The sequence below is a fragment of the Erithacus rubecula genome (genome assembly GCF_903797595.1).
Source record: "Erithacus rubecula genome assembly, chromosome: 1".
NCBI classification, from domain to species: domain Eukaryota; kingdom Metazoa; phylum Chordata; class Aves; order Passeriformes; family Muscicapidae; genus Erithacus; species Erithacus rubecula.
The window spans coordinates 14,253,504-14,325,592 of NC_136658.1; the positions used below are offsets into that span (position 1 = coordinate 14,253,504).

The 72,089-nt window shown below is 44.0% G+C and overlaps 1 protein-coding gene across 2 annotated transcripts; it reads right to left on the bottom strand.

Annotated features, from left to right (window-relative positions):
• Window positions 1–34,916: 34,916 nt before the first annotated feature.
• Window positions 34,917–58,634, bottom strand: WNT11 (Wnt family member 11). 2 transcript variants are annotated; one of them, XM_079299344.1, is made up of 6 exons: window positions 58,061–58,633; window positions 49,345–49,580; window positions 48,679–48,792; window positions 48,515–48,594; window positions 46,803–47,095; window positions 34,917–36,613 (listed from the first exon to the last, which is right to left on the bottom strand). In XM_079299344.1, exons 1-6 carry the CDS (start codon window positions 58,141–58,143, stop codon window positions 36,439–36,441), a joined length of 981 nt encoding a protein of 326 aa, XP_079155470.1. In that variant the 5' UTR covers window positions 58,144–58,633; the 3' UTR covers window positions 34,917–36,438. The 2 variants fall into 2 exon arrangements, with proteins under 2 accessions (XP_079155470.1, XP_079155469.1); XM_079299343.1 differs by having other exon boundaries at window positions 48,515–48,792; window positions 58,061–58,634.
• Between the last annotated feature and the right edge of the window lie 13,455 nt (window positions 58,635–72,089).

Sequence of the window (72,089 nt, forward strand, 5' to 3'; positions counted from 1 at the left end):
GGGACATTTCAGCTATATATTGCAAGACTTGCATGGCCAAATGGATAAAGATGTTTCTGTGTCTCACTTCTTGTTTAGGCACCTTACTTCTTACTCATTTCAGTACGAAATAAAGCACTGAAACAAAAGCTCTGCACTGACACCTGTTAATCTGGGACCTGCAGTTGGTGGCAGTGAAGGGTTTTACAGTGGAGCTAACAAGCTGGGCAGAGACCAGCCACGACATTGTAACTGTGAATCTTTATGAACATCATTTTATTGTTAATTTCCCTATCTGCTGCAGTGCTGAAATGATAAGGACAAATCTCCAGGCAGATATGGGTAAAATGGATTGTGCTGACAGAGGACACCACATCAGGCTCCACTCTCCTCCTGTCCTCTTTCTCCAGTGGTCCCTGGGCTTTTGGATTCACTTGAAGCCAGAGCTGTTAATATAACATTACAAGGGTAAGCTTGCACTCTGTGGTGTGGTGCTCCTGGTGTTTGGCTGTCTAGATGCCTCTCCTTCCAGGCTCACAGTGACCATACTCCTGCAGATCTCCTGGTGTTGCTGTGGGTCTGAGCTCACCTCTTCTGTATCTGAGCTGTGCATCAGAGTGTGCTGGGTTGCAATACAGAATGTAGCCAGAAATGTGTATTCTATCACCATCTGTTGATGAGTGAGGCAGTGACCCTTAGCTCCAGGGCACATACCATCTGCTAATGGGCCGTCTTTAAAAACAGGTGGGACAATCATCTTTATCTTTTCCACAACCCATCCTCCCTCCAGGAAGATATCATCTGTTGCTGGCCCATTCAGTCCCACTGTATGACTGATAAAATTACATCATCCCACTGGGAGATGCTCCAGCCAGGGGGAGGAGCCAAGCCTTTCCTACCTAGATAAAAACTGAGATCTGGAAGACCAAGGTACCTTCTTTCCACTGAATTCCAGAGGAAAGCCAGGCCTTTCCACATCATCCCTGGACCTTCAGATGAAAACTGCACCTTCTACAGGAGCACTGCTCCAGCTGAACCACATCTGCCACTGCAGGAGGATGCAGCCACCATTGAATGGGACTGCTACCAACACCCTGACAGGGTGCCAGGTTATATTCTGACTCTGTCAGTGTTTTGGAATTGTTCTTTATAATACTGTATTCCTATTTTAATTTTCCCAGTAAAGAACTGTTATTCCTAATTCCCCTATCTTTGCCTGAGAGCCCATTAATTTCAAGTTATAATAATTTGGAGGGGGGAGGCTTACATTCTCCATTTCAAAGATAAACTTCTGCCTTTATTGGCAGACACCTGTCCTTCAAACCAGGACACAGAGTAAACACCTGGATGACCAGAAGCCTTTTTCCAGCCTCACTCATCCCAGCATCATAAGTAATGGGCTTAGGCCAAGCTCTCAGCTGGGTCAAATGGGCACAGCCTCGACCTCCAAAGGGCTGTACCTCTCTCAGCAGCAGAAGGTTTGTGGTCATTGCTTATCTAAACAATATTTAATTGCAAAGATGCAGCAGTGCAAAACAGATGCAAAGAAAGAAGTAAATGAAGCTATTTGTATAATACAAAAGAAAACAGACCCAAAAAATCCCAAACCTGTGTGAAAAGTATTTGAGCTGTATGGTGTTCTCATCTTCAATAAAATACCCTGTCATACAAAACTCAAAAATGTACAATAATGGCTTAAAGCCAGTGATACCTATAGTACTGCTCCTCTTTTTAGGCAGTTTACTTAATATTTTTGCTATACAGCACCCAAACCCTCACACGGTGCAACCAAACACCACATTTTTCACTTTTCTTTCTGTGAAATGGCATAGGATATATCATTCTTCTGTGGACAAGAAGGTAAAAGGATACCCAAAGAGCATTGCAGAAAGAAGTCCAGAAACCTGCTATTGTTATTATTCAAACAGTTCCATGCCACCTAAAGAAAGCACTGCATGAAGCTAGAAAACTGAAATGGTTCCAGCCAGCCCAGGTAGGGGCAAGTACTTTATTCCCTCCCCAGCTTTGACAGAACACATACACCAAATTGTCAATGATCCTCCCAGCTTTGGGTGGATGACTGGGGAGAGCCCTGCGTGTGCTTCCACCAGAAGGATTTTGCTTTGGGCAAACCAACATGAAGAGAAGTGCAAGTTCACCAAGCTTGGAAGGAGAAGTGAATACATGGATTTAGGTTCAGACAATTTATTTGGATAGAGGTAATAGAGGGAGTGTAAGGGAGATGAGTAAACACTGCTGGAAAGTTTTTAATGACCAGTTTTTGAGTTATGATCTTAAGCAGTGGACAACACAGACTCTGTCCTGTTTTCTGAGCTTCTGAGAGACTGTGCAGGGTGAGCAGAGCTGGTTGTGTCCATCTCCAGAGGTCATCCACTCTGCTTCCCAGAAACTGTAACCCTCATGTTGCACATGATAACACAAAGACACCGCATAAAGCAGAATTTGACTTTATTTTTCTTCTCTTGCTTCTAATGAAACTGCCAGACATCTTAAACACATTTAAAAATACATATTCCCCACTGTAACCCATTATCAAATGTTCCCATAAGGGATCCACCATCAGAGACTGACAGATTGATAGCATGGTTTGCATTGTGCCTCAAGGATGGGATGGGTTGGAAACAGAATTAGTGCACATCCTCTGTGTTTCTACCTTTATTGAAAAGCAGGAATGGGCTGCGTCAGGTGAAGGGCATGAGCAAGGCACAAAGCAATGATCTAGTTACATGGGATTAACAGGTGGCAAGAGGGAGACCAGTGAGGTGAAAACTAAGGAAGGGCATAGAGGTTCCTCCAAAAGAGCTTCCTGGTGGTTTTCTTTGTGTGCAACTGGAGGTTTCTGGTTTATTGAGAAGGATTCATGTTCGAGATAGGTGCAATCTGCAATCTGAATTCTCACACAGCTTGGAGGGATTTGAATTTAGACCTGTATGCAAACCACATCTTGCATATCCAGCAGCTTGGAGCAGAGAAAGGTGTTGTGTCAAGAGGTAAATGATGAGGCTTCATGAAGGCAAGTTGTGCTACTCCTGTTACCATCAGTCAGCAAAATCCAGGGAGGTTGTTCCTTTGCTGGGCTGATCAGCAGCATGGGTTTCTGGAGGAAATACACATATAGAAATGCAAAGTATATGCTCTATGTACGGTCTTGGGTTAAACTTTCTAGTGTATAATGTGTTGTGCCTCTAAAGCTGTCCAGGGAAACAGCTTTGGCTCTGTTCAGCAATGACTCACACACAATTTGCTGAGTAACCAGACACAGCATTATCAAACCATCAAATTACTATTTTGGAGGCTGGTTCTTGTAGGGGACTGCATAGTTTAGGTAGACACTTCCTTTAGCCTTGAATGAATATTGGTGCTGGTCTGGTGCTGGTCTTAAAATCATAAAACAGTTGGGTTAGAAGAGATCTTTAAAGACCATCTAGTCCTAAATCACTGAGTGTATTACCACTCTCATTGTAACAATTTCCTCTTCATGTCTGGTCTGAACCTCCACTCTTTTACTTTAAAGCCATCACTCTTTATCTTATCACAGCAGGCCCTACTGACAAGTCTGTTCCCATCTTTTTTGTAAGCCCCCTTTAAGCACTGAAAGGCTGCAAAAAGGTCTCCCTGAAACCTTCGCTTCTCCAGGCTGAACAACCCCAACTCTCTCAGCCTGTCTCCACAGTAGAGATGCTCCAGCCTTCTGATAATCTTTGTGTCCTTCTCCAGATCCACTAAAAAGTCCATATCTTTTCTGTACTGAGGACTTGGTCCCTCATAACTTTTCAGTCCCCAGGGAAATGAAAATACTCGTTTCTCATCCTGCCACTCTGCATGTTGGGTTCCTGCAAGTCTAACTTGCACAGCAGGGAAGTGGCAGAGCTGTATCTGGGACAGTTTAGCTCTCGGATTCCAGCAGGAGATTGCATTTTACCCACACCATCACAGAAAATCTTTGATTCCTGGCTGCATTAGTCAAACTCATTCTGAAGTAGCTCAGCACATCCTCTGTGCAAGACCTGCAACCCCAGCTGAGGTGTAGGGATCATAACTTGCAGCTGACAGCAAGATGATGGAAGTCCCCTGAGACCCAAACCATCAGAGCCACTTGCCCTGGTTTTCCAGCTGAACAAGGCAGTGCTCGTTCCATTTAACTCTTTCAGGTTTTGTCCAGGCACTGAAATGTGGGAAGAAGTGCACCAAAGCACTGAAGTGGGATGCTTGGGGACCTTGGTACATCTCTTGTTCAAAGTACAGGCTGCTTTTGTGAGCTCAGGCATTTATTAAGTGTAGGTAGTTTCCCCATCAGTGCTCTGCCCTGCCACAGCAGCTGCTGTTTCCTTGCTGCACTCTGTCATTAACAGCAGTTAATGACTGTACAGAAGCAGCACACAGAGCAGAGCCCAAAGCAGGGTGAAAATGGAAGACAGAGAGCTGTACAAAATTTGGTCTCTTCCTCCTAAGTTTCCATCTCTGCTGGTTTCAGCTGGGGTAGAGTTAACTTTCCCAGTGGCTGTGCTTTGGATTTATGCTGGACACAGAGCTGATAATATAGACATGTTTTTTATTGTTGCTGAGCAGAGCTCACACAGACCCAAGGCTTTTTCTGCTTTTGGTGCTGCTACACTTGAGAGGAGTTTGGGGGTGTGTAGGAAGGTGGGAAGAGACACAGCTGGGACAGGAGACCCAAACTGACCAAAGTGGTATCCAGATCACATGGCATCATGCTCAGAATATAAAGGGGAGGAAGAAGAAGAAGAGTTTGGAATGATGGTGTTTGTCTTCCTAACTAACTGTTATGTGAAATGGGGCCCTGCTCTCCTGGAGATTGCTGAGCACCTGCCTGCCTATGGGAAGTGGTGACTAAATTCTTTGCTTTGCTTGTGTGCATGTTCTTTGCTTTCCCTAATGAACAATCTTCATTTCAACCCATGAGTTCTCCACCCTCTCAGTTCTCTACCTGATCCTGCTGATGGAGTGAGTGGCTGCCTTGCACTTAGCAAGTATAATGAAGTATGACCCCAGAGAAATAAATGCTGCAAAGGAGAAAGGAATTCAAGCCCAATGCAAGCTGTTGATCAGAGCTTTGATGGCAATGAGGCACACAAACACAGGCACTGATTTCTCCTATTTCCATTGTATTTAAGTATCATTTGGAGGTAGAGAACATGGGCCCCTCCTCCACTGCACACACACACATACTGAGGGATAATCTCTAAATGGAAAATACATACTAAAGGTGGGGGGAAAAACAAAAGGTTTTCTAGCTCTCATCTTTGGTTGCTGCCTTACATCAAGCAGTAAGTTGAGTTCTCTGGGGTCCAGTTCAGTGACCTACTCAATCTCATGGCCTCTACTTCCTGATAGAGGGCTAGACAGAGGGTTGGAATTGCATTTCCTCATCACCTCCACAGAGCTAGAAGCTGATCTATAGACTGACTTTGCAGCCAGAGCCCAGATCTGTTACCTGGGAAATCTCTTGTGGGTTATTTCCAACCTCTTCAGCTCACTCACTGCCCTCAGGAGTCACTGCAATCCCTCCTGTGCACAGGGGAGTTGTGATGTCAGGATGTAGGAAGGCCAGGCAAGAAAGAAATCACTTCTGGAGGGTTACAGTGTGTGTTTTTCCCTGTGGGGCCATTGCAGCACACTTGCATTCAGACAACATCTGAGCATGCAGGCAGCTCTGCCTGAGGGAAGTATTTCATGAGATGGGCCTGTGTTTGAGGCAGAAGGGATAAAATAAAGTTGTATCAGTGTTTGTGCTTGAAGCTTCTCTACTTGATCCTAAGAGCAAATATAGAAATTCAAAGCAGGAAAAGGAGAGAGGAATCATATCCCTGGCACTGAATTATAGCCCTGGTCCCCAACAGACCCTGCTTAGCACCTTGATGTTCTTTGTCCTGGCATTGCAATGGTTAAAAATGCAGCTAAATACAAACTGCTGCAAGACTATGTCTAGTGGGCAATGGCTGCCACATGCTCAGCCCTCATCTGGATTCATCCATAACTCACCAGAATGCCCAAACAAAAGTTTATTGTGCTCCAAAATCACTGTCAGCACACAGAAAGTGTTGTGCATGAAATATTTGTGACACAGGTCAAAGATCTGGAGAAACAATGGGTCAAACCCCTGCCAAATGGCACAAAATTTGTAATTGGAATGAAAGATGTAGGAGTCTGAAATGAAAGGTTCAGGTTACTTACCAACAGCCAGGTTTCCCTCTGGTTGGTTCAGATTTTATTATTACTCCCCAGCAGGTAAAATTTGTAAAGAAGAGAGTTTTAGAATTATGAAAATGGGTGAAAAAGGAGCAGTTGATGTAGAGAAGAGGAGGTGGAAGTGGTCACTGACTGGCTGGAGGAGGGCAAGGTCCTAAGGGAATGATAGAGTAGAATTCAAGTCAGGAAGATAATGTGGCTGGGGAGTGAAGGAGAGGGGAGGCAAAGCTCCTTTATTGAATTCCTGGGTGAAGAGGAGAACAATTCTTCACAGCCATCCCCAGCTCTCCAAATCTCTGAATTGTGAACCCTTGTGTTCCCATGAGAACTCTACCAAGAGCTGTGAGAAAGGAAAAGTGAATTCCCACCTATGTAAAAGTGCAGAACAGATAGAAAATTTGCCAGATACCAATGAGATGCCAAAAAAAAAAGCCATGGGGAATAGAACAAACAAACAAACAAACAAAAACAAACAGAGAGAGAGATGTTACTAGCTGGAAATACAGATTAGCTAGTTGCATGGACAGAGGACTCAGACAGAAACACAGCTGAATCCCAGTGCCCAAATTTTTGGGAACAGATATGCTCTCAAGAACACACCAGAAAGCCAAGAGGTGCCTCATGCTGGCCAAATGCAATCAAGGATGTTTGAGGTCTGGTGAGCAGATGTTACTATACAGGAAATGCTGGCCAAGCAACAAACAGAGACAACCAAAATATACAGTATCCCCAGGAGATCTTTGAAGGAACCAGAAAAGGACCTTTCCATCACAAGCCACACAAACTACCTCATCTCTGCTGACAAGTGAGGTGGTGGGTGAGCTGTCAGATGAAACACCAGAAAGCAAAGGAGCATTTCAGCAGGCACTTCGTTTGACTTGGAGTGACTTTGCATGACTTACCCATGAGGAGAAATCCTGCCCCAGCACATGGCCCTCCAAGCATGGACAAACAGCACTGCTGAACCAGTGGTTTTGTTTGCTAAATTTGTGCTGAAGGAGGCAAAGACAGCCCATGGTGAGTCATTCTCTAGGGGAGAAATATTCCTCTTGAAGGGCAGCATGACTCAATCCAAGCATCAGAGTCCAAATACTTGCACAGCTTGAAGGAACCAAAGAGGGTGAAAGAAAGTACAAGATGGGAAGGAGGAGAGCCAAAACCCAGAGCTTACTTTTCTTACAAGCCAGAGACCTTGTAGAATATATTTTTGGGGTTTTTTCCAGGACCAGACTATTTTCTTGGAACAAAACATGAATGTGTGAGAGACTTTCATATGCTGACATATAAAAGGCATATAAGAAACCAGTCTTTGAAGCCACAAGTATATTTGCTTGGTGCACATACAAGCCTCAGATGCAGATGTAAGAGATTACAGACCTGCTGAGACTTGACCAGAGGGACAGAGAAGGAAAAATGGACCATGAGTTAGCAGTGGAAAAAGAAATACATGCAAAATATCCCCACAAGAAAGACATTCTGGAGGGTTTCCTGTTCCAAGAGCAAAAGTCAGTCCCAGCTCTATGAAAATATTCAAGATCCTTGCATCAAAGGGTGAAATCTCTGGTCCAGCCCACTGCTAGACCTTAGCTCTCTTTTGTTACTCTGTGAGCAATCTATGGGCCCTACATTACCTACACATTCCATAGCTAAACTACAAATAGGTAGAGACAGAGAAACCTCTCTGAACTTGACATTTAGTCATTGAAAATTTAAAAGTAGTAAGTATTTGGCTGATCTTCCTCCAAAAGCTGTTGTTACAAACAATGCATAACATAAAAAGAGATAATAAAAGAAGCATGGTGAAATGTGATGTGTGAGATTTATTACTATCACCTATTTGTATTTTAAATTTTCCTCTTGACAAAAATAAAACAAAACAAAACACCTCCAAACCCAAAACCACATGGTGAAGGGGACTTTACCAAAGCTAGGATCTTTCCAGGGGAATGTAACCTGATAACATGCTTCAGGCAATTTTGGGAATGGAGGGACCTCTAATTGTTAGAAATGGTCAAACAGGGAAGGACAGCAATGGAAAAATAAAGGGTTAGGTCTGACTATTGAAACTGCCTGTTTATACTTGAACTCTGGCATCTGGTGCAGCAGATTTGCTGGAGGGTAAGTGAAGAGGGTTATGGTACAAAAGAAGAGAAAAAATGTATGGGCTGGGAGTAATTTATTGCTTGTGTTTTAAGATTAAGAAGATTTGACAGATTTCTTCCCTGAAGTTCCTTGTTCCAAGTGCAGGTTTTTGGAGGCTGATGTAGAAAAAATAATCCAACTCTCTGTCTGGTTTTTGTATATGCATCTATCTGCCTGACTGTCAGTCATGGTATTTAGATCTAAACATCATTTCCTTACTCACTTGGAGGATGGGGTGCACAGGAAAGTGATCATCTGGAAGGCACTGAAAGCTGCATGGCATTGGAAAAAAAGCCCTTTCCCTTCCAATCTGTTAGATTGATGGACCAGAAAGGATATTGAATCCATCAAACTGGCTGTGTGTGTTTAGCAGTAATGGAACATGAAACACATTTGGGTCCCATCTGTTGGGAAGTTCAGATGAAAGTATCCCTCCAGGATGTCTCATTTTCACAAACACCAAAGGGCTGCATGGTGAGGGGACCTGAAGGAACTGTGCAGTTGCTTGGTGTGAGGATCACACAGCTAGGATTTGGCTCCATTAATAATCACTCTGCTCAGAAATTCCTCCTCTATAAGTCTGTGTATACTTGTTGGGGGTTGGGTTTCTTTCTTTGCACTTACAGAGTTTTTTTCATAAATTTCTAAGAAATTATCAGCACCCCTGAGTGTAGCACCTGACTATACTTTTGTTTTTCTCTGGGAGTTTCTCTCCAAGGGAGGAGATACCATGGGATTTTTGGGGTGCAGGGAAAGGATGGGACTGGGGGCAGCTCTGGCTCTCTCACTTGGGGAGAGAGGATGAGGATGGTCAAACTGCTGCTTGGGAAATTAGGGAAATTTCAATTCGCCTTCAATCAGCAGTGGTTTTGTCTCTCCAGTTTGGCTCTACTCATTTCATTCAAGTCCACATAATGCAGACATCTTGAACCTAAAACCAGCCTCCTGGAAATGACCTTCTTATTTCAGACAGGCAGTATATGCCAAAGGGCAGGGGTTACAGGAGTAACCTGTTTTGACTACAGTGAAGAAGGAATGAAACTGCTGTTTCCTACCTGCTGGTAATTCAGTAATTTCAGGCAAACCTGTGTTCCTCAGTCATCCTCCTTGCCTTGTTGTTTTTGTCCAGCTGGTACAAAGCAGGGCTTCCTGTGATGCTTTATAGGCATTGCTCATGCTTGCCAGGTAGAAGGGACTGTCCCTGCCAGTCCTGGGCATCCAGTAGTCCCCAGATCATCTTGAACAACAGTGATTTCAACATTTCAACATTTCAACACTTACTTCATGCAACTCCATTGAGTGAAATATTCTGAAACATTGTCTGGTACAGAGGATCCATTCAGTTACGTTTTTTATGTAAAATTGGTGGGGTTTAGCCCATAAATTTCATGTTTTCCAGAGCCAGGGGTCCTCCAAGAGGACATGAGGAATGCACATAATGCCCAACTTTGACTTACAGACAATGCTGATGTGGGCAAAAATTAAATGACTCCTTTGTTGTCCATTTCTGTTCCTGTTAATGTTTAAGACAATACCTTTAGGAGCTCCTAGCTGGAAGAAGTTGGTGGAGGTCACATGCAGAGGTCTGTAGATGTTCCATATTCCCAGCTGATATGAAGGGAGGTTGCATTGCTGCCTATGGAGCCACACTCTGGTCTAGTTCTGTTTGAACAGCTTCTGCTATCACCTTTGGATGGTTTTCTTACAATCTCAGGCATAAAAATCATATTTCATAACAGGCATTACATATAAACCTATTTAAAACTTCTATTTTTAAATGCCAGGAGCTGCCTGAAAGGCAGTCAATGGAAAGCTCAGCACATACTGTACTTGTCCATAGTCTGGGCAGAACATCACCACTGGCCTTGTTTCCTTCTCCCCAGTGCTCTCCTTCTGCATCTAGGATGGTGTGAAGATCAGCTTGGTATTTCAGATTCAAGCTCAATGTCTCCTCTTGTCACTCACTTCATGGATGACCTTGGCCAAAGTGTTTCATCTCCATTCCCTTTCTGGGACAATAATAGCAAAATCAAGAGCTGATGTATTCAACATCTTGAGTGAATATCTCACACATGGATCTGTTGGAGTGACTTCAATGGAGGTAAAAAAAATGCTCTGAGAGCTGGAGCCTTTCTGCTCTGGAGACAGGCTGGGAGAGTGGGGGGTGCTCTGCCTGGAGAAGAGAAGGCTCCAGGGAGACCCTAGAGCCCCTGCCAGTGCCTAAAGGGGCTCCAGGAGAGCTGGAGAGGGATTTTGGATAAGTCATTTACCTATTGGCCTAAAGCCACAGGACAATGGGCAATTGCTGATGACATTCTGACTGTCTCTGGAGCTGAGACAGGGATTAAACTGATGTCTGTACTTAAATTCTTAAATTCTTAAATTCTACCCTACCAGTTGCTCTTGGCCTCTTTTTTTGGTAATTTCCTTGATCTGCAAGGTTTTCCTGCCCTTACTTGAAGGAAAAGAAAAAACTGCAGTGTGGAAAACCACGGAGGTTCATGAGGACCATCCTTCCCAGAACCAGTGTGATGCCAGCATTGCTGCATCTGCTGACATGACTCTCTTGCTTGAATGTTCACACTGGGCTCTGTGGCTCCTCTCCCTTCATTTCCAAAAAAAATCCTGGTTTCTCCACAGCTGTTGGTGAGAGCATTAAGTGTAATAACCAAATTAGGACAGGGGTCTGACTGAAGGCAGCAATGACACAGCTGGGTGAGGACACCCTGTCTTCTGTGACAAAAGCTCCTCCCCTCAGGTAACAATGGTGGGGGTTTCATTTATGAATAAGCAAGTTTCCAGAGGACAAGGAGTGGTAAAATCAGCTCAGGCTCAGCTCTTTGGGGACACAGAAATTCATGCTAAATGGGATCCATTCCACAACTGTTAGTGTAAATTTAACAGTTTCTGGTTTAAGTGCCTGGAGATGGACATGCTTGTCAAATACTAATAATTTTAAATAAGTGATGACCCTTGTCTGGCTTGAGTAAGCCTTGTCCAAACCCTTACATGTTTCAGAATCATTCAAGCCTTGATCTGACACCCACTAATTGGAATAGTCTTTCTGGCAGACTAAATATTAGCAGATTCCCTTTCCCTAATGGCACAGGCAAGCACTGGAGCCTCAGCACTGACATTCTCCTGGCACTGTGTCCTGGGTATTACCCCCAGGGAAGGTGATACTGGATTTGGGCATTATCTGGATTAGATTACCATCAGATCTTCTGGCATCTGTCCCATTCTTCCTTTCTGCTATTCCGTTTTCCCATTATCCTCGAGTTTTTTCAAACAAAAATAATAGCTTTTAGCAGCATCATATTGTGAGGGAGATTGAGCATGTCAGGAGAAATTTAAAATTTTCAGGGCAATGCTGAACTTGTTAACTTTTTCAGGGCTACTTCTTTTCCCACAGGGAGGTTGTTGTGGCTTAACTGTGGCAAAGACTCCAGGGTAACACAGCTGCCAGCCACAGCTTTGGGTTGAGGTGCACAACTCCATGGGAAGGTGCTACTGGAATCACAGAGATGTGGTTAGACCCAAAATAGTTGCTTCATTCCCCATTTTGCTATAACTTGCCTTTATAGTTTCTGCTGTCTCAGCTCCTTGGATGAAAACCAGAACAAATCCATCACTTTTCCACCCTTTTATCTATACTTCTTACTGCATATCTGAGTTTTTCCCTAAATAATAATGTAGGCTGTACTTTCTTATTGCTGAGAAGATAGAAACTCATGGCAAGAATGATCATGCATGAATACTGCAAAAACTATTCCAGTGTTGCCCTCATTTTATTCCAGGACCTTAAAAGACATTAATTTTCCATACTCCTTCCACTGCTGTCATTTTTTATTGAGGCAGTAGACTCAGCATCTGAGGAAATAGTGGTGACACATGGTGTGGCTTTCAGGTTATCCTTGCAGAACCAGGAGTTGGACTTCAGTGACCCTTGTGGGTGCCTTTCAGCTCAGGGAGATTCTGTGGCTGTGTGCTGGGTGCTCCTGTCAGAAGTGTGATGGAGAATCCCAGATGGAGATGTCCCAAATGGAGAATCCTTCATGTCAGCAGCCAGATGGGTTAGTTGCTTTCACCTCCTTTCAAGCCAGACATACAGCACAGCTAGTTCCACATCAATAGTTCCACTGCAATATTTTCTAAAACTGTATCTGAACTATTTCATGGGTTGCTGGGGGCAAAATAAAAATGCACAATAGCACTGACAATCCCAGAAACAGTGTGGGATGACTTGATTTCCATTTTCTCTATCAGCTTAAGAAGTGCATGACTGCTTCTGGCATTTTTTATTCAGAGATGTTAAGAGTGGCAGAAATTATGGAACTCCTAATTTGAACTCAAGCATGCTGCAGAACAGATGCTTTCACCTCAAAACTGGACTGAGCCCAGTGATGTGGATTTGCTTAAAGTATCTTTTCCTGAAGGCACCCTAATGATCGGCCAACACTTTAACCATTGCTTGATGGATTGCCCTGGGCTGTCAACCTCCCCCTTCAATTTACAAGGCTCACTTGCTTGTAACCAATGGGTTTTTGGCTTCAGCTCTTAGCTGTTGGCTCTTGCTATTTTATTTTTTTATATGAGTAAAGCCCTTTATTATCCCCTTGTGTTGGCCTAATATGATTGTAGCTTTTGCTGGAAGTGTGGAAGCAGTTTTCCCCTCCAAACTTAGGACAGCTCTTACCCCATATAATGCTCAATTAAGAGCTCCATAATCAGCAAAATGGGGTAGGTTTGAACCAGCACAGCCCAGAATTTGGCAGAAGAGATGTCTTTTTTTATCCCAAAGCTCTTACCCAGCAATGAACTCACAGTCAGTTTCTCTCAGCAGTCAACAGTACAAATTCAGGATTTGTACTCATGAACATATTTCAAATTGTACCTAAGGAAGACTCTTAAGTGTTTTACAGAACAATGGGTATTTAAGCAGGTCTTCAAGTACTCTCTTCTGAAGGCAGTAAGAATGAGGCAAAGTTAAATCCCTGCTGTATCAGACTAATGCTCCTCAGAAAACACTGCAGTGAGAGAAGACAAGCCTATTGCTTCTCTGCTGTGAGTTCATAGAATCCCAGAATGATTTGGGTTGGAAGAGACCTTAAAGATCACCTTCCAACCCCCCTGCCATGAGCAGGGACACCTTCCACTAGACCAGGTTACTCCAAGCCCTGCCCAACCTGACCTTGAGCATTTCCAGGGGTGGGGCATCCACAGCTTCTCTGGGCACATGATGCCAGGGCTTTACTACCCTCATAAGGAAAAGTTTCTTCCCAATAACCTATCAAACATGCCCTCTGTCTCTCCCTTCCAAACACTGCCCCAGTTCAGAGACTGTGTCTGAAAGCTCCTGGCACCCACCTCCTGCAGCAAAAGCAACTCATCTCTGAGCCATGTAGCCAAGGAGTTCATATCCAGAGCACAGGTCATCATCTGGCTGAATGAGGGTCTCCATCTAAACTTCCAGCAGCAGCACCTTGTCCAAATGCAGCTTTAACCCTGGTCAGTGCAGCAGTGTGGCTGTGCTGGTCTGGACTGAGGCAGCAATGTGGACAAATTCACAGGGAGCCACCCTACAGCTCTGCACTCTTTCTCTCCTGACATATAGAAACACATATGTGTATGCAGAGCCATGTGCATTTCCTGGCTTTGTTTCAACAAGCAAAAAACAAAAGTGGGAACCTCTGGTCTCATCTGCAGGGACAGGATTCCTGAATTAATAAGTCTTCAATATCTAATTCACCGCCCTGTCCTCAGCAGCAAGCATAATGATCCCCTCATTGCCTCTAACAAAAGCAATAAAGAGAAAAAAAATTAAAATAGAAAATTCCTGAGCAATCTTTTTAAATTGTGATTTTTTTTTTGGTTTTTCTTCTGACATCAGTAAGTGGGGGTACTTCTACGCTCTTAAAATTAAAACAATCCAGACAAACAATATGTCTAGCTCTGTCCTGCTTCCTGCTTCAATTATTCCTAATGTTTGGCCTCAGATCAGAGGCAGCAGCAATCTCTATAAATATGACAGCAGAGCAGAGAGCTCTTTCCAACAGAAACGCCTCCTGAATCATGTCAGGAATTTATGAGGCTGAGAATGGGCCAAGACTTAAATACGTTCTGGATCAAATGGCATTGCATAGGTGGCTCTGATCAGCTTTGCAGTGGTGGGATGAAGATGGAATCCTCCAGATGGAGGAGTGGAAGGATATTTATTGATTTAAAAAAATAATAAATTAAAGCTGAGAGTGACAAGAAAAGGCATTGGTATTTTTAAACTCAGGCTCTGCCAGACAGAGCCAGCAAGGAAAAAGTTTTAACAAGTCTAGATTTCACTGAATCGTGTGTGTGTGTGTGTGTGTGTGTCTGTGGTTACTATTCTTACTGCTAATTCTCCCTAGACCACTCTGTGCCTGGTACCATAGGAAGAAGCAATACCCACACTACAGCCCTTTCCCCTCCAAATTGTGTTGTCCCAGGGTTATGCTTGCTGGTTTGATGCCTGCTGTCATTATGGACCACTTGGACAAGGTTTCACCCAGTGGTTTTTGTTCAGTGTCTGAACATCAAGTAATGTGAAGTATTTTGCCCATCTGAGACCACATTGGGTTAGACAGAATTCTCAGGGCCACATCAGCTCTCTACACCTCAATAAACAAAACAAGGGAGGGAGGGCAGTGAAGAGGTGGGCTGGCATGCAATCTCCACTTGCCAGCTCAGAAGGTGCAGCACTCATAAATATTGGAAGTTGCAAAAGAAGCACCAATATGTATTTTTCTTTTACTGCATTTGCTCAACTTTTCAGCACATTTTCCTGAATCACGGGATAATCTGTGGTGCAAGTCACAGATCCCACTTGTGCACCAGTCCAGACAGACCAAAGCTTTCTTTAATAATCAAATTGAATGCAGAGTGATTGCACTGTCATAGATAAGGATTTTTCAGGGGTGAACCCTTGTTTCAGATTTTTTGGGCAGGGACACCTGCATCATAATGAGTTTGGCTGGTGTTGAGTTAATTTTCATCATAGTAGCACAAACTGTGCCTTGGGTTTGTCCTGCAAACAGTCCTGATAACACAGGGATGTCTTCAAGAAGGACTTAGACAGAATCAAGTCCTTTTCTTCTCCCCACTCCACCAGAGAGAAGACTGGACCCCTGCTGACCCAAGGGATATCCCAGACATCATCCCCAGCTTGTAAAGGTGGGGGAAGAGAAAGGAAATGGCAGGAGTCAAAGGGCCACAGAAATTACCAGGGGGGTGAAACACCTCTCCTATGGAGACAGGCTGAGGGAGGGCAGAGGGGAGTGGGGAGGGAAGGAGAGAGAAGGAGAGGCAGCTCCAGGGAGACCTTAAAGCCCCTTCCAGTGACTAAAGGGGTTGCAAGAGAGCTGGAGAGGGACTTTGGACAAGAGCATGGAGTGACAGAACAAGAAGAAGTGGTTTCCCACTGACAGAGAGCAGGGTTGGAAGGGATATTGTTTCAATCCATTACTTTCCTTAGTTTTACCTTTCCAGTTCCTGTCCCACTGGCTGTGTGGGGCTTTGCTTGCTGAGTGACATTAAACCACAACACAAGTTTCTGAGCCAGACTCCATGACCTTTGAAGGGCCTGTGCCATTCCCAAAGGCCCCATTTAACATTCTGTAAAGACACCACTCCCAGATGTCAAACCCTAAAGAGAAATATCGTATGTTGACCAAGGTAGCACCCTTGCATGCATAGAGAGTGCAGGGGTCGTGGAAAACTCATGTCCTCTGTGAATTCTTGGACCAATTTACTGATAGTAATGAAAAACTAGCATATGGTGTAGCACCAACTGCACTGCCTCTACAGCCAGTGGGAGGAGAGGGCAATTGCAAGAGGACAGTTTATTCACCATGGGCAAATAGTAAAGATGAGATATTAGGTGAATGTGGAGAACATTTTTATCTGTATGCCAGTGCTTAGAAGCAATGCCTGTCCTTGGCTTCTCACTTATATGCCAGCTCAGGGATGTGATATAAACTATTTTTCACACTGTCCATGCTGTTTATAATATATATGAAGAAAAAAGGAAGACATCTCTTTATAAATAAATGAGGATATCCTACAGAACCATAAGGAAGTGCATGTTTAACAGAAGGAGATAAGCAGAGAAAAAAAAAAAAAAGGTTATTTGTTAAAATAGCTCATATCTTAAGGCTAAAAGCTCCTTCATCTTCCAGAAAATGAAATGTAGGTCTGGCACTTTTGCATTTGAATGCAATAGAACTGTACCCTAGACTTGCTTGTGTCAGAAGCCAGAATGGTATTGCAAAGGAAAGAGTCATTACTTGCTTTTAAAAATACTTTTTAAAACAATTGTCTCTAAGAACAGCTGGGTAGGGCACTAACTGTTTGTATATGGTCTAATTCAGTGATTTTTTGATCATCACTTTTGTAAGGACAAGGTTCTGTGTAGAGATTATTTTTTTTAATGACTCTTCTCAGCTTGTGAAGATTTAATTTCATTCTCCTGTGGAGGCAGATGGAGTCAGTTTAAGGGCAAGATGTTGCCCCAGCTCACACCTACACAGCCTGCAGGGCTGTGCCATATGCTCATGTCTTCTCCAGCCCCTCTGCACATAAGCTGCCAATATTTAAACTTCCTGGCTCTCCTTCACTGATGTGCAACTTAAACCCTCATCTGTGTGACCCCTGACTTTTACCTCAAACCTTACAACTTGTACATCATTACTGAGTTCCTGTCCCATCATTCCTGGGCCTCCTTTGGACTTTTCCACCAGCTTCACTGGAAATGGAGTTCTCATCTTTTTCCAATATTCTTCCACCCAGCTCTGTAATTCCTGGGACCAGTCCATAATGCATAATATTCCTCTTCTTGCTCCTGCCAGGCAAGCCTTTATTAGTTTTGGTCTGCAAGTCAGCTCATTGTCTGGATTGCTGTGTGACTAAGCCCTGGGCAGTAACAAGATTCTGTGCATTCAAAATTTGGCTTCAAATGTTGCAGCTTTTGTCACCTTTGACAGCTTTTTATTGCTGTTTCCTCTAACGCTGGTCAATATTAGCATAATAAATGCTAATAAACTGCTAGAATGCAGTCCTGTCTGTGGAAACAAGTCCTGGGTCTATTGAGAATGCCTCTTAACAGCAAAGAAATATCTGAATTCCCTTCATTTGTGCAGGGATTTCCCTTTCAGTAGCCTGGCTGGCCTTGGTGGAATAATAGCTGAAAGAAACACTGTGGCCTGTTATTTGCTCCTTTTCCTTCATGCTTCAGAGGTCAAGACTGTATAAGCTGCAGCTCTGCTAAAATGGAGGAAAATCTGATAATCACTGTAAAGGCACAATAGAAGATGCAGCTGGACTTTTGTAGGGGAAGCAGCTGTAAGATCTGCTGTTGGATGGGAAGGATTTAGGGAAATTCCTAAAGACTGGAAATACGTGTGGCATTTCTGAAGTGCAACATACCTGGCAGACAGAGCATGAACTTTAATGTTTATTGCAGTAATAACACATGGCCTCCAAGAGCAGAGCTCTGTACAGAAAGCAGACATTCAGGGGCTTGTAAGCCTGCTGGAGTATGTTTTGGATGCTGAATCAAATCCAGCTTGCTTTGTCAGCACTGAAAACCTGCCATGCCCTCACTACCTAGAGTCAGTGAGGAGACAAATGTCCATTTCTTAAAAGCCAGAGTTGTCCTGTACTATCTCCTTTGTCAGCAGAGAGATGGGTTCTGAAGGAGCTGCTTTCTTCAGGCTCCTTCAGGCAAGAGAGGCTTTTTCATTATTTCTGGAGACATATAAGGCCTCTCATATTGTTTGACTGAGACACACCACTCTGACTCTTGCAGATGAACTCAGCTGGGAAGCAGCCTTGTTTGCTCTATCTGACCAGGGATCTCCAGAGACACTTCCCACAAGGATGCCTGAAAATAAAATGTGGGCACAGCTGTCTTCTTTGAGGTGGGACATGCAACTTTTAGGAGTCTTGTACTAACACTTGCAGAAATGTGACAGCAGTGTCCTTGTAAAAAGAAGAGGCTCGTGAATCAGACTGACTGGAAGGTGAGTTGACTTTCACACCTCCACAGGCTGGCTCTTCCAGGCAAGAACATTGTGTCAAAATATGAAAATTTATCAAGTCACAGCCTGGATTGCTTTTCCAATAGTGAGTTTTCAGTTGTATCCTCATTAAGCAAACAGAACCCAAAGTGTGTCTGTGTTTTTAAACCAGTCCTTTGCCTGAGGCTCCTTCCTACCCACCTACCTCTTCCTTCATAGTCGAGTCACTCATCTTCCTGTAGACCACATCCAGGCTGCTGGACTGGATTTAGTCAACAAGCACTATGGCAGAAGGTCCATATATTCACAGGTATAATGGCACATACAGCTATGCTGCATGGGCCTAGAGGTTTTCTTTAAATCCTGCAGCAATGGCAAGATACACCTAGAATGTGGAACCCATGTGGTTTAAAGACAAGCTTGGTTTTCTTTCTTGAAGAGCAGTTCACATCTACTGCCCCTTGGTGGAGGTGAAACTCAGCATTTGTGAATAGTTGGATGCTGGGGATTAAAGTCACCACCCAATTATGGGACCCTCTATGACACTGCCACATGCTGGCTGAGCTCTGGGAACTATCCCAATGCATACTGTCCATGCAAGGCAAGCAGAAGCAGGACATTCTTGCATAACATTTCTGGGTTGCTGTGAATGATCTCACATTTGGCTACCATGGTTTACCCTGCCTTTGATAACCCCATTATAAACTTTGTTGTCGTGTTGGGTTGATGTGGCCAGGAATGTGTATTCTATCACCATCTCTCGAAGCCAGGTGGGGCAGTGACTCTTATCTCCGTGGCACATATTATCTGCTAATGGGCCATCTTTACAACCAGCTGGGCCAATCATTTTTTATTTTTTCCACAACCCATCCTCCCTCCAGGAAGATATCATCTGCTGCTGACCCATTCAGTCCCACTGCATGACTGATAAAATTACATCATCCCACTGGGAGATGCTCCAGCCAGGGGGAGGAGCCAAGCCTTTCCTACCTAGATAAAAACTGAGATCTGGAAGACCAAGGTACCTTCTTTCCACTGAATTCCAGAGAAAAACTGGATCTTTCCACATCATTCCTGGACCTTCAGATGAAAACTGCGCCTTCTACAGGAGCACTGCTTCAACTGAACCACATCTGCCACTGCAGGAGGATGCAGCCACCATTTAATGGAACTGCTGCCAACACCCTGACTGACAGGGTGTCAGGCTGTATTCTGACTGTCAGTGTTTTTGGGATTGTTCTTTGTAATATTATATTTCTATTTTAATTTTCCTAGTAAAGAACTCTTATTCATAATTCCCATATCTTTGCCTGAGAGCCCCATGATTTCAAATTATAATAATTTGGAGGGGGGAGGTTTACATTCTCCATTTCAAAGAGAAGCTTCTGCCTTTGTTGGCAGACACCTGTCCTTCAAACCAGGACAATTGTGCTGGGGTGTTTGTGGAGACAGGTTGGGTTTAGAGTTTTGGCACGTGTCTTACCAGAGGAAGATTTCTTAGAGCCACAATTTTCATCACACAAAAGGGAAGTAGGAAGTTGGACAAATATACATCTCACAAACTATTTCCAGTGTCTTTACTGGCAAAAGTCTTTCTTGCCTTCTAAGGACATGGTTCTCTAAATCCACAATAATTTCTCCTGTAGTGCTAAAGCAAAAAGGGGTTGTGCTTCCAGTTGCCTTGAAGTCCAGTCGTGCAGCCTGGTTTTAATCGTCACACACAGCTCAGGGTTGCCAGTAGACTGCCTGGTCCACAGCACGTGGCATTTGGCATTTGGCCTCCTCCAAGCCCTGTGTGATGCCTCATGGCCCTAGTTCACAGTAATTATTGAAGGAGGAGTGGAGGGAGGCTCACTTCAAAGTGTCTGAAATATTAAGTGGTCTGGGCTGCAGGCTGCCAGAGCTGTGTTTTTATAACAAGAAACTGGAGGTAGGTGTTATGAGCTCTGAGATGTGGCATAAAGGCTTGTGGGGGTATTTGAAGGTGCAAAGCTTGCCGAGACAGCATTGAAGGACTGAGCAGGCCAAGAGGGAGCCAAAATTGGTATGGACTCATCAGCAACACCTACTCTACTAAATGAAGTTGACTGGGGCTGATTTGCTGGCCCTGAGGCCTCGTGTCACAGCACAACTTGTGTCCAAACACCTCAGCTCTTTGCCTGAGAGGTTTGGGAGTGAGCTAACAGCAAAGCTGCTTGGACAGCAAGTGCTCCAAGACCTGAGCCTACACCCTGGAACCTCTCTTACTTGCAGTAAGGATACTCTCTAAATGCCAGGAATTAGTTCAGGGGTGTTTAAGCCAATATCTCTATGGCTTAGAAGCAGAAAAGAGCTTCTTATGGGGACTGCTAAGGACTTCAGATTGTGTTATAAAATTTGATCTGGAACTTCATGATTGCCCAGCTCTCCTTCATCACACACAAGAGCAGCAGCACTGTTCACATTCAAGTACAAGGACACTCCAGAAGAGAAGACCATCACTTCTTCTGATAGCCCTTTCCATAGTCCATTCACACAGACCATGACATTACTAAACAAGGCTATGATTAAAAAGTGTGATTCCACATGAGACATCAGACTCAACTTCTCAGACAATAAGAAAATGTTCACTGATCCCCTGCCACTAAAACAAAGTGAACCCACATTCTTGGAGGTGTCTGTTTCTCATTCCTGTTTTATCTGAATGAACCTCAAGGAGATAACAAAGCAGAAATGTTATCTTGAAGGTAGGAGGAAAAAGGGAAATACACATGAAATATCATAATAAAATGTCACATGAGTAACCTGTGCCTTTTAAGTAAATCCTATCCACACCACTGACAAAGGTCACTCAAATTTTGTACCATGTAACTTAACAGTTTTAAACAACATCATAACATACTAGCTATATCTTCTCAGCATCTTCCTTCCTATGCTATGCAAAAGTTGGCTAATACATCCCAAATGTTCCAGATGTTTTATGATCAAGTACACATTAGCCTGGCTAGCTATCACTCAGAAAAAGGCTTGTTAGGCAGCTTTTCACCATTAATTTTTTTTTGCTCAGATATTAAACCGCCTCATCCACCTAGATCATAAAATGTCTTCCCAGTGCTGCAGGCTGTTAAAATGTATGCCTGCAGACATTTACTGTCACATCTGGAAAAGGCTGTGCTATCATAACAACTTCAATACAGATTTCATCAGAAGACACATGGAAATTAATCTTGGTTCACCCAATTCCTTGAAAGCCATTCCACTCTAAGCACATAAGAGCTGATTCCCTCTGCTTCAGGGTCTGCACAAGTGGTGGTGCTCCACTTTGTTTGTTTGTTTGGGTCAAGCTGCCTGGCTGAAATTATACAATTTTCCCTATTCCAGCAATTCTGTCCCTGATTCTGGCTCTGCACATTTTTAATTCCTGAATGCCCCTGGGACCCCAGTGCACAATTCCTCCTCTGGTATTTGTTAGCATGATGAAATCATATTTTCTTCTCTAGAAAGGAAGAAACACCAGGCCTGGCTGTGACTTATTAAATAAGAGATTAAGGTCAGAACACAGTTCCTGTGTTTGTTTTAGTGCTAATAAGGACTTGGTGCTCTCTAGTTATCACAAAATCACAGAATGGTTTGAATTAGAAGGGATCTTAAAGATCACCTCCCAACACTCCTGCCATGGGCAGGAACACCTTCTACTAGACCAGGTTGCTCCAAGCCCTGTCCAACTTGTCCTTGAACACTTCCAGGCATGGGGCAGCCACAGCTTTTGTGGGCAACCTGTGCCAGGGCCTCCCCACCCTCACAGGGAAGAATTTCTCCTCAATGTCTAATCTAAATGTGCCCTCTTATTCATGAGATGAGATTCCCACTTCTAGTTTTCTGGTTGCCTTCACTCTGTGGTGTGCTAAAAATGCTGCAATGAATTGCCCATGATCCAATACATTGATGTGGTTTAATGGTGGGTCACAAACCTCACCAACACACACCTTTGTGGGCTGCTCTGGCAGCAGCTGTGGCTGGAAAAGAGCACACCCTGAACAACCCCTTACCAGTGGTTGCACTGCTCCAGTGATTGAGCACACATCTGCTGGAAGATGGTCACACACTTTGCAACGTTGTCTTTCAAATGGTCCGATTTGCAGGGTTGTATTTTCCTTGTAAATGTCTCAGTCTAGTCCTGAGGCTCAAAACATGTGACTTTGGGGAGTTTGCCTGTGAAAAGGCTGTTTCCACACATAAGATATGTAGATCAGTGAAGACAACATGAAATTTTGTAAAACATAAAATCAGAGAATATCCTGGGATGGAAGGGATCCATAAAGATCATTGAAGTCCAACTCCTGGCCCTGCACAAGATCATCCCAAGAAACATACCATATATCACACCATTAAAAGCATGGAAATGTTTCTTCCTTAAAAAAAAGTCTCCAGTATCACAAATCTAGTATTCTGAGTAAAGGTCTTTTCTTTTGGTGAAGATAGAGAGGTTTTCATTCCCAAGTTTGATTTTAAGCCAGGAAGGACAAAAGTCCTTTTCATGAAAATTTAAAAACTGGGAAAGAAGTACAAAGTTTACAAATTCCTTTCAATGCTCCTCCTTATTTTACCATCATTACTGGAAACCCACTGGACCTGAAACCTTTCTGGATTCAAAACCAATCAGATGACATTTTAAAATACAGCCTTGAGAAGCAGTGACTTTATTCTCTTCTTTTCCTTGATTGTTCCAACTGGTTTTCTCCATGGTTTCAAATCCTCTGCCTTCCAGGCCACCCTTAAGCTTACTACCCATATTTTGTGAACACAAAGGACACAGACTTCCCACTCATTTCTACAACTGGGTCACAGTCAACTATATATGCTTAGCAAAACCTCACAGGCTGTGCAAGGAGCTCTGCCTTGAGCCAAGTGCCACTCCTGATTCCCTTTGCAGGTCCTTTCCCAGGGATGCAAGGCAGTGACGGAGGGGTGTCAGTGACCCTGCCCCCCCCCCCCCCCCCCACTCTCTTGTACCCTCTTTGCAGGCCAGGCTGTTTGCAGAAAAGGTCTGTAACTTTTAATATTCCTTCTCCTGGCAGGGAGCTTGGCCAGACCTTAGAGAAAGAGGGTTCATCTCCCCAATCCACTCTAGAAAAGGTTACAACATCTGCTTGCAGTGAGGAAGAAAACCACAATACAGAAATCCCATCTGTTTTCTGTTTTGCTGGGAAGCCGGAAGAACCAGCTGGTTTTTCATGTCCCCAGATGCTTGAGGAGCTCAGCTCCTCTCCTATCCATGCAGCAGGAATGGAGGGTGCCAGGAGCTGGCAAGATTTGGTGGTGTGTGCTGGTTTCACATGGAAGGGGGGAGGGATGGAGTCGCCTGAGGGAAAGCACTGTGTTGGGAAACAGGAGACATTTGCTAGAGAAGGAGATGAAGAGAATTTTGTTTTTCAGCAGCTTGCCTTTAAAAGTAGTACCCCACGTGTGCATCATAACCCATAACACGGCTCTGGAAGGACTTTGGGAATGGGAGGAAATCATAGTTTGCAGGTCCAGGCAGATGCAAATTGTGAGAGTGGAAATATCCCCTAAGCCTAAAGCCAAAAAAGGGACTTTTCTCTTTAGAGTGAACTGAAATGATTATTTAAGTAGACAACTGACTGAAGTGTTTTCTATATGTTGTTGTTAAGAAACATGGAATGAAGGAAGGGGGAAGAGGGAATAACCTAGAAATCTTGTTCTGAATTCTTTTTGTGTTATTAATAAATTTCTTCTTTTACCCTTTTAAGTTTTGAGCCTGCCTTGTCTCTGCTCCTAAATCCTATCTCTAAAAGAAATTAAATATACTAAAATTGGCAAACCCAATTCACACTATGACATGGTTCCATGAAGGTCTTTCATGGAGGACTGATTCACCAGCCTCCTGCTTAGTTTCTCAGGACAGTTTCTTAAGGCTGTTTCCCCTGCAGATTTCTTGTGAGTCCTGAATTTATCCATGCACTCAGGAGTGGGGCTGAGACCTCTATCTGAGGTACAGATCTCTATGGCTCAGGTAATCCTCATGCAATGAAACTCTCAGAAGTCTCTTCTTGAAACCACAGCTCTCAAAGTTAGCTGAGCAGCTGAGACAGGAAAACTAACCACTTCTAAGGCATGTTGTGATCAATCCCTGGTCCTCATTGTGTTCTCATCTCTCTGAACAGCATATGAAGGGATTTCATAAAGGAGGAAGAAGCACAATAGAGGCACAGAAATTCCCTGAGGTGGGATAAAAGGACAGACCTGCAACCTGTGTGTTGCTTTACTTCAGGCCACAGCTATAACAGGGTGTTCCTCTTCTACCTCTGTTATGCATCCTTGAGGATTATAATGGTGACAGCTTTGGGAAAATGAGAGGATGTCTCTGAAGGACATCCAGGAGGGATGAAGAGGATTTGTTTCAGTACAAGAACCTTCTCTTGTAGAAGGACTGAGGGACAACATATAAAGCTGTTGGGAGACAGGTTTAGGACAACAAAGTAATTGGGTCTTTAGCCAGCATCTCTTGGGATATAATGTGACAGGAGACCAAGGGAAGAATGTACAATTTCAGGAAAGAGAAACCAAAGAGTTACGAAATGCTTTAAGCTTCCAAGGCTGTATTAGTCAGCTAGATCCAGAGCAATGTCTCCAGTTCTATCCCATGGCCACAGCTTTAATCTTAGCTTATTCCCCATCCTGGCTGAACACTAGTGAGTCCCAGACAACATCCAGGCATGGTCATACTAGCAAAGGGCAAGAGTCATTGACAAAGCTCAGTAGGGGTGAAGTAATCTGTTTGGGTGATAAAACCCATCTGGTTCCAAGTTCTGCTGTGCCACTTGCCATGGGCAGCCTGTGAACAGGATCCAGCCTGGTTTATTTACAAGTCAAAGGCAGCCAAAGATGCAGGTATCTCAGGGCTGTGCACTGGGGTTTAAGAAAGAAGTGTGATTTCCAGCACGTGTCACTCCCTCTGGCAGTGCCTGTTGGCTGGGCTGAGACATTCCCCTGTGAAACACTTCAGGCTGCTGTGATGCTGGGATGCCAGTGCTCCTCATTGGGGCATGCCCATCTGGCCTTGCTCCATGTGCTGTGTCTCCAGTAGACCTTTCCCTCTTTCTCTGATCCAGGCAGTCTAAAAACAAACACAACAGAAGCTGGAACGGTACCTAAAGGAACCTATGGCAGGAACACATTGTCCCATTAGTACCTCACACCTTCCATGACCAGTTTTGGTAGAAACAGCTCGTCTGATGGGCTTTCTGCAAGTGAGAATAATGTGGTCCATCTGGAGGCTCCAGAGCTGGGATTTAAGCCCAGCAGCTTGGTCAAACTCCAAGCAGAAAGTTCACCCATAGCTGGGACACCATATTTAAAGGATATTGTGGTTTTCCACTCTCAAGCACACTCTTTTGAAGTCCTGGTGTTAACAAACACAAAGGACAGCAGGAGAATTAATTGGTGCTTCAGAGAAATGCCTTTCTTTGACTTTCTATGCCTATACATTTAGCATGTTTCAAAGGTGACTTAACCAAAATTTTCTGAGTTTATCAGGTCCAAGAATTTGGGATTATTATCACTAAATTAATTCAAATAGTGAAGTTAATTCACCTAGCTCCATAAGGAGTACAATTACTTTATTTTGATCTTCTAAGTGTCCCAAATGTAAGTGATCATTTAGTAGACTAATGCTGAACTTCTCTGGCAGTGTGCTGCCTTAGTCAGAGAAGATCTGGGCTATTTTACACATGGATGAAACATGTCCCTGATGCCAGTTTCTAAAGGGAATCCAGGATGAACAGCTCAATGTCAGAGCTAGCATATCTAGGCAGATAGGATATTGTCCACCTTGGATGTTCTTGAAACCTCAACTCACTGCCAAAGTTTCCTGGAACTGGACATGGAGAAAAGGCAGCATCTGAAAGGATGGAGGTTGGACAAACATTCTACATTCATGAAGGTGGAGGAATAATGTTAAAAAATACTCATATCCTTAGGAAATTAGGCTCCATAATGCAGTTCTGCTAATTTACCAGAACTTGCCACTTCTCCTACAACTCCTGGCTCTGAGAGGCAAACTCTGGCCAAGTTTGCTGGGAGATTTAGGATATTGCCACTCCCAAGAAATCATTCTTTTCCTAACTCTCTGCCAGGCCTAAGTTTGCCCTATGAGAGAAGCAGAAAATTCTCATAGATTCTCAGATGCTCCTAATCAGAGGTACATATATTGATTCTCACTCCTTGAATTCATTTGTCCCATGGACTGATCCATCAGTTTTGTTAGAAAATTACATAACCCAAATTAAATACCCTCTATTTACCTTCATAATATACTGTCCTTCCCATCTTTTCATGTGCTGGTTGCACACCTATTTCCACCTTCTTACCACCAGTGGACTGCAGCCATCACAGCTCCAGATGCCTCTTGGCCCCTTGGATCCCTGTAAAGCACTGTGGACTCCAGTGTGCCTCCCAGCTGCCAATGCCTTGTGAGGGATATTCAGCACCTCAGCTGGGCCATGATGTAGGAGGGAACTTGGGTCATTATCACCCAGCTCCCATCTGTTCTGCAAAGTCCATCTTCTCTCTTTTTTAATCAAGAAAACAGTGTGGGAACATAAAAGATAGTGGGAAGGGAAAAAAAAAATCAGTAAGGGCATAAAATACAACTTTATTTTTACATAATGTTCTTCTAGCTAATATAATACACAATCCAAAGCACTTTACAACACAAGACCTCAAAAATTTTCTACCAAGTACCAGAATTTCTGTGTTCAGCTGGTGTAAATCATTGCTTCTGAGTTACACTGAGAGGCAGGTCACAACTGCCTAGTTAAGTAGCTTCTCTTTGAGCAGAAAGTTAGATTTTATAGAAGTGTAAATGTGAATTACTTTATATGGCAATTTGATGGAGAGAGAATGCAAGAAAGAAAAAAAAAGCCAGGAAAAGTAAAAGAGAGGAGAGGGGGAAAAAAGGGAAGAAAATAAGGAAAGACAGAAAGAAAAAGTGAGAGAAACTAATTTATATATTTTGGGAGTTCAGTTCCTTTCATTGTGAAAGAATGGGAAAATTTGGGAAGCCCAGACTAAATAACTCACAATGATAACAGGGTGATACCAAGAGCAGTAAAACTAATTTATTGGGCTGAGTTTATCTGATTCCAGGGAAAGTGAGTACTGCTGAATGCAGCTCTGACTGTGCCTGTGTCTGACAAGACACATAGCTCAGATGTAAAATTACATTAAGCAGATGTAGCCCATTAAGAAGTTGAGCTTGAAAATGTACTTTATCCTGTCAAGGCAAATCCTAGTTGAAAACTTGGGCCTTAAAAAAAACCCTGAAAACTGAAAGATGTTCTATTTTGGGCTTTAATGCTTTAATCTTTTTTGTGTCAGTCATAGTTACAGGGTGATGATAAATATAAACCCACCTCCACTGTATTTCTAACATAACTCCATCACCTACCCTCAGCCAGAACAGAGAAAATCCCCTTAACATAAAACCCAGCAGAACCAGTCCTGGGTTCAATTATCACCCAGGTGATAACTGGGTGAGGTTGGTGAGATCTCAGGGGCAAAGCAGCTCACACAGAAATCATGAGTTCCTGCAGCCTGGGCTAAAATGTAGAGTGGCAGAGGAAGCACAGCTGGTTCAGCCCTGCCTTGCACCCATCCATCACAGGCAATGCTGGGGTAGCTCATGTGTGGGGTCCCCAGGATGAGATGATTCTCACTCTAGGTGCCTCCCTGCATGAGAGCTCCTGAAAATATGTGGGATATGGTGCAGAAGGAGAAAATGGATGGGATTCAAGATCTGTGGAGTAAAATTCAGTTGTGCTAAAAGAGGGTGTGTGTACTATTTAATAAAAGTGTTGGTGAACTCCCATACCAAATTTCTTTATATTTAGCCTTTTTATATAACTGTATTAATTATAAAATCAGAAAAGAACACTTGTTCTGGATTAAACCAAGACAAAACATAAATCATGGGACTCGATCCTCACTAATGAATTTAGGTGTCTAAAAGGCACTTTGGAGTATATCAACCCCTGACAGCTGTGGGGGAAGGTTTTGCCTTTGGAGTATATAATGTTTCTTCATGATTTCTTTATTCTCATGTATTTCATCCAGTCCACACACCACTGACAGAAATGTTCAGAAACACCAGCAAGATATCAAAAGGAAAGAAGGTCAATCTCATTGCCCTGGCTAAGATCTCTTTGAGGAGAAAAAGCATGATGTTGAAAGAATGGCCAGTGTCCTTCTAGGCAGGAAGATCTCTCAGTTTATCTAAATCTCTGAAGGTAAGCCTGGGCACTTAGGCTATTAACCAGATGATATAGAGTAATGGAAAATATTTTGCAAGGAGAAATCCTCTGCCAGCAGTTCAGTGTTCGTATAAAACACAGTCACTGTATGGCAGTCATTTTGTTCTTTGAAGTTTCTTTGTTTATGCTTTATTATCTGAAATATCCTCCTTAATGGTTGGAGGTGGGGGGGGAAGTTAGTTTGTACCAGTGCAATCATTAATACAAGTCAAGTTCAGGGGCCTTGACTCTGACATTTGATTGCAACTGTGAAGTGGACAGTGTGCTTGAATGGTTTGATTTTCTTTACAAACTCCATTAAAAGCAATTTTTTAAGTTTCCTTGTAATTCTGTGCAAATCCCAAGATGAAAATGTTCTCTCTAATGGAGAGAAAAGGAAAAAGTAAGTTAAACCAGCTAAATTCACATGTTTACAATGTTTGATTTCATTCACCAAGTTCATTGTTTGATTTGGAAGTGTCTTTAAGCAATTTGTGGAATATAATAGATACCAGCTGTAATCATTTTGGGCATGGGAGTTACATAGGCTCGTTCCTTGGTGCTAATAGTTCAGCTACACTTAATAACTAAATAGCTTGGTTTATAACAAAACCAAACATCAAAACAAAAGGACCCCCATAACAAGCATCAGCCTAAGGATAAGCCCCACCTGACTTCCCACATCTGCTCAATGGATATCTACATGAAAAGGGTCACACCAACTCCCAGTGGACATAATTCATCTTATCCCAGTCCCCTCTTTGGAGGCATTCCAGATTTCTACTCTCTGAAAATATCTTTATTGCAGAGAGCTGAGGACAGCTTGCTCCAAAACCTGCCCAATGAATTCCTGCTGGGGCAGTTCATCCAGCAGCTTGTGGCTCTGTGCTAAGGTCCTGTTTAACTCAGAAGCCCCTCTTGGTGATTTGGGGCAGAATGAGCCTGGTGGCTTTGCACAGCTGATTTTTGGGTGTCATCCAGTTTGCTGGTCCATGGTAGATGTGGAAGAGCCTTTGAGACAAGGGCTGAAGGGAAGAAACTGTCTTCAAGTCCTTGCATCACCAGATGCAGGGGTGCAGTTGAATTGCTTGAACATCAGTACTAATTTAAATACCTATGGGTGTCCTTTGGATGTTCCTCCTCCAGCTCTGCTGGGCAGAGAATTCTCACAAGGACAAGATCAGTCTGAAATACCTGAAATAGCACCAGATGCTTCACTGCAAACTGCTAAGAGGAGTATTCCATCCAGTAGAGGAAAAGTTGTGTGTGGGAGTCAGGTTGAGCTGGGGAATTATTGCTGTCTTAAATCAGGCCATTCTTTGCAGGTGTCATGTCAACAATTTTATGTCATACCCAAGAGCTGCTTCTGAAGTGTGGATGCACAGGGAGTTGCTTGCTGTCATCTCCCACTTTCCCCAAAAGCAAAGGTTGTTCCAGCTCACACACTGCTGGCAGCAAGGAAGGAAGCACCTGCAGAGGTGAGCACTGAGGTGGGGCTTTAATCTGCCTGAGCCATAAGAGGAGAGCAGAAGTTTAGAAAGGAAAACAGTTTTCCTGCCCAAGCCTGACCCTGGTCAATATGTGCAGCACTTTGTAAGATTAATTGCACTTTGGGTGGAAAGCAGCTGCAGGTGGTGTGTGTTTTCAGTGTCTGCAGGCAGCACAGAAAGTTTGGGATCCCCCTGGGCACAATGGACCTGGGGTGTTTGGCACTGGCATAGGCTGCCCTGAGAAGATGGGGATGCCCTGGAGGTGTCCAAGGCCAGGTGGGATGGGCTTGGAGCAGCCTGGTCTAGAGGGAGGTGTCCCTGACAATGGCAGGGGTTTGGAATGAGATGAGCTTTAAGGTCCCTTCCAACCCAAACTATTCTATGATTTGAAATATGTCTACCAGCTGGTTTCCTCTGATGATGACACAGTTGCTGTTATCAATGGCTTTCATGATGACACAGACTACAGCATCTTATCCTAAATTTCAAACTATTTTAGGATAATTTTAAACTTGAAATTTAGTATGAGAAACAATGGAGAAGGAAGGATGCCTCTGAGAATAATGGATCTTAAATCCCTCTTTCTTCTGAAATACATTAGGAATTTTGAGAAAGCAGCCAATCCTCAAGGTTGTTGAAATTTTGCTGTCACACACCCTAGAGCTTCAGACAAACAGGATTGTGAGCACCCAACTTTACCTGGATTAATTTTATAGTTCCACCTTCACTCCAGTTCATCACCCATCACCACCAAGGAACACTCCAGACCTCACCCTGGACTGAGCAAATTAGAAAATCTGAAAGAAACATGGGTCTCTATTTTTAAAAGCCCATTTGTCAACAGTTGCCATTTACAGAGATCTATTGATAATTGCCATTTATAAGATTCAATTATCCAAGATTTCCAGTGCTTTGGCCCTAATTCAGGAAAACTCTTATTCACACCTTTAGCCTTAAGCACATGAGCTGTCCATGTTTGAGTTGTTGCTGTGTCTTGTGTCACAAAGTCAACCCATGAAGATTTCTAGGTCTGAAGCTCATCCTTACATCAACAGCAGCACTGTTGTGGATCTGGTGGCTTTCTCCTAAGCTCTGCAGTCCTGGCAGCATGTCCCTTTATATCCCAGCTCCTGCAGTGGTGCAGTTACATGATACCCTCTTCTGCCCTAAGAGGAACTTCAAGCCAATGTGGTTCTGGTAAATACCTTGAAAAATTCCACTTAAAAGTACCAAAAAAAGGAGAAAATTTTCCACACAGCCCAGAAAGGATCTTTAAAATTTAAAATGCATTTAATTTACAATGCAGACAAAACAGCGTCCACTTATTGTTAACAAAAGAGGAAGTAAAACCAATCCACAATGTATTCTATTGTTATTATTTTTATTATTATTGTTGCTCTCACAATTAGAAAATACAGCTAATGCTGCTTCCATGAACAGAGGGTAATGTGTACTTTAGATGAATAAACCATAGCTCTGCTGAGATATTTAATCAAACTCTGTCTGACTGATAAACTGCTCCTGAGAGGAAAACAAAACAAAACATGTTGTACATGTTAAAGTCATTAATCTCAGGTGGATTTTAAGTTTCCTGTTCTTTCTCCCTCTCTCCCAAATCTTGTTTTCTGCTCCATCTCTCTTGCAGAAGAGAAAGTCGTGCCTGTGATAGCTCTGATCTGCTCTTGGGAACCAAACAATGGTGTTTCAGAGCTGCAGGGAAAGGCAAATCCTTTGTCACAGGGTGGAGGTCTAGCAACAATTGATCCCAGGACTGAATTTTCCTCTTGTTCCCCATATTCCCAGAGCCTCCTCTGAGCACCTTCCCCAAACAGGTAGCCCTGAGCTGGGCAGCACAAGTCTGTCTCACTTGGAGGATGATGATGGTTCTCTACAGGGATCTGTTTTCCAGCAGGAAGAGGGATGGTCCCTCAGGGACTCTTTTATCACAGAGACACTTTTAATTGTATTCAGATTTTTTTCTTCCTCCCTCACTCCCCTTCCCCTCACCAAGGGCTTTTCTAGCTGCGTGTGAAATATTGTGGGCTGCCTGCTTTAGTATAATTAAGATACTTTCTATTTTTGTAGAATAAAATACACGATCAGATGGGAGTTTTTTATAATGAATGGCATTTGCCCACCTTATGGAGAAACCTAAATGATATAAAACTAGAAGGGGTAAGGATGGGGGGGAATTAATAAAAAAATGAAAAGCCGGCCATATGTATGCAGGGTCCAAAACCTCAGATTTGAAAATAGCATTAAGTCCAAAGTATTTCATTAAACCATAATTTTTTTTTCAAATTAATAAGTACTATGAGACCACCAGCATAACACTCTTCAGGATAGCTTGGCTGTTTCCATCAGAGGTAATAGTGTAAAGCTGTGAAATAATAGTGTTTGTGGGATTAAATCAGATGTATTTTGCCACCTAGTGTAAATTAACATCTCTGTGTAGTACAACAAGGAGCTGGGCCAAATTATATCAGCTGTTGGGATGTGGTAAAACATGTTCTAAGAAGGGAACTACAACATCACCTGACAAAGACATTCACAGTAATTAAAGCCATTTTCTGCAGCAGCTGAAGGATCTCAGTGTTTCAGACCAAAGCCTTACAAACTGCTTGCTGAAGGCCTGAGAAAGGAGAGATGTACTTTCCTTGCAAAGCTGGTTTGTGACAAATGTTCTCCCAAATATCTTTCGCACGGCACATGCACAAAAAATTGCAGAATCACAGAATGATTTGGGTTGGAATGGACCTTGGAGATCATCCAGTTCCAACCCCCTGCCATGGGCAGGGACACCTTCCACTAGACTGCAGGAACAGCTTGGCCATTCTGTTTTGGATCCCTGCTGTATCAATAATTGAAACTGAGAGATGTGACACTTTCTCTTCTGGCCTCTCTGTGCTTTGCTGCTGATGCAAGTGAAGCAGCAGAGACAGGCTGCAAGGAGAAAGATGCACTGGGAGTGGTTCCTCCAGTATGGTACCCTCTTTATTCCTAGTTCTTACTGAAGGGAGAGGAAAGCAGAAAGCACTGTCTACTGCTCATAGAAAGACATTTTCTGAAAAAAAATTTGGAAATGCCAAAGCATCCAGAGGGAGATAATAGAATCACAGAATGGTTTGGGATGGGAGAGACCATAAAGATCATCTTGCTCCACCCCCCCTGCCATGGGCAGAGACATCTTCCACAACACCAGGCTGCTCCAAGCCATGTCCAACCTGACCTTGGACACTTCCAGGGATGGGAAAAAAGAAAAATCTTCCTAACATCTAATTTAAGCCTACCTTATTTCAGCCTAAAGCCATCAAACTGAGGAGATTACCCTAGTTGGCTGGAAGAAGCAGGCCTGTGTAACATAGGAGGTTTAGAAGTTATGGCAAAAGCAGTGTAGTGCTGTTAATTTATAGATTCACAGCCTAAGGCATGAACTGGGGCCACACAGGCTCTTTTGTCAAAGAAGTGAAGTTCAGATGAAGCCCATGATGGATTATCTAGAGAAGTCAGCAGAAATGGCAAAACTCCAAACAATTCAGCAATTTCAGCTAAGCAACTTCAGCAATGCACACCTGTGGCATGAGATGACAGTGTGAGTTACCACCATGGCTGAAGTTCTGCTCTGGGTTCATTTCCCACCTGATGGACCTGCAGATGCCTAATTGGTTTACTCACTGCTTTTAATTCCAGGTGATGATTTCTTCTGACGTGAGAAAGCCAGTCAAGGATCACAGGTCTGACATGGGAGGAGTGAAATGCAGCTGAAAACAGTGGATGTATAGACCATTTCTTCCTTTTTACTGTTTTTTCACCAAGCAGAAAGACTCGTGACATCGGCAAAGGAGCAAGAAAGAGTCATTACAAAATGGCATTGAAATGCTCAGATTTTTCTTTGGTCAGAACATTTGTGCCTTGTTGGCTTCATTAGAAACTGGAAATAAAAATAGAATTCCTTAAAAGAATGAGAGTAGATGGTTTCTTTACATATCAAATGAAGCCAGATTCTGGCATGGGAGAGCAGTGGGATTTGTGCCACCAGCCTGTCTGCATGTCAGCCCAAAGACACCCACCACTCATCACACTGCACTGCAGAGACGTTTTAGTCCATCAGCTTTTATGGGGTGACAATAACACAAACCACTGACAAACTGTGAAAGGTCTTTTTTTTTGCCTGCTCATAACTGGGGGAGGGAAGGAGGCAAGGAGACCAAACCCATCACAGCAAAGCAAAGTAGCTGGAGAGAACCAGCTAAAATACCTCTAATTTTGCTCTTTTAGCACATGATGCTTTTCTCCTCCAGCTCCCCAGGGCTGCTCACAGACATGTCAGAGTCAGTTGCCCCTTAGGGAGTGGCTGAGTGAGGAAAAAAAGAGGATTTGGAGAAAGATTGCAGTGTTACTGACTTATTTCCCCTTAGGAAAGTGGCAGAGTCTGCCTACATTTGTGTAGGAGAGATTTTTTGGCTGCTCACAGCATTTTACATGGGGTTGGGGTGCCCAAGAATGATCTGAAATATATCAGAAGCTCTGCTGCCTTCTGTTACTGGAGCACCATCCTTCTCCAACATCACTTTTCATAATCGGTATATAGGGCTGGATGACCACTAAAAAAAAAAACAAAACAAAAAATCCCCCCCAAGCAAAACAAACAAAAAACAAAACATCAAACAAAAATTAAAACACGAACAAAACCAACAAACAAAACAACAAGCAAAAACAACCAAGCAAATAAGGGAGCCTAGGCAATGTTAAAACCTCCACTGCACAGCAACTCCTCTCCATGTGCAGAGCCAGAAGCCAACCACCCATGACATGAGAAGTGTGAGTCATGTTTGTTATTAAGCTCCTCAGGAGCACTAGGAGATTTTACCAATAAGAGTGATCTTGGCTAATTCTGCCCAAAATTAAGAGGCTGGGGAGGCAGGGAATAAAGAAATTTATCTATCCAATGTCAGTGAGTGCCTCAAACCAGGCTCTTTTCCCATCCTTGGTAGGAAAATCAGAATTGCTTTCCAAGTAGAAGAGTGAAACCATAATCTAACATTTTGCTGTTGCACCAGTAACTTCAGCATTTATTTCATACTATTGTTAATGTTTATAATATAAGGATATATTTATGTAGGAAGTAAAGTAGATGAAAGCACAAGATATAAATATTTCTGTATATCTGCATACAAAAGAAAATATGTACAGCCACAGATAGTGGTTCTCTGCTGTGTCAGGGCAGGGCCATGTGAAGGACTGACACCTTCCCATTCCTTCCTGCTGGGAATAGCTGCTGACTTCCATGGCAGCCAGGGCTGCTCCATTCTCTGCAGTTTCCTGAGGCTGGACCAATGGTTTTGTGAGGGAAAAAGCCTTATTCCCCCAAGGACTTGATGGGTCAAAGTGGAAGAATGTCAGTGACTAAGGGTATCACACCCAAAGGGCAAAGAGATAGAGAGCAAGAGCTTGCTTTTTTCCTTCTCTTTCCACTGGTCTTGGATTTCACTTTGTTATTTTATCCTAATGGCTCCACTACTGGCTTGTGGACCCCATAAAGTCCTTCTCAGCCTACCCTACTCTCATTCCCTCCAGGAATCCAGAGGATTTTTTTCCATGGCTGAATTTTTTCCAGCCTGGACAAATCAAGGAAATGTTTTCATTCAGCAATGAGAGCAAAGTCACAGACCTGTGTAAAAGAAAGATTAAAATTAGTTGTTCATTTCAGGGAATTGACTTGAAATCTTCCCACTTTTATCACTCCGAATGGATGATTCCCTGATGAAAATTAAGTCTTTGGCAACAAAGGCAGTTATTGCTGAAAAGTTGTAGCATTTCCCTTCTGGGATGGTCCAAATGGAGACTCAGTATCTGTGCTGGAAGGCATAGGCAGGTGTGAGCCTTAGTCACTGTCAAACAAATGTTCTTTTTTCCCCCCCCAGGGAAAGTTTCTATATGTATTTCTCAGGATACTAAGGCACTTGATGGCTGGACATCATTGGCAACCGTAGAAAATATTTTGGAAGAAGATACCATCCCACGTGAGGTTTTGTCTTCTCAGAGAGCATTTTATTGGTGAGGGGCAAATATTTGTGTGGGTTTGTTGCTTTCTGGGAAGTTTTTTTTACGTTCTTATTTTCACTGGTGTGATTGCTGCTTTTCCTCCTACCATCTCTCCCCAAGTGTGTGTCTTTACAAGATAGACGATGCCTAGTGAAGGAAATGTTTTCTCTGAGCATTGCTGGGTGTCTCAGCTCCCAGGTGGGCAGAGAAGGGGTTTCACTTGCACACGTATCTCTCGACAGTCCTCTCACATTTTTTGCAGGTCACGTAGCAGCACCAGTGGTACTTGCAGTGGCAGCGCTCCACCACTTTGTCCATGTAGGGGTTGTAGCCTCTGCCACAGCACATCAGGTCACAGCTGTCACTCCCATTGGAAGTCTTGTTGCATTGTCTGGAAGAAGGAAAATGCTGTGAGTGACTGCAAATTCCTGCAGGGTCTCCCAAACTGTGTGGTGTTGTGTGTTGGGTTGATGTGGCCAGAAATGTGTATTCTATCACCATCTGCTGAAACCAGGAGGGGCAGTGACCCTTATCTCTGTGGCACATACCATCTGCTAATGGGCCATCTTTAAAAACAGGTGGGGCAATCATCTTTATTTTCCACAGCCCATCCTCCCTCCAGGAAGATATCATCTGCTACTGGGCAATTCAGTCCCACTCTATGACTGATAAAATTACATCATCCCACTGGGAGATGCTCCAGCCAGGGGGAGGAACCAAACATTTCCTACCTAGATAAAAACAGCAAGACACCTTCTTTCCACTGGATTCCAGAGGAAAACCAGACCTTTCCACATCATCCCTGGACCTTCAGATGAAAACTGCACCTTCTACAGGAGCACTGCTCCAGCTGAACCACATCTGCCACTGCAGGAGGATGCAGCCACCATTTAATGGGACTGCTGCCAACACCCTGACTGACTGACAGGGTGTCTGGTTGTATTCTGTATTTTGTCAGTGTTTTTGGGATTATTCTTTGTAATACTGCATTTCTATTTTAATTTTCCTAGTAAAGAACTGATATTCCTAATTCCCATATCTTTGCCTGAGAGCCCCTTAATTTCAAAATTATGATAATAATTTGGAGGGAGAGGGTTTACATTTTCAATTTCAAAGAGAAGCTTCTGCCTTTATTGGCAGATACCTGTCCTTCAAACCAGGACTTGTTGCAGTGACAGCTCTGCAAGGCACTGGGTGAAGCCAGCACAGAGAGCACCCAGCCAGCAGCTCCCTACTCCTGCAAGGGAGCCTGGGCTCCATCACACAACCTGCTATGACACCCAAGATAACATTAAACTCCTGTTCTGTCTCTCAGTTTGGGTCTGGCAGCATCCAGGCTGCCACACAAGCAGACAAGCAAAGCTATTGGGATATATCCACGATAAGAACTAATCATTCCAAGCAATCTGTGTTCCCAGGCAGGCTCCAAAACTATTTGAAAGGAGCTGGAAGAAGATGACACCCTAAAGAACAAACATTGGTATTTGTCCTCCACTGCCTAACCTGAAAAGGGTGAAGGAGGAACCCTGCAGCCAGACAGTATTTGAACAGGCTCCATGCCAAGGATCCCAGGCTGGGAAGAATCCTGGCAGGCTGTTACAGCCACTAAGCAGCACTGATCCCACCAGGGAAATCAGAGTCAACACCAGCAGGGCTTTTTCCCTTTGATTTTCTCTCAACACAGCATGAGCAGCTGGGTGTTTGGCCCCAAAACACCCTGAGTCCTGACCCAGGAACAGGCAGTGTGGCAGGAGCACAGGGTAGGATGACAAGCCACCAAATATCACACAGACTTTCACTGCTTGTTTTGCTTCTGCTTTCAATTAAAGCCAGACTCAGTGGGTTAACTCAGCTGTTGTGCTGGGCTCCCTCATTTTGTCTGCTTGCCAGTGACTGGCTTGAGGTTTTCAGGAGCAACTCCTGAACTGAGGAATCTCTTTCATTGATCCATTGATTACCATTTCACATCTGTCCTCAAAAAACATCTATCCCATTTCCAAAGTTCTCCAGTATTCACTGGACATGGAAGTGCACCAGGCATTGAATTTTGAATGACCCATTTCTCCACAGACTGTAAAGACAACCCAGGATGGGTGTGTTACTGTTTGGTCACATGTTTGCAATTTTTTGGTTTGTACCCAACACCATGGGGCTGTGAACTTGATGGAATTTTGAAACTGCTGTAAGAAATGTGGTTTATTGAGTGGGGTAATTACTCACATCTCTCCTAAATCTTACTCTGTGTGGCTATTTTTCATCTATTGTGGACAGGAATACTCCAAGGCTGCTTTGGGGCAGGAAGAGGAGAGAGGAGCATAAATTGGACCCTTAAACTAAGCAACTGTTAATAGATGAAAACAAAACCATGAGAATTACAGGAATTTCTCATGAGGTAATGCTTCAGGAGAAGTTATGGGATTAGTGAAGTGTTGAGATCTTGCTCTTCCTCTTCTTTAAGTTTTTCTGCTCCTGTTTGTTATTCTGATTCACATTCCTCTCCAGGTTCAGTGTTTAAAGGACCCCCAGCTCACTCTCATTCAGGAGTGTGTGTAAATATTTGCAAACCTTTGAAAGCCTCCACTGAAGCTGAAGTGTGCAGCCACACTGGGTGTGTTTGCCTAATGCTGAACCAAAGGCCTGTGAGCTGGGGCCCCTCCACAGAAACCTCCAAATGACTCCTCATAAATGAATTAATAAATGCATTAACTATTCAGAGCAAAGGTTCAAATATAGGTGTGTTGACATTAGAAGAGGGGAGGGTATTTGTCAACCTTACTCAGCTTTGCTAGTGGATGGAAATGCTGTTTCCTGGAGATTCACCCAGGGAAGATGGGACACTTCATGCTGGGAGCTCATTAAAATGCCCAAGAAAAGGAATATGGGTCCACTCTGACTTCAGCTCATCACTAAGGACATTCACTCCGCAGACAAACAAAGCACACAGCAGTGATATTTAACACATTAAAATGGAAAGCAAAACTTTTCTACCTGCTGTACTGGGACCTAGAATTCTCTCTTTCCCTCCAACCACTCCTGTGGTTTGCAAAAAAAAAACCAAAACAAACATATGAATCTAATAGGAGATATCCTTTTCCATATAATTTCCCCATTTCCCACAGCCTGAAGCAAGGAAAGGAAGAAAGAAAAATCTTATTAAATAAATCCTCAAGCTTCCTTCAGTTTGGTATCAGGAAATGGGGACATTTGGAATGTTTTGACCACATCATAAACATCATAAACCTATATGGGCTTATAGAAAACTTTCCTGACAATGCCACTAAGCAGAAGCCTGGATCTGAATTAGATTCATTTTTCATTAAACAAGAAGAAGCAGGTAGTTTCTCAGCCAGTGGGGGAAGCCAAAGCACTCCAAAGACCAGAGCTCACTCACGGAAGCAGCCCTGAGCCTCGGCTTTCAGAGCCCACAGCTGTGATCTCACCACTTCCCACTGATGGGTTAAGCTTAATCTCATTTGTTTTGGGCCTGATCCAGTGCAATTGCAGCAGCTCACAATGCTGCCCTCCTCCTGAGCCTTGGGGAGAAAACACAGAGGGAGGTGATTGCACCGTAACACAACTCTGTGACCTCTGGAAGCACTTGGAATCATGCTCCAGTCATAATCCCAGCCACAGTTCTGCCTCAAGAGCAGGCTTGTACATTGTCACAGGGCTTTTTTCTTCCTTGAGAAGGGAGAAGGTCAGCAGTGCTGGCTGGACAGGTCCCACTCCATATGCCTGTCCAAAATGTCTCTGCAATACCCCAATAACCCAAACCAGCCTCATCATGGGGGTGGCTCCTCAGCAGAGGTCGTGAAGGACACCCCAGAACTTCTAAGAGTTTTCCCCCAGATGGAGAGTAGGGATTTTAATTTTAAAAGCTAGGGGGAGATCATAGAATTATTTAGGTTGGAAAAGACCTCTAGGATTGATGAAGTCTGACTTTTAATGTCACAGAGCTTTGTTGTGAGTCCCTATTTACTCTGTCCCATCAGCAGGTAGAAGGATACCCATTTTTGGTTGCACAGCTGGCACCTGGGATCCAAACCAAGGCCAACTCTGTACTGTCACCCAGGATTATGGCATATGATGAGATACCCACTGAAACCTCACTCCATCAGTCCTATTGATAGGGACTTTTTTATGAGGACATAAAAGCCATTCTAGGGTAGAGAAATTGCCTTCCTGGCCTAGTGCATCTCCCAGTGGATGAGGGAGATGCTGTTACAGCAGCAAAACATAAATCTGAGCACTTTCTGTAGTCCTTTTTCTCACACACAGACAGCACCTGGGCTGTTGCATTAGGGATGATGGAAGGGATGTTCCTTCCCTGACATCTCATCCCCTTGGCTGTGTGATTCCCTCAGCCCTTTCTGACTACAGGGAAACCATCTGCCTTCATGAACTCCAGCATCCCAAATCCCAGAACACAGTACTGCTGTGTACTTTTTTTTTCTCTTTTAAAACAAATTCCTATTTATTTCTTTGGTGCTTCCTGCTCAAGTAATGTCAAGTACTGCAGTAGTGTATAAAGAAAAGAAAGAGAAAAATGATTCAATTCCCTCAGGAAATATGTAACACAATGGACATTCCTAAAAATACATGAAGGTCACAGCTTCATGTAAGATTTTGAGGGCAGAATCTTATCTCCTTTTAAATTGCATTCTCATCCACAAGGAATGACTGGAGACTTGACACTAAACAACTGTACAAGAAAGAATTATCAATAGCATATGTCAGGGAGGAGATGTCCAGAGAGACCCTGGAACTAGCCTGTATTTTCATTAATGAGGAGTTGAGAGTGAGCTTAAAAATTTGGACATAATGCTAGGGAAGAAGGAGTTGAGGACATTTTGTGACAGTGGATTAAAGTGCAAAGTAAGCAAAACACTTTGAGAGAGATCCAGCTAAATGTGGGAATGTTCCCAGGGGAACCAGAGAAGAGTTTCAGAAAGTAGAAAACAATGAAGGAACTGGTTTAGAGAATTATGTTAAAAGAGGTGTCTTCCCCTCTATAGAAGATTATTGCTACAAGGAGAGAGATAAAAATGCCAAGAAAAGAGGACAAGAAATTACTAGTTTTATTTAAGGTTATGTTTAGTTTAAATTTTGATTGAGAAAACCTAACACTGAGGATAGTAAAAGCCTGGAACAGGTTGTTTAGAGAAACTGCTTTTAAGAGCAGAGTAGAGAAATGTCTTCAGTAACAGCCTAGATGGTGTCAGTTCAATCTTGCTCCTGAGAAGATCAAGGTCCATGGAAAATCATTCCCAGACCAATAAATCATTCTCAGACCAAATTTTCCCTAACTTAAATGCCATTTTGTTGCAGAGGGATTAAATATGTTTAAGAGAGCTCGATTCATTATCCACTGCAATTTTACTGTGTGAAATTATTCTTTGCACAAATATATTCATTATTCACAAACCTGTTCAGGAAACTTTATGATCAAATTCAGGTCTCTCAAAGTAGATTAATTCAATCTTCCCCACACATTAACTAAGATAACAAAAAAAGGCACAGCTGGCCTAATTACTGAAATGGGCACCAGCTGCAAGAATGTTGCCCTGGGAAAGAAGGAATAACACCTAAATAAGGTGGGAGGAGCAGAAAGCTAATGTTTTTCTGTCTTTCATAAAATCATGGAATAGTTTGGGTTGGAAAGAACCTTTAAAGGCCATCTAGTCCACTTGACCCCCTGCTGTGTACAAGGTCATCTTTAGCCAGAGCAGGTTTCCTCCAGTTCTTCTGGGACACTCACAAAAATATTTTTGACTATTTATTATTTGTCACAATCTCATCAAAAAAGGGTAGCACATCTGATAACTGTTCCAAAACCAACTATCATTGAACATTATAATTTATTCAAAGCTCATCTTATCCTGTGCCCTCACTAACAGAATCTAAAAGAAGCTGTAACAAAAAAAAAAAAAAAAAAAAAAAAAAAAAAAATCAAATGCTGTTGTCTACCAGAAACTACTACTCTTCCCCAGCTACATATGAGTGCTTCTGCTTAAAAATTTCATTGCCTACATAAACAAAGAATCGCAGAGTGGTTTGGGTTGGAAGGGAACCTTGGAGATCACAGCATCATAGAATGGAATCATTAAGGAAAAACCTCCAAGGTCATAAAGCCCAACCCTGGGCTCAATACCACCAAGTCCACTAAACCATATCGCAAAGTGCCACATTCACTCATTTTTTAGACATTTCCAAGGCTGGTGACTTCCCTGGACAGCCTGTTCCAATGCTTAGTGAATGTATCATTCAAGAAAATCTTTTTAATCTCGAATCTGAACCTCCCTCAGTGCAATTTGAAACAATTTCCTTTTGCCCATGCTCAGACAATTTCATGCATGTTCATACCAAGGAAGCATACCAGCCTGAGACACTTGTGGCTAGTATTTGACATTGCAGTAAAGAAAGGATGTGTGAGCAAGGAGCAGAGTGGCCACATTCATTCCTTGCCACAGGGAATCAGCTGAGAAGTGGTGACTGATCAGCCCAGCTAAGCTGCACACTGTTTGCTGCAGCCCCATTTCTGATGCCTGAGTTCCTTCCCACATTTGGCTTGATTCCAGACTGCTCTGGGAAAGATCAGTAATAAACAGCTCTGTTATCTCTGCAAGGTTTCAGGGGGCTGGATGCTTTTGCATGCATGGCAGAATTTCCCTTTCACTGGAATCATTGAGGAGACTTAAACAGCCTTTGAAACATGATACATTGCACCCTACTTATAAAAAAGATTCACAATTTTGCCAATTTTCTCACAAAAGAGATCTCAATTTTATAATCTGCCATTATTTTTCATTTACTCAAAGCTGCCAGTGATTTTCTCAGGCAGGAGCAACTGAACTACTTTGCTAAAAGATGAAAAAGTGCTTTTGTCCAAGAAATCTCTGAGAAGGGGAATATTTACAGTTTTTCTCAGTGGCTGATTTGAAAGTTGTGCTTGCAGCTTCACAGATCTGCTTCTTTAGACTTTTCTCCAGACCATTTTTCAATTGGTTAGGAAAGTGTGATGGTAATATATAAGCACACAGAGTTTGGCTGGAGTCAATGTGGCAGTAAGCCTTGTTTGCAGGAGATTTGGGCACCTGTTGCAAAAATCAGCTCCTTAATCAGCTTTTCAGCACTTCCAAGAGGCAGCAAGCCTCAGGCTTCATTTTAGTTCCCTGGCTTTAAAATCTGGATATACCCTGAGCACTTGGAGGCATGCAGATTTCCAAACCATTCCTAAATTTCAACAAGCTAAGAAAATCCAAAATGTCTTAGAAAATATTCCAGGCTTGCTCTGAAGAAGGCTTTGAAATCCTTTCAGGAAAGACTCTAAAATGCTTTTGAGTAACTGGGGGCTTGTTTTCTGAGTGGATTTTCATATGGTTCATCTACAAAGAAATTCCCTTTCCTGCCTGAAAAACACACAATAAGTCTACATAATATGATCTCTTACATTAGAGGGATCACCAGTTAGATTATCCCTTCCACCCACCTGGCAGTGCAGGATTGTTTCCTACAGCAGACAGTGAAATCCAACACATCCAAGGTGTTGCCACTTTACCATCCAGAGCACTATGAGCAATAACCAGACCTTGGGGAGAAGAAGGAGGGAAAGGACTGTCCCTGGATATGCTGCAGAACTGCTCATTCCTTGTCACAAAAATGCATCAGTGTGAATATTTTAATCAAGGAGCAGGAAAAGGGGGTGTTAATGGCATATTCTCCCCTGCAAATCCCTTTGGAGGCAGAAAGCAAGGCTGGAAAATACTGAAGATGCCCAAAGTCTCCTGGGCTGTGGACACAGGGGACAGCCCAGGTGTGGACTGACCTCTGCACCCAGAAAAAGGCCAGAAAGGAAATGGGAAGGTGGTTGAAGACAGAGCAGACAAAATGATGGACCACAACAAAAATAACCCTTTTTTACCTCATTGCTAGGACTGGCCTTAAAAACTAAACTACTTGGGAACAGCAGGATCTACCTCCAGAAAACTTTGATGTGCATAAAGATAAAATGTTCAAATGCCCCCAGGACAAGACTCATTAAATAAAATCATGTTTGTGCTATTCCCATGTGAGCATTTTTACATCTTTCTGAAGTAAGCATGAACCACATTTTGCCATTCCCTCTCTCTAACAGCATTCCTTTTGTAATCCTTCTACCTTATCCCTGTCATTAGGCATTATCTCTGCAGCCCTGTGGCAGGCTGGAACAAAGCCACCACATGTAAAATGCATTTAGGCACCCTCTCCACGAGAGAAAAACTGCAAGGAGAAAAAGGCATCCATGGGAGGAGGAGACCAGGGAAGATCCCCTCCCTCTCCCTGCTCCCCCCAGGAAGCACAGACCAATCTTCAAACACCCTGTGTGTATTTTACATTTATTTCCTCCAGTAATTTTTTCAGGAAAGGAGTTGCTGTGGCTTGTATTACACATGCCAATTTTGAGACACCAGGCATCTTCTCCAGAGGCTGCAGATGGACTGTAATGAAAACAAGCCCAGCTACACATGACCTTAAAACTTGGCCTGAGTGATGCCTGAAGCTCAGCACAGGACTAACTCACCCCCCTCCCCTCCCATGGCCAGCACCATCTTGCACATCTGAGAATGAGGAGCATTTTCTGACAAGTTCCTTTTGAAAGTCATCCCCTCCTGCCTTAATATCTTGGTCTTCTAAATCCTCACTCAATCTCACTTCCTGTGGACCCTGGGCTGGCAGGTTCACAATCGTGGCTGTCGTCCAGCTCGAGATAAATGGACGCCTGCAGCACACATTTTCCTTTCCTCAGAAGGAAAGAAAAGATCATTCAGGACCTTGACATATTTTTCATCCCTAGACTGGATAAAAAGTTGAAATCTGCTGTAAAATAAGATTAGATGAAGAAGTCGCACCTCCCTGTCCCTTGAAAGGATTTCAGCTCATGGAAAATGTTTTACTTGGCAAATCTGTAATGAATTCAACTTTGTTTTGACACAACCTGTTCATTTAATGCAATTCCTACAAAACTAATTTCCAAATAATCTCCACCAATTTTTTTCCTTGCAAAACAGACAGGCACAACAAAGAGGTCTTTTTCAAGGCACAAATACATAAAAATCCATATAAATCCACAAAAACTCCATTTCCATTCAGCTGGCCTTTTCCTTCAGATATCAGTTTCAATACATGCTTTTCCCCTGCTATTCTCAGTGACTCACAAACATCTTCACTTGGTAATCAATGCTCCACTCCTGAACTGGTGATAGGGGTCAGGCTGGAGTTCCCACCACAGAGCTGCCAGATCAGTGCTGCTCCAGAGCAGTCCAGCCATTGATGCCAGAGGATGCAGGACTTCAACTGCCATAAAACTTCAGGGGACAAAAAACACAGTCTTGTCTCACTCAGATGTCGTATCTGCTGATCAGCTCCACCAGTTAAATGCTGATGCAGAATCACAGAATCATTTAGGCTGTAGAAGCCCTCCAAAATCATCAACACAGCACTGCCAAGCCCACCACTAACCCACATCCCCAGCTGCCACATCCTACTTGCACATATTGTTTATCTTGCCTGCATTTGGTTCATTTCATTTCAGCAAAATCTTCTCTCCACTGAACCACAATGGTCCAAATGCCACTATGTCCACTACATTGAAAGAAAAGCATCCCAGAAAAGGCCAGGTACATACTCCTTGCCACTTGCCTGAGCCTCCACCACAAAATAACAGAGCAAAGAAGAGTTATGAGAACTATCTAAAGGAAGGTAAACCAGCAAGATAGCAACTAAAGACAGAGGTTGAAATCCAGCCATTGCAGCCACCTAAAAAAAAAAAAAAAGTCAGAAAAATTCTGGAAACACACACTTTTTAGGCTGTTGATAGATCAGCTCTAGAGAGATCATGTCTGCCCACCTACAGATGCTCAGATTGGTGAAATGTTGAATTAGTTTCTCTTGGAGGAAATTAAACAGATGATGGGAAGGAAAAGGCATGTCTGTTGCCTGTGAAAGGGGACAGTCCTGTATGCTGCCCAGTGAGGCTCGGCTTGACCATAACAACCTTAAATCCCTAATTTAATGCAATAAAGAAATTCCTCTGCAGAGTCATAAGCAATACAAACACACCTGGACCTTCAATATGCAGTAGAAGAAAAAAAAAATGAATATAATCTCTGTAGTTTGGGGGGGGGGAAGGATTTTAAGGCAATCTAGGAATTTTGGTTCTAACTGAGTTAATATTTGCCTGCTTTGGGGAGCCTTAGAGTGACAACTCTTCTAATCAGCAGTGACTGCAAGAAATGACTGAGACTCAACACAGTATAAAGCAAGATTCATCCTGGAAAGTTTCCATGGAGGTGAGCTGCCCAGGGAATTTTGAAATGTATCTTGTGCCTGATTGTGTAATGGAAAATGTGCCAGCAAGCCCTGTCTTGGCCACAGTCATCATTAACAGGGTTAGGCAGTGGTAAACCATACTGTATGTTAGAGATGTGCTTTACCTGATGTGTATGTCAGCTCTGGACTGCCCCTTATCCATACATCTTCCCCTCTTGCCCTTCCCTCTTTGGGGACAGAGCACAGTGAGATCCCACTGCAGAATTCCTCACCTGTCCTGGGTCCCATGAGACCCCACTTTTTCATTCTTCATGCAAAAGTCAGGAGAGCTCTGCAGGTAGATCAGCTCTGTCTCTTTGACTGGCCTGATATCAATATCCTTGGGCACGAGGTATTTGCGTGTGCCCATGGGCCGGTGAACAACCTTGGTGGCAGATAAATATTTGGTTTTGAGGTCCAGTGCAATGTCTCGCAGCTCTTGAAGGCCTTTCCAACAGGTCTTGATAGAGCATGACCCAGAAACTCCATGGCACTTACATTTCATTTCAAGAGAGGCTTTCAAGACCTGCAAAAAGGAATGCAGGAGTTAGGAAATGCCCTTCTCTTACCTCCAAACATCCCACAAGTTTGCTAATGAAGGTACTTCCTTAGCAGGAACTGCTATAGAAGAGTACTGCTGTTCTCATTTCTGCACTGCCAGCCTAGAGCAGCTACTTTGCAAAGAGAATGAGATCCTACAGCTCTTTGGTCATCACTGTCAGTCCAGGACTACTTTCACAAGGGCCCCTTTGCAGCCAGAAGACAGAAGAGTATTTTGAATTTTGATTAGATATCTATATTGGGCAGCATTTCCACACTGCAAATTCCTAAGGAGATGAATATCAAAGCATCCCATAAACAGATAATAAACATAAATTTTAACCTCCAGCAGCTTTGGGCTTTGGTAAGAAAGGTCATGGCTTTGTTGAGTTCAGTGCACTCTCACCCTGCCTTTCTGCTGGTCATGGGGCCAAAACAGCCTTTTATTTTGATTCTGCACTACTCTCATTTCAGTGGGATGTGGCAGGATGCTGCCAGGAAGGGCTGAATGCACCAGCCATGGCAACACCATGTCCCAAAGAAAAATCTGCCCTTTGCAATTGAAACAAAACCTCGAGACATTGCAACAATAAAATAAATTGCTTTTAAAGCTACCCAAACTCCACACAAACAAACTGAATAGTGTGAGAATAGTAGAAAAGAAAAAGAGCCAGGGAAGGAAAGTTCAGCATGGCTGTGCTCTGCAAAGGTGGACTCAGCCTGAGGCTACACAGCAAGCTCCCAACAGGCTCAGCATGCTCCAAATCTGTCTGCACAGCCAGTGCTGGAAGGACAAGCAGTACAGAAGGAGCAGTCTGTGGAACCACTGGAGCCCCACAGATTGGTGCAGGGGTCAGTTTTATAACTCCCCCATCCATTTCTCCAGCTGCTAGAGGGATTTGCACATCAGGGCACACCAGGCACTGCACATGGTAAGTATTATCTGAACACTGGATGCAAGCTGTTAAAAGCAGCCTGTGCCAGATATGAGAATAATCACTAACATAGCAGTTTTAAAAGGAAAACAAAAACCCTCCCTCCTGGCTGGAGGCAACTGCTGCTGGATGCATCTGGCAGATGACAATTCTCCACATTTACACAGCACTTTGCTCACTCAAAGCCCTTGGCAGAGCCCACTGGGACCCATCCCCACCACACCTCCTGGGGCAGGCACGCCAGAGCCAAGCTGGCAGTGAGACATCCCACCCACAGGGCTGACAGCAGCATCTGGGACTCCCTGAGTCACAGGGGGAGTTATACAGGCACCATTTTCAGCAGGCCAAAGGAGTTCAGAGCAGTCTGGGAGAAACCTGCTCCTTTTGCTGGCTGACAGAGACACTGAACCTCACCGAGTGCGACACTACAGATGGTTGTACAAGTACAATAACTCTTGTGGATTTGTTACCTGTCTCCCTACTTCACTGTTGTGCAGATGCATCAGTTTATTGGCTTGTGATCCTGATTTTTTCATCTTCATGGGAGCATCTGAAAATTTGGACCCCATGATAAGACCATAGTTGAGGTTGTCTGCACATCCTCCCCATCGATACCCAGGTCCAGGTGTCTCACCTGGGATGGGACCACAGGAACAGCCAGGGAGGTCCCCGGTGGTGCAGGCTCTGGCAATGGTGTGGCTGATGGCAGCAGCAGAGAGGGCATACACAAATGCTGACTCCCTTGTGCCTGAAAGAGACAAGAACTCCAGCTCAGCCTCCTGGGCCAGATAAACATTCCCCAAAAAGACTCACACAGTCCCACAGAGCAGCCAACACACCAGCTCACTGCAGCTGAGATATCCCATGGCACTGCTAGTTTGGAGCACATCCAAGTGAACTCTTCAACATAAGCCAACATCCCAGCAGGGCAAGGAGTCACATGGATTTAGGCATCTTGTGCCTAGGTGTGATTTGCTCTTGGAGCCCTTCCATGGACTCTCCTACCTCCTTTTGCTTCTGTGCCCATCCCATGGCTCCAAGTTAGATAAGCAGATCAGACAGGTGTTATGCTTTGTGAAAGTTGTGCTAGACCAGGTCTTGGACCCAGGAGCCTCTGGGCATGACTAATAATTCATCATTATGGCACCACAAGGATGGATGTGGTCTCGGAGAACAGGACAAGCAGGCTCTGCAGTCCCTCCATGGCCTCCCAGGAGCAGGACCCTTCCTATCTCCAGCACACACACACACACACACACACAGGCTAGCTACTGACTCCAGCTGAGCCAGCAGTGTTTACCTCTCTCTAAGTCCAGCAGGTAGTTAGGAGCCAGCTCTATGGAGGAGCAGTTCCACCTCATGTCGGAGAAGGTTTTGCGGCAGGTCTTTATCACCTCCCGCGCCGCCTGGATGATGGTCTGCATCAGCTCCAGGTTGCTGCGGCACAGCTGCACCTGGGACACCACCAGGCCCTCCAGCTGCTTGCAGTGCTGGGTTTGGTTCAGGGCCAAAGCCAGAGGGGTCTTGGACAGAGCTCTGAGGAGACAAGCACATGTAGAAAAGCATTACTACACAGTCTACTTGCCTATTTTCACCTAACTTAATAAAAGCTTTCTGTAAATAGGTGCCTAGATAAAGCTGGTGATGAAGATGAGCACCATGAAGAATAATTTCTCTCATATAAAGTAGGTGTTTAAGGGAGGTGGGAAGAAACACCCTTTAGCAGTGTGCAATTCTCTCCATTCTGGAGGGGAGTCTGCACAAAGCTCCAGGGGCATATGGCAAGTCAACTGGATGTGTAAATCCTATGGGGAAGGTTGTTTGCTGAAGACCTCCCAACAGAGTGAAAAATGACCCATCAATTCCATGACAAAAGAAATCTGGATCCTCCAAGACTGTGGCATTCGGGAAAAAAAAGCAACGTTGGTGTTATCAGTATTTTGCATTCAGCATCTGTCTCTCACACTCTCAAAGGATTATGCTAAATGTCATGTAATTAATTATGGAGCAAATCCCCTGTGAGGCCTAGCAAAAAATCACCAAATTTGCAAAACATATGCTTTCACTTAGAGTTAATGCCAAGGGCCTCCACTGATTCAATCACTGTTGCACATAGATAAGTCTGTTCCTCTAGTCTCCAAAAACCATAGTGCAAAAGCTCAGTGGGAGTATGTGCAGAGAGAGTAGCACAGCCAAATCCATGAAGGGATCCATGAATACCAGCACATGTTACCATGGAAGAAAAGAACAATATCCCACAGTGGTGGTTCTTCTACTCTCCAATTGCCAACTTTTCCAGGTTAAAAAAAGAACAAATGCTGACATGCATCTTGCAGGGCTGTACTCTTCTTCACTGAGCACCCACAATGATCAGCAGAAGCCTGGTGTGTAACTCTCTTTATACCTTTATGGCTTTCTTAGGGTAGTCATAAAAGTTATTCATCCCCATAAAACAACTTTCTAGCTGGCTGCATCAATAATTTGATGGCATCTGATCCTGGCAACACAACTTTAACACGTATTTCCTTCTCTCCTTGTTAAATGTATTGGCTTTCAGATTCATCCCAAGCCATCCTGGTTAGTTTGGAATATTAGCAAACACATTTTGGGGTGCATTTCACTTTATTACTGTAATATCCACATTCTTCAGAAGTTAAATGAGATGGAAACAGAGTTAAAATTGAGTTCTAACCAAAAGTGGAGATACTAAATCCTTGCTGGGGATGAATAGGCCTGCACTGACAAATTCCCAGGTGGTTGGAGTTTGGCATTTCTGGCACTAGATAATCAGTGGCAAACTTGGAAGGGAAACCAGCACTCTGCTAGCTATATAAATATATACTTCATACATGTATTTAAGGGGCCCAATAAACATAGTGAAAGCAGAAATCATTGCCAGTGAATTTCAAGGGAAAGGAAAAAGTGGTAGACTTGGCAGTGTTAAGTTATTGGTTGGACTCAATGATCATAGAGGTCTTTTCCAACCTAAATGATTCTATGATTGAATCATCAGAAATTCTGCCCTGCAGTTCATCTTGGCCCCTACACACTGTTCATGAAATGTTCCCTGTTTGGAGAGGGGCCCCTCCAGAAAACAACTCATTCTGCCTTAGATGTGAACCTGAGCTGGTGGAGAAAAAACCTTGTTGGTGAAATACTGGGTGTTCAGGTAGAACAGAAAGATCATGTCCTTGAAGGCAGAGACATGAGTCTCTGAATAGTAGGACTGTCACCTGACTACAGGTGGCAGAAGAAGCCCTTCAGGATCCTTCTTCAGCTCATGGAAAGCAAAAAGTCACACCTAGGAAGCAGTTTTGTGCTTTTGAGACCTATAGTAAGACACCACCATGACTTAGAAGTGCCCATTTTCTGCTCTGTATGAGAAACCCAGGCACTGAGGAGGGACACAGACATCTGAATGGCATAAGCACAGAGCTGAGTGAGGTATGTCCAACCCCTAGCACTTGACACCAAGAATCTGTGAAACCTTATCCCAAAGCCAATCAGCAGCTCCCAGGAATGAGGTGAAACACAGATCAGGCAAGAGGCCAAAGCAGCTCTTCAGTAATAGAAAATAAATGATAAATACTCCAGTACAGCATGTTCCAGCAGCAAGGGAAGCAGGCAGGGTGTGGCAGGAGCAGGGAGAGAACTTCACAGCCTGAGCTTCAAATGAGAAACATCCCAAATCTCTGAGAGAGGCTGTACTGTGAACCTGCAGCTCAGTTTTCTAATCATACATCCTCCAGAAAGATGCATATATCTCCTAGGTCCTACACCACATTTTCTGATCCTTTCTAGAGTTCTTCAGCCTTTTTGAGGGACCTGGAAGGCTGCACTGAGGCACCTCCATCTCACCATTTATAGACAAGTCATGAGCAGCACAAATAACCATCTAGAGGCAGGGATGAAAGCAGAATTCAGACAGAAACTCATCCTCAGTGTGAAAAAACGGGATGTGATACAATGAGAATATATCATCACAGATGGCTTGAAGTGATCACCACTAGAGAAGCAGTTTTACAATGCAACAAGAAAACCATTTACTTCATGGAAGAGGGAAAATACCTTCCAGTTGGTGAGAACTCAGTAAATGGCAGCAATGGCTGTTTCTTACAGAATGAGCTGAGCTCCAGGAAACCTACCAAGAATAAAACTGCAAGATGCAGGAAGGTATTTTCTGAACATCTACCATGTCTGAACTTCATGTCTTTGCTTATGAGAACATATAATTGGAAACATCTCCAAGCATTGGGAGGAAAAATTAAATGGAGATGGAAAAGAAAACTCAGTTACTGCAGTCACTTGTTGAGACTGAAAAGTGCATTTATAAATCACAGATCAGGAATGTGAGAGGCCTATTACATCAAACAACCTAGGATTGCCCAGTCCCTGTCCTACATTTAGGAGTATCTTCTCCACTCCATGGCACTCTAAACCCTCCCTGAGGAAATGCACCACCCCTCCCTGCTCCCTAAATTCTGGCAGCATCAAGGGATCCTTCATGTGAAAAGGGGATTTTATCTGCTTTCACCCTGGAAATGCTATTTTCCACTGTTTCCTCCTGATAAAGTTGTGCTCTTCTCACTTAATTCTCCTGCCCCATCCTTCTTTCACCAGGCAACAAAGGGGTGGCTGTCTCAGGGTTTTTAAAAATATACATATTTGATCCATCCCTTTAAATAAACAGGGCCTAAACCAAACATCTTCTGATCTATATATAACACAGCAGGTCTTTCAAATGAAACTCTGGATACTGACAGAAAACCATGAACATAATTACAGAGTAAATATGCATCATGATGGATCATGACATTCGTTTACTCTTTTAATTATCTCAGGTAATTATTAAATTAATTTGAAAACATGAATGCTCTACAATGTTAGGTCCTTTGAGAGGTATGGGCCCATTCCTGCATGTCTGGGCCCCATGAGAGGACTATTCATAGGAAGAAGCACCTTCAGATCTCAGCAGAGATCATTGAAAGTCATGTAAACTTTTGGTTTACAAGGTACCCTGGGAGTAGGACACTGCTCCTGGTCAGGCCAAAGGGAGAAAAACTCCTCAAATGGACCAGCAAAGCATTGGTGTCCTTTAAATAACCCTTGAAGGGGAGAAGAATCTCCTCTCTGGAGGCATCTCCCCACCCTCCCTTGTATGACATGCTCTGAGAAAATCTCACAAAGGGACTGCTGGTGAAACTGTGAACTTCTACTCCAAATTACCAGTTTTTATTTCTGAAAAGGCTTTTTTTAAATGCCTATTCCTAAACCCCTTAATCTTGCAGGGATGTGGATGACACAAAAAGACAAAATTTAATGGATGTTGAGAGTGAAGTGTGTGGTAAATGTTAATAAAGAGAGGCAGAGATTGAGGGTTCTTTTTGTACTTGATCTCATTGAAGGTTTTTAATCTGCAGGAGCCTCATTTTCTCAGGTTTTCATCTGGAAAAGTCTTGCAGGGGTGTTACAATAACCTTGTCTAAGCTCCTTGCTCCTGCCACCCCACCCTGCAACAATTCCAGTCTGGGTGCCACAACTCCTGGGAAAGACACCACATTCCCTGGTAAATGCTTCCCCTGGTTCTGCAAGGGCTTTTCAAACAGAGAAGTAAGATTTATGTGATTTAAAAAAAAAAAAAAAAAAAAAAAAAAAAAAAAAAAAACAAAAAAAAAAAAGGGAGAGGAAGAGGGAGAGAAGTGTGTGTGGGGAAACCAACTCTGAACTAGAAGCTTAAAATAGGAGCTGTTTTCAGATATGGTGCCAAGTCCAGTGCTGGCAGCAGTGGGCACAAGGCTGCTGACTTCAAGCCCAAGCTGACTGAAGTCAATGCCAGCAGGGAGCTGGCTCAGTGAGCTCTGGGGAAGGCCATGGAGCTCTGTCAACTTTTCCTGAGCTGCCTATGGAGCGAAGAGCAGACTTCAAAGCCGTGGTACCCCTCTTTCCTCAGGCCCTGCCCACTCCCCTGCTGCCATCCCCATCCTGCAGCTCTTTCCCAGCAGCTCATCTAGCAGCCCCTTGCCAGGCAGACAGTCTCACAGGCGCCCTGTCTCCTTGTCCCACCATGGATTGAAGGAGAGAAGCAGGAGCTGCCAGGAAGCACAAAATCTTTCCACTTCTCCCCTGCTTTTTGCTGGCTGCAGAAGGGCTGCTCAAGGTTGGTGGGCTGGGGGACATCCTGTGCTCACCAAAAGGTGTGGTTAAGCTACTTTTTGCTCCTGAAAGGCTGCAATTTAACCATAGGGATTGTTCAGCATTAGCTGGGAATGGGGCTCAGCTGGGGATTGCTCCAGAGCAGGTGAGGTATGATTGAGTCACCACAACAGGGACAGAAAGAGACTTCCCAAAGTGACCAAGCTCCACCTAAAAATGATGGCATTGCTAATGCTGTCCTGGGCATATTCTGTAAGCCATGCAAAAAAAAACAAAAAAAAACCAACCAGAAAACAAAAAAACAAAAAAAAACCCAAAACAAACAAAAAAACCCCAAATAAACAAACCCCAAAACAAACCGAACAAATTCCAAAACAAAACAAACAAACAAAACAATACAAATGAGATAAAACATAAAAAAAACCAAAAAAAAAACAAAAAAAAAACAAAAAAACAAACCCAAAACAAAACAAAACAAAAAACCAACAAAAATGCCAGAAAAAACAAACCCAAGTCACTTGCTGTGTTTGGCTCATTTGTATCCACATTGAAGGGGGCATTCAGTACAGAGGGACAGAGGGGATGCCAACCACTGTGGAGGCAGAAGTGCCTCACAAGCTACTCTGTGCCTGGCCATCCCAACATCTGCAGAGCTTTGGGGCATGCACATCTGGCTGCAGCTCCCTCTAGTGCTCATCTGTTTTTCAGTTCTACCCAAATAAGTTGCTCCAGCACCTGCTTGACCAAACCCAAACTCTCCAGGGAAAGCTAAAGGGATGCAAAGGCAGACGGGGAGGGTGATGGAATTGCTGAGTGCATTGGCCCTAAGGCATGTCTTACAGAAATCAAACGCTGCCTCACCTCCCCAGCCACTGTGACAGAACAGCACTGAGCACCTCAAAGTGATGCAACATTCCTGCTTTGCTCTAAGGATGGGAAAGTTTTGCAAAAATAAGATGTTTGGTGGGGCCCAGCACCAACTTCCAGCAGATGGGGATCAGGACCACAGGACTCATAAAAATAAGCCAAGTAAAATAAAATAAATAATTCATTTTTATTGCCTTCTTCCTTCTTTCACTACTTTTCAGGGCATATTTGTGTTACTGTGAAGTCCCAAATGGTGAAGATTGTGTTTTTCTTCTTCCCCTCCCCCTGCGATTACATCACACAAAATTAAATTTCTTATCACCTTTCATATCAGTCACTCCCTCATCTCCAGGCTGGTGAAACCCACCTCCTTATCTCTCCCTTCCCCTCCCAAATCCTCTTTGAAGCTTGCCTCTGGCACCATGCCTACAAAAATGCTGCAGTGGGCACACCACTGAAAACATCACATAGCACTTTCCTCCTTGCTCACCCAGTCCTTTCTCCCCACCTCTGTTCATGAGCAAGAGAAAGAAGGAGCAGATTCAATTGTACAGCACCCAGAATAAGAGTCCAGGGCTGGGATAAGAAGGTCTGAGGTATCACTCAGTATTTGGTACTCTGTTTGGCAAGAACTTACCCATGATATTTCTAAAGACAGTCCCTGAGCCCCAAGGAAAAGGAGTGATGGGGAGCAGGGAAAACTGGCCTGTGCTTCCATAGGAAAATAAGGGTAGGGGAATGAGGAGAAACAGCAAATGAAAGAAAAAACAAACATAATTTTGTGAAATCCCTGTTGCCAGCATCCTGGTTGCAAAGTGCTGAGGACAGGGAGCACAGGTCTCTGCCAGGTTTCAAACAGGTGTGAGGGGAGCTCAGTGGTGCATCTGCATGCCATTCATGCTCCAAATACCACTTTAATCCCAGCTTTCATCTTTCCCCCTTACTTTTTGATAGGGGGATATGTCTGCTGGGAAGGGGAGGAGCAGCAATGCTGTTTCTTGCCTCCAACTGCTTTTCCCCCCTCTCACCCCTGAAAGCAAACCTTGCAGCTTAACCTCTTAGTGGCCAAAAGGCTGCTTTTGCAGCACAGCTGTTAGGGACCCTGCCCTGCCTCCCAGCAGATTTTCATGTCTATGGCTTGTCACCATATTACCAGGTTCCCTCTGGAGCTCATCTCACCCCTGCCCTTCAGAGGAACCCAAGCCCTTCACTCAGGATTAAGCACCTTGCCTGAGTGGGACACCAATACCAAGCATATGGGCAACTCCTTCCAGTCAGTCTGCATGGCTCTACATGGTTCTTTCATGGTTCTACACATGAAAGCCCTGCTGGATCAGAGTGCCACAAAACAGCTTTATATCTGTGCTGCATAGAAATAAACACTGCAAAGGGGTCCCATGGGCATGTTGCTAAATGTCCTGTAAAAAAGAGATGTCTGCCTTTCCTGGTGCTGGATATAGGGAGAGCTGAGAGCCTAAATGCTGGAGGGAGCAGCAAAAAGAAACAATTGGGTTATGTAATTGAGCTCTGCTGACTACCACAAGGTATAAAGCCAAGGTAATGAAGAGCAAACCAGATCCTTACTGTCCCCTACTTCCAAGATGGTCTTTAGAGTATGGAGACAGCAAATGGAAGATTGTGGAATGGTTTGTGTTGGAAGGAACCTTAAAAATCATCTAGTTCCTACCTTCCTGCCATAGGCAAGCATGCCACCTTGAAAGATAGCCTAAAGTGGGGGACTGTTCCTCCCACCTGACCATGTGCATTTAAACACCCAGTGGAGAGATTCCCTGTGCTCTCTTCATGGACATAAAATGCAGATTTATGGTCTCTAGCAGCTCCCTGCAGCACACAGCATTGCCAGAGGCTATCCCTTAACAGTTCTGTTGGATGTCTCTGTTTGGAGAAGATGAATTGCCATCCAAAAGAGCCTCTCTTCCCTCGCTGCATGATGAGGAGTAAAAACACTGGCTCTAATGGGATACCTTAATTTGCAGATATCCAAATTTAAGCCTTTTTAAAAGGAGGCATGAGTAGAGCTTGAAATGATAGTGACTGGAACAGCAGAATGGGAATTAGACACAGCACGAAGTCGGTGGCAGAAAGAGAAATAAAACAGGAGCCCCTTGTCCAAGTTTCACCACCTAACTCAAAGATCCCTGCTGCAATGCACTACAGAGCCTTCCTGGCATTGTACATTATTGTACCTTTTCTTCTACCCAAGATGCCTGTTTGAGGAAAACCCATATTCCCTTATTTATTTTGTGCAAGCTCCAAACTCAAGTAGAAAAGACAGATCACTTGTCAAGGGCATGAAAGCAGATTGGTGTTGGAGTGGCCTGTTTGTTTGTTTTGCAGCAGGCAACTAACTGATTGCTTGCTTAAACAAAGAAATGAGATAGTGATGTTTTCACTTTGTAGGGACATTACCTCCAAGGAAACTCAATCCTGACTCGACCACTCTTCCTGGTATTTCTTCACCCTCCTTCCCCCTCCTCACCTCATTTTTAACACCCTTCACAAAATCCAAAGGTTAAAAGGTCCACAAAAACCCCATGTTATCTGTCAAGCATCCCCTGTGGTTGGAGATGGGCAGCATTATCTCAGCTGCCATCCCTACTGCTCTCAGTTCCTACCCAGCACAACCAGAGCTCCTGGTGGGAGAGTTTCCCAGCAAAGCAGGAGCCAATGCTAGAAACTTCATTAAGTGGCTCTTGTGAGCATTCAAGTGTATGCCTTTCCCTTGGTATCAATGAGGAGAAAAAAAAACCCCAAATGAGCCTAAATCATGCATATTTTAGAAAGAAGATGGAGACATTGTTAGCATAAGCCCCTAGTACACACACTTGAAATCAATCAGTGCCTGGAGAACTGCAGTGCTTGCTGCTCTTTAAACAGCTTTACAGCATGCCTCAAGCAGCAGTTGTACAAATAGGTGAGAGACCAGCAATTCCTACAAAAACATCAAAAATGCAGAGATAGAGCCAGGTACTTACATCCATTTTATCCCATAGCAAAGCCCCGTCTGCAGAATCAACGACAGAAAACCAGCTAAGAAAAATCGCAGACTTGGCTTCATTTTCTTCACTTTCTCGTGTTTGCCAAAGGAAATCAGCTTCTCCAAAGATTTTTTTTTTTTTTTTTTTTTTTTTTAAGAAGGAGTTTTCTTAGTATTTGGTGCGATGTATTTTCCTTCAGTTTGGGTATTGCTCGTTCTTGGAGATGAACAACCTGAAAGGAGAGAGAGAAAGAGCCCGAGCTGTGGTGAGCTCTGAAATGTAGCGAGTGGCTGCGAGAGAGAAATCTATTATCCAAATTGCAAAGGAGTGGTTTATGAATCATGAAAAGGTTTGGATTATCCCTTCTCAGTCCCCTCCCTTGCCAAGCCTTGATACAACCTTTCGAGTCAACAGACAGACAAACCGTATGGGTTGAATTACACAGAGTTATGGTCTGATTGTGTGTTTCCATTTAACCCTGCACATGGCAAGACTTCATTCGCTGCTTCACTTCAGTGGGTTTTTTTTTTTTTCCTTCCCCTATCCAAAAAGTTTGTGCAACTGCTCAGGAAAAAAAAAAAAAAAAAAAAAAAAAAAAAAGATAGATCTTCAGATTAGCCCAAATCTCCAGCTATTCATCTCTCCTCTCTCCAGATATCTTTTTCCTCTCTCTTTTTCTGTAGAGAAGACAAATAAAAAAACCTGCATTTCCCTACTTAACACAGGTGCCCTTGCCCTGCAGATGTTTCTCTCTGATCTGTTACAATAAATGTGTTTTGCTCTTTACTTTCTGCTTTTCTTCTCACCTCATTAACTCTGCCTCTCACTTCTTCCAAGCCCTTGGCACCTGGAGCTCACGGAAAAGGCTGCAACTTTGTAAACATAAAATCCCATTTTTGTCTCCAGGGAGCAGTCTGGAGGAGACAAAAAGGCTCTCAAGGATACCCCCACACCCCTTTTCTTTTTGTTGCTTTTTTCCTTCTTCAGGCCAAACAGATAAACAAACCAGGTGCAGGACTTAAATCCTTAGAGGGGTCCTCTGTCTCCAGGGCACAGCTTGCTTATTTTAGCAGCAGTATTAATAGCAGTAAATGGGTTTCCCTTCAGTTATTCACTTCAGACACTGCTCCAGGCTGCTTTTTGTGGTCTTTGCAGTGGTTTCCCATCCCATGAGAAAGACAACAGTAAAATAAACAGAAAAACCTGCCCTCCACATTGCATCTCTGGAGTCTCAAAACCCATCTCAGAGCACACTGGAATACCCAAGCTGTAACTGTGCATCCCCCACATCATCCCCTCAACGGGGTTTGGGAATGGCTGGAGCACTCAGCTTCACTTTGGGAAACCTCTTACCCTGGAAAAACGGTATCCTACCTGATCCCCAGCCTGGATTTGCCCAGCTGCAGCTTTCTGCCTAAATATCCCCATTTGGAGAGCAAATGGGTTGGGGGGAATGAATATTTCAGAGTGTTTTCTCTGCCATCTGCAGCATAATTTTCCATTCAGGCTGATTTTTGGCTATCCTGACCCCAGTGCCTGGCGTAAAGGGTTACAAGAGAAGTGCTGTTATTACAAAGGATTTTAATAACCTCTAGGGGCGAGTTCCTGGCTCCCTTGAAGTCCGAGACAAAGCTGCCTGCCTACAAGGGGGGCAGGATTGCATTGCCATGAATTGTTTCTCTTCAATGCCCACTTGGATTTGGGTTTGATGCTCCCACGAGCATCCAGCCATACACGCTTCTTGTTTCAGAGTATTTCTGTATCTTTGAATCTTTAGGAGCCCTTTTCTTCTGCAAGCACACTGGAAACCTTCAACCCTTAATCCTGCCCATGCCTTTCAGTGTCTATTTAGATATTTCAAACCCCCTTATCTCACTCCTGTGAACTGCTGGACTACATAAGAATCGGGTGTAAAATGTCTCAGATGGTCTAAAAAGCTCTCACTAAACCTGACCAGCCAACACCATTCTCTACTTTCCCCCCTGCCTTGAAAAAGTTACAATTTGGGGCTTTTTCCAACCCCTGGAGAGGAAGAGAAATGATCTAATTCGTAGCTACCCAGAGAACTATGAGCTTTGCATGCAATTGCAGCCCTTTTATTTGCAGAGGTAATAATGCCTTTTTCCACTCGGTCCAGCACAGATTACGTTCGCAAGAGCAATTTGCAAGGGGATGGGAGGGACACGCTTCGGGGCAGATGTGATGTTTACAGCTCTGGCGAGCTCTGGGTCACTGATCAAACCAGGAGCAAGTGGCCTGTGGACTCCTAAAAACAGGAGCTGTTTTCAACTCAAAGCTCTCTTTTCTCTTCACCTCAAGGCTGTTTGCAGCCAGCCCACTCTGGCACACAGAACACACTCCCATCAGACACCTCCAAGAGTCTGGACTCAGGCAATTTTAACTGTACATAAACCTGTGAGTATCCAGCTCACATTTTTCCAGTTTTCCCATCCAGGAAACAAAGACATCCACCTGACTCTGCTGCCAGGCTGCAGCTCTCTGCAGGAGCACAGTAGCCAGGTTTAGGGGCAGATGACCCGCAGTGAGGAGTGGGAGCAGAGAAAAGGAATAGAGGGTGGTGGAGCTGATTCCAGCTGCCGGGTCTCACCATCCCCTTGCTGGCTTTTGGATTTCTCTTCTCCCCTGCAGCCCCTGGGTGTCCCCACTACCCTGCAGCTCCTCTGCAGCTCCTTGCATTGCCCTGCACATTTGCAGCTCCAAGTCCCCCTCTCTGCATGCAGCTCCTGGGTCTCCATCTCCCAGCTCTCGGTGTTTCCTCTGCCCTGCAGCTCGTCGGGCACGGATCTCCTTCTCCTTCTCCCCCGGGTCCTCCTCTCTTTGCTGCACTCACCCTTCCCCTGGTCGTCTCTCTTAATTCTCCTCCGAGTCTCCTTTTCCTCGCATCCCCCGGGTATCCCCTCTCCCTTGCAGTCTCAAGCCTCCCTTGATTTCCCTCGGTTCTCCCTGCCCCACACACCTCCCGGCTCTCCCTTTTCCTGGCAATCCCCCGTGTCTCCCTTCTCCCCTGCAGTCTCCAAGCCGCCTCTCTCCCTGGCATCTCCCCGCTCTGTTTGCAGCCTCCAAAAATCCTCTCCCGCCGATCCCCCGGCGTGCCGGGATGCATCCATCCCTCTGCTCGCAATCCTCTCCGCGCCTGGCAGCGCCCTGTTCCCGGCCAGCCACGCTCCCGGGGGCTGCTGGCTCCCGGTGCCAGCGCTCCGGCCGTGCTGTCACCCCGCGGTCCCCGCTTACCTCCGCCCGGGCCGGGCTGCGCGGGGCCGGCCGGCTCTGCCCCGCCTTATATGCGGCCGCTCGCCTTTGATATGCGCCGTGATGTCAGCGAGGATTTGCATAACAAAGGGCTCCGCGCCCCCAGGATGCCCCCGCGGGCAGGGCCGGGGCCCCGCGGGGCTCCGTGCGTCCCCACCCCCTTCCCCTTCCCCATCCCCATCACCATCCCCTTCCACCCCATTCCTATCCCCATCCCATCTCCATCCTCATCCCCATCCCCATCACCATCCCCTTCCACCCCATTCCTATCCCCATCCCATCTCCATCCTCATCCCCATCCCCATACCCAGCTCCATCTCCATCCACATCTCCATCTCTTTCCATCCCATTCCTATCCCCATCCCATCTCCATCCCCATCCCAACCCCAACTCCAACCCCAACCCCTATCCCCATCCCAACCCCAACCCCTATCCCCATCCCAATCCCCATCCCTTCCCCATCCCATCCCTATCCCCATCCCAATCCCCATTCCCCATCCCATCCCCATCCCCATGCCATCCCATCCCCACCCCAAATGTATACAAAAAAAGAGGAAAAGTTAAAAACAAAAAAAAAAAAATTAAAAAAAGAAAAAGAGAAAGGAAAATGAGAAAAAAAAATTAAGACTAAAAAATAGGAAAAGAAAAAGAAAAGGGAAAAGGGGGAAAAAGGAGAAAAGAAAGTCAAAGAGAATAAAAGCAAAACTGAGAAAATAAAAAGAGGTTAATAAATAGGGAAAGGAAAAATGAAAATGAGGAAAAAATAGATTAATGAAAAAGAAGAAGGAAAAATGAAAGGGGAAAATGAGAAGAGAAGAGAAGAGAAGAGAAGAGAAGAGAAGAGAAGAGAAGAGAAGAGAAGAGAAGAGAAGAGAAGAGAAGAGAAGAGAAGAGAAGAGAAGAGAAGAGAAGAGAAGAGAAGAGAAGAGAAGAGAAGAGAAGAGGAAAACAAAACAAAGTGAAGAAAAAAGATTAAGATAAAAACCCTGTAAGAAAGGAAAGCACAACTGGCTTCTGAACATAAGGCCTCATGAGTCTGAATTTAAGACATCTGTCAGCTATGTGGCTCTGAAAAAAATGGAAGCTGGTTGCAGAAGTACTTGTGTAATCTTTTTCATTTGACTTAATTGTGGGTTTCAGATGAAAAGAAAGAAGAGAATAAATGCTTTAGTCTCTGGTTCAAGAGTCTCAGAACAGTTTCCTTATGGTCTATTTTCAGAAAAGCTATTTATATAGGATAATTTTTTTAAGTCTATGTCCCTGTGCTGATTGCATTCATATACATGTCACAAAAGGTCCTGTGTGAGCTGCAAAGAGCCCTGTACACACAATCCCAAATTCCCAAAGCCACTATATTATTTGTTTAAGACCAGGTTTTGCCAGCAGCTATACACACTGTGTCCATTTTTCTTTGTGTGACAGTTGCCCCAGTACTCAAACTGCTCCAAACTTCCCTTTCCCTGGCCTTTCTCCCATCCCACTGACCCCCAAAAATGTGTACCCATGAGGAGGAGGTTTTGTCAGGGTTCTCCAAGAGGGATTTATTTACATGAGGAAATTGCTTGGTATATCTACTGCAGTCTGACTTGCTGTGCAAATGCTCTTGTTTCTGTATAAATAGCTTTTTTCCCCAAATTTCCTTAATCTTTAAAAGGGAGTGGGGAAAATGCAGATGTTATTAGTCAGTAGGAGAAGAAGTTGAGGAATTGTAACACTCATGATGATGCAGCAGGCACCTGTTGTGCTCAGAACTGTGCCAACCACTCAGCTGGATGAGTCCTACCATAATACTAATATTGGTGCTGAGAGGTGATGGTGTAGGGGAGGAATATGGAAAGGAGGAGATGGTTCCAACCTGTGGGGTTTTCTTGAGTACTGGCTGTTTGTTAATCACGGAATCATTAAGGTTAGAAAATCCCTGTAAGATCATTGAGTCCAGAACTGCCAGAGCCACCACTGCACCATGTCTGACACGTGGAAGAATCATTTAAAAAATTACAAACATGCTCATTGCAGTGTCCAGGGGAGCTGCTTGTAGGAGATACAAGTGAAAAGGTGGGACAAAGAGCAAGAAACCAGAAGGATGCATGCATAAAGGATATAGGATAAATATCCCCATGCACACAAGGACAGCCTTGGAAAGTTTAAAACCATTCCAAACCTTTCATCTGAGCAACTTTTGTGCACAGTCAAGCCCCCCCCAGGCTTGATATGCCAAAGTATTTCAGCACATATTTAAATACTCTTTATGTGATGTGCTGTGTTCTAGGTGCTTTGATGGGAAGTTCATTGTTGAATTGCTGCAGGTTTTTGTCTCCTGCTCACCATGCACACTTTGGGGTCAGGGTCTGGTGGCAAAGCATAGCTGTTTTTGGGGAACCTGGGAGGTGGGGAGCTGAGGGCTTATTTCACAGGACCTGGGTGCTGAACCAGTAAAACTTCAGCAGTCATTACATTTTCTACTGTTTCTGTGGGTCAAAGCTATTACCATTTTCAACAGCAGGAGACAATGATTCACCATTTTTCATGTGATTTTCCTAAAATAGAATGGGTTACACAAGTGTGACAAGTAAACCAGAGCTGGGGCTTTCCATTGGCATTTAAGCTCTGGGAAGCAAGTAGATGTTGAGCAAACCCTCTTTGGCTTTGCAGACTGCAAAGAAAGATTTTAAATGGAGTGTGGCTGTATCCATCCATTAACAGAAGGGGAGGCAGCTGGATGAGATTTTCTGGATTGCATTTCCTGATTGACCTAGTTATTAGACTTAAATGTTAGGAAAATCATCTTGCTAATCTTTAGAAATATGTTTGGAGTGCTGTAAGAAATTCATTACCATGTCAGAAAGTTAACTGAACTGGAAAATAAGGCTTTATTGTCACCTGTTGTACCAGGTAACCTCCAAAATGTGAAGACCTCTCCAAATCTACCAGCAAGTCCTTGCAGGATTTATGAGGAGTGTCTGTGGAGTTGGAACACAGAATCATAGAATCATCCAGGTTGGAAAAGACCTGCAAGATCACCAACTTCAGGCATTCCCCCAGCATTGCCAATCCCACCACTAACCCATGTCCCCAAGTGCCACATCCACACAGCTTTTAAATCCCCCCAGGGATGGGGACTCCAACACTGCCTTGGGTAGCCTGTGCCAGGGCTAAACAGCCCCTTGGGGGAAGAAATTTCTTGTAATATCCAACCTTAACCTGCCATGATGAAACTTGATTCTATTTTTCTGCTCTTATTGCTTGTTACCTTGGAGAAAAAACTGACCCTCCCCTCCCTGCAGTGTCTTTTCAGGCAAGGTCTCCCCTGAGCCTTTGAAGCTGACATCAGTCCTAAAAGCGACCATGGACAGCACAGGTGAGACTCCCTGCACCCAGCTTCACCTGCACCTGTCAAATGTAACTCAGCAGGAATTATTCTCACTCCAGGAGTCCTGCAATTCCTTGCAAAAGTCCTAAAGCTATTGCAGACCTTCCCAGACTCACCCTATGTAAACCATAACTCTGCCACTGAGAGCAAGATGTGAGCACACAGGTGCTGAACTCGACTGGATTTCAACCAACCACAGGCACAAAAAAGGCACATTCTGTCCTGATGCCCTAGGAGCACCCATGCATCCTTCAGCAGCATTCCATTTATCACTTGTTTTCATGTGTGCATCTCCTCACTCTCTCTTCTTCCATCCCTGCCACAGAAGACCCTCCATGGATGACTCGGGATAACATTACACATCTGCAGATCCAGGACTCAGCTGTAAACTCTGTTGGAGCAGGAGCCCATGCTCCTTCATTTAAAAAAACCCCAACAGCAGTGTGCCAAGTCATGGCACTTCCAAATATTTAATAATATGATACAATTATGTGTATAGTAGGGTGTGGTATTATAGTTTTATCAGTGAATTTCAAGATGCTGTGTGCTATGGATGAGCCACAAAAACTATCACCCTCCCAAAAGGGTTAGAGTAGCATTTCACCCAGTATTAGTGTGTGCTCTTCATGTGGCAGCCAAAGGATAAATGCACCCAATGAATTTTTAAAAAATTATTTAGCTGGGACCAGTGGCTGGAAGGTGCCAGAGTATGTGATAGGATGCCATTCCTACATTTTAAACAAATATTCTGCCATCTTGAGGCACAGGCTCCAGCTACAAATATAAATAACTTTGAGCTAGTGCCCATTTACTGTCCCAAAGCACAACTGGAATGGAAAACTAAGCTACATTACCCAAACATCAGGAAACATCTCTCTTAAATCCCCCAAGCCTTGCATTGACCTTAGTGATTGGGGTTTTTTTGTGAGAAATGGAGCATAATAATACATTACAGGTCAGTGACCAGGTTTGTGCCTTGGTCCTATTTACTAGTTTGAATAGATATGAGTTTTTCACTGGTTTCCTAAGTTTCAATTTCAAGCATTGATATGGACATTTTTTTAAAAAGCTCTGCCACCTATGAAAAATAAGCTAAATTATCATATGAATTCTGAATATTCACCCACATACTTTATTTTCTAACAGGGAGAACAAGCAAAGACTGATGCTAAAACAATTTGCAAAATGCTGAAGAGCAGGAGCATGTATGAAAAAGCAAGGACTCAGAAAGTGAAAATGTTCTAAATTAAATCAAGAGTGGGGAACACAATTGAGGAGTCATTCCTTTGGACTGCCCCACAGCAAGCACTGAGGGGACACAGCTCTGGCTGTGCCTCAGCAGTGCCTGGCAGCTCTAAGGTAAATAGCACAAAGCTTTTTGTCCCAAGATGTTGCAGTCAGAGGGAGGCAAAGGCTCTGTTCTTGTAGTGCCCAAACCCTTAAACAGCAGATATTTTTGTGCAGCAGCACCCCAATTACCCGCCTGTAAAGGTGTAGCCACAATCCATTTTCCCAGAATTTCAGTGGGTTTTGTCTCCCTCTCCTCATCTTTGTCACCACTTATCACCTGTGCTGTAGGAGTGCCCAGTCCTTGCCCAGTCCAAGCCACAGCAGTGACCAACTCTTGTCACCAGCCCAGCTCCCATCACCAGCCAGAGAAAAATAAAACAATATCTTGACTTTTGTGCCTTTTGGCTGGAGGCCATGTAAGCCTGACCTTCCACCCCTGGGACTGACCAGAACAGGCTTCTCTCCAGACCAAAGGTCCCACACCTACCCCAGCACTGCCTTTAAAAGGCTAATAAAAAGCAGCTGTCAGCTCCTCTCTCCAAGCTGAGTGGTCCCTGCAGGGTGGAGGAGTGCTTTCCCTTCCCTGAAGAAGTCCAGTAACCCCTCCTTTGCTGGAGTCCTCCTTGCAGGGGGGTTTAGCTATGGGTACATAACTGATAGCAGTGATTTGCAAGAGTGGGGAGAATGACACCAACTGGAAAGGATAAAATGCCTAAATAGTTCTTTTTAGAATAGGAGGAGCAATGTAAAATGTTCAAGGGGGTGCCTTTCATTATGGTCCCTGCTCTGCAGCTGCTGGCTGAGAGTACAGACACCTCATCATAAGCAAGATATTTGTTAAACATGCCTGTTTCTGCCCAATTTTGTTCTTGTCTCTGATCCCAGCATTCGTTCTGACCCTGTGATTTGAAGCAGGGAGCAGGAGAAAGCTGTGCCAGATTTTGCTCTGAGCTCTGGGTCTTGGGACGATCTCTGGCAAGGCAGAATGGGGGCCAGGTTACCCAAAGGGCTTTTGGGGAGGTTTGCAAGCAAGACTGACTTCCAAAAAGAAAGAGGTTGGACTTTTTGCAGGGCTTAAGGAAGCCATTCCTGCTACTGCAACTCCTAATCAGATATTCCAATGCTTCAAAAATGAGATTTCTATAGCCTAAGTGGAAGCTGAACATCTCTGCAAACCCATCTGTGACCAAAGGAGCTGAACGTTTCTGAAGATCCAGACACAAATCTCCCTACTGAAAGGACACTCTTCTCCTAGATAACAAGCAGTAGAACAAGAGGAAATGGCCTCAAGTTGTTTCAGAGAAGGTTTAGATTGGGGATTAGGAAAAGTTTCTTCCCAAAATGGTGCCCAGGGCAGTGGTGGAGTGCCCATCCCTGGAGGGATTGAGCAGATGTGTGGATGTGGCACTTGGGGACATGGGCTCGTGGTGAGCTTGGCAGTGCTGGGAGAACACTGGACTTCATGATTTTACAGATCCTTTCCAACCCAAATGATTCAGTGATTCTATGGTTCTCTGACACATTTTTGGACCAGACAAAACAATGCAAGACTGAGATGGGCCGTGGGTCACCCTGTGAGTTGCAGTCCTCAGTCTTGAGCAGAGAATGTACAACCCCAAGACTGGGGAAGGATCCCAAAGCAACCCAGAGTGACCAAACTGAGCCAAGTGTTTGTGTTTGCATCTGTAAGAAAAGCTGCTTTGGATGGAAATTTGGACAGCAAGGAGATTAATGGCATGATCACCTTATATCCTATGCAGGATCTGTGTCTTCCATATTGGGGTATGTTCATCATAAAAACATTGTGAAATAGGTGCTGAGCAAAGTATAGCAATTTTAGGATTTAATATGGATTAATGGCCTTACTCAGCAATGAGTTACTTGAATTTTATTTCAGAGCCCTTTCAAGGATTTATTAATTATAGGCTGGCACAAAAGCTTAGCCAGGCATTTGTTCCTTTTGCTGCCCAGTATCATCACTCTTGAATAACAAAGGCTGCTACATATCACTCATTCACTGAATTGCATGGAGTCTACAAAACAAATGTTCATGAAGATATTTTAAGTGAGGAACTCTGTGGGCTAAATGTTCACGAAGCCTGTTCTCTCCTCAGTCAAATACAAGGTGTATTTGAAAGCCACGTGTCACTTTGTTCACAGAGTCAAGTGCTTGTCAACATGAATATGGTGAAATAAGTGAAATATGGGGGAAAGAAATGTTGTTTGAACCACTTTCCCTGGGCATATCCTTACAGCCACCAGTGCTGACAGACATGGAAGCTGAGCTTCTCTAGAGGATGTGCCTGACAAGGGTGGTCACACTGGTAGGACTTAGCTGGGGTTATAATGATGCTTCATCAGCATTATAAAATTATTATATTTAATAATACTATATTATAGAATAGAATAATATTTAATAATATTATTATATTTATTATATTATATTTATTATTATATTATTAGGCTTGGACAAGTGTCCTACAGGGGACATCCACCCCACCTGCTAACATGCTGTTTCCCTGGAAGTGAAGGTTGTTATGCTAAATTCAATAGGAAGTAATACAACCAAACAGCATACCACCCCCAGAGTAAATAATTTCTTGAAAATATCTGATCTAAATCCACCCCCTCTCAGTTTAAGAGTTTTTTCTTCTCCTATCACTACCTGCTCATGTTAAAAGTCACCCTTCAAATCTTTTATAAGCCCTCTTTAAGTACAAAAGGACAACAAGGAGGTGTCCCTGGAGCCTTCTCTTTTCCATGCTGAACACCCCCAGCTCTGCCAGCCTGTCTCCAGAGCAGAGGGGTCTCCAGAGCATCCTCACAGCTCCTCTCCAGCAGCTTTGCATCCTTCTGCTGTTGGGGTCTCTGGATCTGGAGGCAGTTCTGCAGGTGGGGTCTCACCAGAGCCAAGCAGAGGGGCACAATCAGCTCCCTGCTGGGAAGGAGTATTTAAACATGGACACAAAGGCATCAGGCCCCTGTGAATTATTCAATCTGCTGGATTGGTAAAGCTGCCTGACCCCAAAGAGCCACAGCTTGTGGGTGTGAATGTGCTCTAAGCACTGCTGGGAAGGACACCCTGCCATAAACCAGGAAGTTTAGATGCCATCCCAAAGGATGCACCACACAGAGGGGTCTAGGCTGTAACCATTTGGGATATGCTCCCTGTCCCTCCCCAGGGCAGAGATCCAACCCAATGCTTTCTTCTTGTCCTTCAGTTTCTGGATCCCTGACTGGCTCAGGGGGAAAGCTCTACTAACATCCACAGGATACAAACAGTTGTGAAAAGCCTTGATAAACTACAATAATTCATATTCACTGAGGAGCTGCTCCTCCTTCTCACTCTGTTTATCCCTCCCACAGCTGTGATAACAGCAGGACTTTTGCTACAGGAACAACCCTGAACTTGCTATTTCTGTGTGAAAACATAAAGGCTCCAGTTACTGACTCATCCTAACACTGGAGGACAGCTCCTATATTTTTACACTTTCAAAGCATTTTGTGCTTCCCATTCTTCTGACTTCTGCTCTTTTTTTTCCTTCAGCACAAAAAGTGCACACAATGTTCTTTGGGTTGTTGTTTCATTTTCTGGCTTGTTTTGCTGGTTGGGTGGTTCTTTCTTTTTAAACCTGGACAAGGTGAGCCAGGGAAGGAGCATATCAGACACTGCAATGGCAAGCCAGCAGTTCTGTTGCTGGCAGAGATATATGTGGCAGAAAGCATTTCTGAATAAACAATAACAAACAAAATAAAAATAATAAAATTAAAAGCAGCAGAAAGCTTTCTTTCATTCAACCAGGCCAAAAAAGCAAAATTTTGGCAAGAAATAATCTGAGAAAGTGCCTGAAGAGCTGGAAGTAGGTTCTGTATCATACAGAAGAGCCAAAAATGTGTTTGGCCATAAATGGCACGTGATGCATTGCAAAATGCTTCAAGAGGAGATATTTAAAGGGTGGAATGGTTGGCATGGAGAGAAAAGGAGGGAGGCATCACTGTGGGAGGAATATCTTCAGCCTTCAAACAACAGCCACTAAAACATCCCAAGTGCTCTTCCTCCCCAGAGGTGACAAGGGTTGAAACTCTTGTGCAGAATGGCTTTGGAGGGATAATATAATCTCATTTAAAATTAATTTTAACTGTTCCTTCGTAGTGAGAAGGAAAAGCCCCAAGACAGGGCCTGATTCAGGGATGTCAGTAAGCTTTGGATTAATGGGGTTTGGACTGGACTCATGGTGTAAGAGACAATGCTCCAATCTAGCCATAAATTAGGTGGCTTCCATTAATGTTTATATTTCCCTTAATTTATTTAACCAAGAAAGTCAGCAGAGGCCCATAGGTCTCAGTATTAAGAATGAACTGGCCAAGACAGCAGCAGATAAAACTTGCACCAGTGTAAATCAAAGCTTCCATAAGTCATACCATAGTAAAGAAACCGTGGGTGAGTAAGGCAATAAAATGTGACTATTTTTGCTTTATTGTCTCGTTCTCAGCTCTCACTTTCTGCTGGAGCCAAACATAATTTCTCCTTTGTCTTTTTAAGAGGTCTTGGAGACAATGGACCAAAGTTATTGCAAACCCAGGGTCTAGAGTGGCAGTTCAGGAGCTGGGATTTGCAAGAAACTCAAAAATGTTTTGCCTCCCTTTATAGCCAGATAATAGCAAAGTTGAGATCCAGAAGCTTTACTACTTCTTTTCTTACTTAATGTTGGAAAAGGCTGCACCTCCACCTTAATAACCCCACTTTATGAAAAAAATGTATTGCAGTCCAGCACTGTTTTGCCCTATATTATTAAGAGTTTTTCCACATAAAGACAGCTGTCCATGGTGAGTCCTGCAGAGGAGCTGGTTCAGCATCTCATCCTTTCCTTTCCTTTCCTTTCCTTTCTTTCCTTTTCCTTTACCTTTCCTTTTCCTTTCCTTTCCTTTCCTTTTCCTTTTCCTTTCCTTTCCTTTCCTTTCCTTTCCTTTCCTTTCCTTTTCCTTTCCTTTCCTTTCCTTGCCTTTTCCTTTCCTTTTCCTTTCCTTTTCCTTTCCTTTTCCTTTCCTTTCTTCCTTTTCCTTTCCTTTCCTTTCCTTCCCTTCCTTCCTTCCTTCCTTCCCTTCCCTTCCCTTCCCTTCCTTCCCTTCCCTTCCCTTCCCTTCCTTCCCTTCCTTCCCTTCCCTTCCCTTCCCTTCCCTTCCCTTCCCTTCCCTTCCCTTCCCTTCCCTTCCCTTCCCTTCCCTTCCCTTCCCTTCCCTTCCCTTCCCTTCCCTTCCCTTCCCTTCCCTTCCCTTCCCTTCCCTTCCCTTCCCTTCCCTTCCCTTCCCTTCCCTTCCCTTCCCTTCCCTTCCCTTCCCTTCCCTTCCCTTCCCTTCCCTTCCCTTCCCTTCCCCTTCCTTCCCTTCCCTTCCCTTCCCTTCCCTTCCCTTCCCTTTTTTCCTTCTCTTTTTTCTTCTCTTTCCTCTTTTTCCCAGGACAGTACCAGTTTACAACTGTGTTCCAGTGATGCTGTTTCTGCTACTCCAATCATGACTCTGCATATAAACCTGAGCTATAAACCTCAGACTGGATTTTTGGGAGGGGGAATGGGGGTGGAAGGCTGTGTTTTTTTCTTTTCATTGGGTCTATAATTTGATCATAAAAACTCATGCTGGGCTAAAATTCAGCTGCCAGGTCTTGGATACTAAATCTGATTTAACCCTGAGGATGCTGACCTGCTTTCAGGCTGATGACAGCTTTGGGGTGTTGGGCATGCCAAGGTGTGGGACATGAGTTCTTAGGGGCAGCAAGAAGGGGTGGCCCACATTGAGGGTATCTGGGGTATCTGGGAGCCAAAATGCAGGGAAAATCCAGCTGGGCAATGCCACATCCCAACTGCTACAGTCTCCTCAGGTTCTCTTGGGCTATAGGCTGATATCCCTATTCCTGTCTTGGGTTGCAATACAGGATGTGGCCAGAAATGTGTATTCTATCACCATCTGCTGATGGGTGGGGCAGTGACCCTTATCTCTGTGGCACATACCATCTGCTAATGGGCCATCTTTAAGACAAGATGGGGCAATCATTTTTATATTTTCCACAGCCCATCCTCCCTCCAGGAAGATATCTGCTGC

What these genes read in the sequence shown, in the direction of transcription:
- WNT11 (XM_079299343.1), bottom strand. Translation starts at nt 58,143, where the DNA reads ATGAAGCCAAGTCTGCGATTTTTCTTAGCTGGTTTTCTGTCGTTGATT. An exon ending in TGCTATGGGATAAAATGGAT is followed by an intron (nt 49,581 to 58,060) that starts GTAAGTACCTGG and finishes TTGTCTCCTCAG; the next exon opens with AGCTCTGTCCAAGACCCCTC. An exon ending in TCTCATGGGACCCAGGACAG is followed by an intron (nt 36,614 to 46,802) that starts GTGAGGAATTCT and finishes TCCTTCTTCCAG; the next exon opens with ACAATGCAACAAGACTTCCA.